Source organism: Temnothorax curvispinosus, unplaced genomic scaffold (assembly GCF_003070985.1).
Source record: "Temnothorax curvispinosus isolate PA1 unplaced genomic scaffold, ASM307098v1 QBEX01015898.1, whole genome shotgun sequence".
NCBI classification, from domain to species: Eukaryota; Metazoa; Arthropoda; class Insecta; order Hymenoptera; family Formicidae; genus Temnothorax; species Temnothorax curvispinosus.
In genome coordinates, this window is record NW_020225678.1 from 437,760 (window position 1) to 509,101 (window position 71,342).

Genomic DNA, 71,342 nt, shown 5'->3' on the forward strand with positions numbered 1-71,342 from the left:
TTCAGAGACAATGGGTCCGTTCTGGCGCTATTATTCGCGAACGGATACGTACGTATTCGCGCTATTTACGGTGCATACGGATGTAAATGCTCGTCCCATGTAAAACCTCCTAACAGGATTCATACTTAACGCATTTTCGAGGAGGCGTTAGATATGGCGCGCCGACGCATCTCACGTGGAAGCGAGACGGAAGGCCGCCGTTAAGGCAACGTAATGTCACACGAACGCGTAATCGCGTGGACGAATACGGTACTGCTTCGCAAAGAACCAGCATCTCGCGAGGACTCTTCGAGAAACGCTTTTAACTGTAAACTTCTTGTGCCGTCGTCACGGCCAAAAAAGAAAATTGAGGTACGGATATAACGCTATTTTAAAGACGGAAATATCTCACAAATGTTACAAGAATTAATTATATATTATAGTTAATTATAATATAATTATATAAATCAACATACAAATAATATATACATATACAATATAATCACATAATTAAATTATATATTTCTTGCGTTCGTGGAACATCCAATCATTTCGACAAAATCATTTCAAAAAATTAAAAATACTAGATGTTAATTAAAATTCTTCCTATATAATATAATTAATCTCAAGATTAATTTTTTAATCATGTACATAATATCTTTCGGGAATTTTATAGAGATATTGTCACAAATAGCCAAATCTGTCAGAAACAGATTCTCGTAAAGTCTATAAATTTTCGGCAGAATGCCAGCAGAAGTACGAGAAAATCCGTTAATATTAGGATATGCTGGCAGATTGCAGAAGCCGAGCAGAATCAGTCATTTTCTAATCATTTAATTAAGTGATATGTTCCATCTTTCATATATTCAAATTACAGATAAAATTCGAGCCTTAATGCGGATACGCCAATAAACGCCAGTCTGCCGCAATATTCTGCTCGAGCACATACCGCTAGCATTTTGCTCACTGGGTTAATCGAGCTACGGTTCGAATTAATCGAATTATAGCCTCTAACGAGCGTTGCTTGTCTCGCGGAAAGATTGGCGTTGCCGGCAATTAGACGTGCGGAGGCCTGCGGAGAACGTGAGCGTCACAATTCGCATCTGCAATCGCGCGGCTCGCCACCGCCAACGAGAGCCACGCCTGCGAATCGATAAGCTGCGGCGGGCGCTCGTATCTCGCGCCGAGATGCACGCCCGGAAATCGGCTGACGGAGCAACGGAAATATATATACGTGTACCGAGCATTTCTCTCGCGCGCCGGAACGAAATCATCTCGTGTCGACGCGACGATACGCCGCTCGCAATTGACGCAACCAATCGAATATACCGATATACCCTTCGTGTTTATGTCGAGAGGGCTCTCCGCCACAGTATCCATTAGGTCCCAATCAGGGCCGGTGCTCTTTCGCAGCATCTCGGGCGATCACCGGGGGGCGATGAGATTTTGAAATTAACGGTCCAGTAACGGATGATTAAGTTAATGTTACAGAGTTATGCGTATATAAATCACGTCGTCGTTGTAGTTTTGGGAATTTAAGCCGAAGTATCGTAGATTCCGTAATCACATTTGATATAGGTATCTAAAAATAAATCGAATTGTTGCAAATTTTATATTTTGATGTTACAAATTGTTTAAATTAGGAATGAAATAGCGATTCTTTCGTATAATTTTTCTTATGTTAATTCTCGCGTCTATCTGTCGCTGTTAAATCGTTTTTCTATCAAAATCGATTTTTTAATTTATTATTAATTCAAAATTTTTTGCATTTAACTAACAGAATAAAACCAATCGTTTAGATATATTATGCGAAAAGTCATTTTGATGGTATTTTTGTGGAAAATTGTATACAAGTAACTTGAGATTTCGCAGAGTAATCGAATATTTAAAAATTCGCTGAAGTGTATGAATTATAAAAGCCAACGCGATAAACGAAGGGCTCTATTGTATAGCCGCAAAGAATTTTGCTGAGCGATTCTTCATTATTCCATTGTTAGGAAAATGGAAAAACTTTCTATTATTCGTATGGAACGACTTGTTCCATGCGTTAAACAAGCAAACGTCTATTACCGAACAAAAGGAAAAAGAAATAGAAGTACGATCTCGAATATCAATCACGTTCTCTCGATCACGTTCAACCATTCCGACGGACATGTCGCGAGATATGTTCGCCAATCGATCTATTTCGCGTCTCGTCGATCGAGAAATCGCGTAGGATTTCGGACTCTCAAAGCTCCAGTCTGGTAGCATAATGTTGCGCTATAGCGGTTCCTCTTGAAATTCGGAGAATCGAAGCAGCGCGTTTCTCTGGCGCGGCGCAGCGCGCGGAGCAGCGAGTCAACGCGGCGACGAGCGAGCGAGCGAGCGGCGCGAAGTTGGCAACGCTGCCGTCGCGCGTCGACCGCGCGGCGTCCGCGAATCGCGACGGCGCGGCGGAGGCGGGCTCCGCCAATCGCGCGCGCCCAACATCCTCCCCTCCCCGCCGTCGCTCCCGTAGAGGGCAGAGGCTTGAAAATCTGTAACGGCCACCGCAACCGTCGCATACTCGTCTCTGGGCTCTCGCGACGCGTTAGTCTGTACTCGAGTCAGTTCGATAGTAAAATCGCCGTTAGTCGCCGCCGCATTCAAGGTACCCCAAGGGTCACTCTTTTCGTGAGGTCACAACAAAACTCCGCGCGAGCAACATGAGGGAGATCGTCCACATCCAGGCCGGCCAGTGCGGTAACCAAATTGGAGCGAAGGTAGGCGACGTCAGGCAATCCCGAGAGCGATCTAGAAATCGACCGTACGCGCGCGAAACTGAGACCGAGTCGGCGTCCCGCGTGTCCTTTGTTCGCGGTCAACTTCTCGTCGGTCCGAGAGGAGACTGTCTACCGCGAGACCGTCGACGTTCCTTCGTTCTTCGCGCCCGCTCGCCCTAAATTCGGGCTCGAGATCGAGATCGTTCCGTCGGCGACGAGCGACGCGATAATCGCCGAGGGCGTTCTCGGTCTCGCTCGCCGGGGTCTGCGCCGCCGGGTCGCCGCGCCATTTTTCTCGCCGCTCGATATCCGCGTCCGAGAGGAGGGCCGTCGGCCGTCGGCCGTCGTCCGGTGGGAACGAGGACGTCGCGTCGGAATTTTCACCGTCGCTCGACGGGCACGCTGGTATGCGAGGAAAGCCTCGGGCAGCCTCGCCCGCGCGGCGGGCGGTCGAAGACCTGTCATGGCGACGAGCTCGCCGGCCGGCCGGTATAGCTTAACGGTTTTTTCCTTCCTCCCCCCCCCCCTCTGTCGGTCCTTTTCTCTCCCTCGCCGTAAGACCGCGTTCCTGTGCGAACGCGTCGTCGTTGCCGCGCGTCGGCCATCTTCTCTCGCCGTCTCCCGTGTATATTTCGCAATTTCCGCGTACGCCGTTGGGCGACCGCGACGGAGCACAGGACACGCGAACGCCCCGAATCGTTCGCTGAAATTTATCTGTTACTTGACTTTGACCGGGAACGGAGCTGGGTGTGGCTCTCTCTCGGCGACGAGAAAAAGCGCGCGCGAAAGAGAGAGAGAGAGAGAGAGAGAGAGATCGCGCGACGGCATCGACCGGCTGCGCGCGCATCTCTTTTTCGCTCCTTTTCGTTCCACTGACATTCTCCGCTTTTCCGTCTCGCAACAATCCTGGCCGTCGGCCCGCAAATGTTGCCTCGCCTCCGCGACGTTTACTCGTAAAACATACGGGCGATCTATTTTCAATAAGAAATGAGATGCATTTCATGCTCCAGACGCTCCATTCGATCGCCGCGCCGGTTCGATTTTATCGCGAATATAACCGGCTGGTCGTATTTTGTTTCTTGTACATACGTCCATCTTTCCTCGTTCCCCCGCTCTGCGTCTCCTCCCCCCCCCCCGTTCAAGCTGGCGTGTGTTAAGGGTGAGCACACACCGAACGACCGAACGAACGAATGCCGATCCCGACGACAACGAGAGATGTTTTGGTCCATTCATGTTGCTACGACCGCTCGCTGAGCGGCTAAGGCTGCAGTCCACTTGACGCTAAAAATGCTTTAGAGCGTTCTCTTTTTCCTTTATTGAAAGAAAAGAAAAGAGGAATGCTTCGAAGCATTCGTAGCGTCAAATGGACCGCAGCCTAAGTAGCAATTAACTGTTTTGCAACTGTTGTAAAATTTCCTCTTCGCGAGATCTTCCAGATCTTTCGATCCAATCGTTCCGAGCATTCGTGAGAATCGCGCGACTTAGGCAACCCTTAGCACGTTTTCGCCTCCAGTCCGGTCGCGGTGTGCACGCCCCTTAAGGGCAGATGGAATTCCTGCGCCGCGTCCGTCGGCCGCCCGGCGCGGCGTCGCGATCGCGTTTAACGGCCACGCCAGCGTCCGTCGGTCGCATGGCGTGGTGTATTTTAAAATTTTTATGCGACGCGCCGTGTTAACGGACAACCGGACGGACGCGCGTGGCCAATGCTGGCCACTGCGTTATCACGAGTCGGACACGCTCGGACGCTCGGAGTCCCCGCCGCTAATCGTGCGAATCGGCGTCTCCGTTTTCTAAGTGCACGCGCTTCATTCCCTTTTTACCGTCGCACACTTCTCGCCGACTTATCGATCTCTCCGTCTCCGATTTTTTTTTTATAAATAAATTAAGTTATTCGAATAACGTCGCGTTTACAGAAACGTGAGATTCGGCTTCTGGTAGCGCGGGTTTAATTTTTGCCTGAATAAAGGTTAAAAACGACAAATATCTTTAACGCTACGGACGGAAATAAGTTTAGCCTGGAGAGTAATGATTCAAATGTTTATATATAAATTTGTTTACGTAAAGATCACGTAAGCCCACGCAATCATGTTCGTGATGCAGGTCGGTCTTTTGCAACGATTGTTAATCTTATCTGAATAAGCGACGATAAAGATTGCAGGATCGAGGAGAAGGTGATCGACGTTTGTCGTCACGCTTCCGTAATTTTTAAGGCTGCTGCACCAAGTCAATGCCCGTTTCTCAAGCTGTCTATCTCGATCGATCCGAGGTCACGCTAGCGTAAACATCAAAGGCTATTTTTTTTACCATCCCCCTTTTTTATAACAAACTAGTAGTAATGAGAACGCATATCGATTAGATGGAAAATTGTTTTCTAACTGAAGAACCCGAGCAATTGCTTTCGCGATAAACTCTCCGATGCACTTTGTTTTCAATTTTCAACTCGTCCAAAATCTGCGATAACATTTACCGATAACCGACAGTTATCACGAGGATGCGTGAACCGATAAGAAATATGTACAGTTTAAAAGCCTCATTTTTTACCTTTCAATTCTGGAAATTCAGGAATTAAGAGTAATTTGTTATATCATGTGTTCACGCTATATACAATACCGCTGATAAAATATTCAACATCTTTTATTCGTCCAAATTCCAGTAATAAAGAAAGAATTTGGTTCAATATACCGCAAAATATACCGTTTAATATTCCCCGGTAAAGTATACTAAAGGAGATAAGATAATTGTTTATTAAAAGACGTATAAGGGGTGTTTCAAGAAGAAGCTCGTGCCTGCCGAAAAAACATTAGAGAAAATTGAGGCGAAATTACGATAAAAATTTAGCGTAGTCGCAGGGCCTGGGTTTCTATCTACGCGAGCCTGTTGTGTAACCACTATATACGAATGTGCCCATTTAACGAACGCCTTCGAGTCCAAGGACACCGAGTCTCGGCGTTAGCACGGCAACGCGCTCCCAAATAAAGGAAGCCGGCGATATCCTCTCTCGCCATTTTCCTTCGCATCACCTCGGCCCGTTTCGAACCGTTTCGCTCGTTGCCGACAAGCCGGCCCTCTCTTTCTCGCTGGATATAGCCAGGTGTATCGATCGCGTCGAGTCGCAAAGGCCTGGGGTTTCGCCTACTGTCGCGACTCGATGACGATTACTATTTCACGATTTCAGTTTTCTTTTTTTCCATCGCGTTTCAGTCCCGAAATAGATGTTGCAGCGGGATAAATATAATTGAAGTCGTTAACAATATCCTATCGCTGACTGACATTATCTGTAAACGACACTCGACCTATTAATACATGGTATCTTACATTAATAAAGATGAAAAGCGTAACTAAATGTTACTGTCTTGTAATATGTAACAGTAATATCTTTTATTGCAAGTATTCTTTAAGAGATAGATCTGGTTTATTATCAAGTTGCATTTATGAGCGAGTACTTTGTAATCAATGCGTCCAGTTTACGCCCTCATTTACGGGATTCTATAATCTTTATATTACCTTAATTACAAAAATATATGTTCTAAATCTACCATTCGAACGAGATGCGTAATTAATTATGGTTATTATTTCTACACGCGAGCATAAGCATTCGTATAAACTACATGAAATAGAATCCTCGATAGAATTCGTTGTTTCCGTTTACTTCAATGTTTTTATTATTCCGTGTAGCTGTAACATATTGGAGTACAGCTCCAATATTCACTTTGTGCCGTTACAACCAGCTGCTCTCATAGAATTGTGCATTTTGCAACGGGAAATAGTCCTAACATTTTCCATTTATTATCAGCTGCATTATCTTATTATGGCATAATATTCTTAAACGATGCTTAGGCTCTTTAAGGATCTTTCTTTTAAAGAAGAAATATAACATTCCTCCGACCTAAACTTTCTGGAGAACAGTAGAACAGTATAATTAGTATTTTTTAAAGAACTCCTAGTTTATATTTAGCATTTTTTAATTTTGATTGTCTAGTTGGTGCATATATATATATACATCATATATAAATATATTTATATACACTCATGTGTAGCTCCAATATTCACTTCGTGCCGTTACAACCAGCTGCTCTCATAGAATTGTGCATTTTGTAACGGGAAATGGTTTTAACATATCCCATTTATTATTAGCTACATTATCTAATCACGTTTTGTGGCATAATATTCTTAAACGATGCTTAGGCTCATTAAGAACCTTTCCTTTAAATATACATTCATGTATTTATATATGATGTATATACACTAAATAAATATATTTTAATACGAAATTTAAAAAATGTTAAACATAAAATAGGAGTTTTTTAGAAAATACTAATTATATTGTTCTACTGTTCTTCATACATACATACATACATACATATACGTCACACATATACATATATACATCGCATTCCTGTATAGTCTAGCTGGATAGACAACCCTTGGCGAATTAGCTCTCCTCTTTAGCGTCTCTCTTTCATCTGCCATAAGCGGCAATCCATTAAAGTCAGTGGGACCCTCGGGATCACTCGCATCGGACCAATTGCATCGCGTATCCGCTCGGTGGTTACGCAACGCGTAAGTGCAGCGTCGCGCGTGGCGACGTGTATGCATTTAGAATAACGGTACGACCTTTCGCGCTGCTTCCGGTCTCGCGACGACGACGGTCCGCGTCTGTCGCCAGCTGTTGGCGACGTCGAAGTCGTAGGTGCGAGACTCGACTCGAGAAAAATGGGGAAAAATTAAAAATAAATGGACAAACAGATCGTTGCAGTGCATAACCGAACGATCATCGTTCATGTTAATCGCACTGTCGTTTTACAATCATCTCTATATATAGCGGTGACATTGGTGACTCATATCTGACTGTAACATATACATTGCGCGGCCAGGCTGGAAGAGGAGAAGGAGAGGAAGAGGGGGAGTTGGGTGGGGACAGATAGGGTTAGGTGATCTTAGCTTTCGAACGACGATGATCATATATGGTCACTGCTTAATACACCCATCGTCTCCATGTGGGACGTACGTACCGAACGGTAGGCGGACCTGGCGCGTTTTTACGGTAACTTTCACGCAGATTGTATATGGACTTTGAGATTATTCAATGACAGTTTCTTGGAAAAAAAAAAAAACTGACTCGATGGAAGTCGCGACGCAGCGATAAGGCTGTCTGCAACGTTCTTATTTACTTTGTCTCTTTGATTGAGAACTTATTAAATAAATATAAAATAAAAACTAAAATCAGCTTTATTGAATGCGATAATGTAGTAAAATATTCTTTTAACCATTTCTAATTTTGTAATGAATAGATAGTTACGAAATGCACAGTTAGCTACAGCTGCAAATGGCGAAATCATTTTTCGTTTTGCGAATTTCTAATTGAGGACAGACAAATTGGAAACAGCCGACTTCCGTAATGGAGCGTCTTGATTGTGAAATGTCGAGAGTGACTAGAGACGAGTAATTTGCCAAGTGACGTGTAATTTTGTTATTTTGCCACGCTCCGACATAAAGTTGCATGATATCCCCTATGATAAGACAATTGAACTATCAAGACGTTATAATTGCGTTAGTCTAGCCATTCTATTTGCGTGCCCTTGTACATACTTAGGAGAATATACACGTATCTCTCGCACGTCGATTTCCAGAAATATACCGCGGGGTCCTTGAACCGCGTTTCCCGAGATGAAGTGGAGATGCATCGTGGACCGCACGCGATGCGCCGACAATTTCGCAATTAATTTCCCCTTTTGTTTGCAAATAAGGAGTTGCATCAGACACGCCCAGTCATTCTGAATTGCTAATTAATTGGAAGGGGGAAAAGTCCCAAACCATCTTCTTTGCACGTAGAAATCAATCAGAAATTAATTTGCTTCATTAATATTAATTAATGTATGCGAACACTGAAATATTGTCTCTTTCAGCAAATCTTTTGCGATTCGCCATTCACGGATTACTCGAGATTGTCCGGGTGCATAAGTATTCAATTTAAAAAATTACACTCTTCATCGCGACGTTAAATTGAAAGACATTTACAAGCGATTGACATTTCAGTCTGAAGTGCCGATTATGATTATCACGGTGAAACGAGCGCTTCCGGGAGATTACGTGGCGACGTGGTCCATTGCTGAAGCGTCGTACCCATTGCATCGCGATGCGCTTCGACGAGGCGATCGACCGGCCGCTGCGAGACAGGAGCGTAACACCGCGCTTACGGGACTAATTAGTCTCGATTATCGCTCGGGCGATTCGGTTACACCATCGAGAGGCGGGCTCGCTTTAAAAAATGCGAAAGGGAAAAAAAAGAGAAACGTAATTCGATGCGCGGGCCTTGGGATATTACTAGAGGGCCTCTAGATATTATGATTAATTACACGCGAGTTATTCGCCGTGCGCGCGAGGTCGTTGAACGGCGAACTCCGTTCGCGCTTGGTACAATGGAAGGCTGGAAAACGGATGCGAGGATAATTGCGGGGAGAAAGCCAGTGCGCGAAGCTTCCTTCCTACGCGCGGATGATGCGTGATTCAGAACGCGTATCTAATTTTTATGGCAGCGCTGACTCGGTACGGCACTTGCTAGACGAAGAAATACGCGTCGTACCCCTTATTTCCTTTATCGAATATAAGAAGCAGTTATCTCGCGCCTATAAACTGCTTCTTATTAGCCCGCAATGATACATTAAGATGTAAAGTTTCTTTTTCTAATAGAAGTATTCTTACGAGGTGACTTTTTTGTATTGCAGTTTTGGGAAATCATAAGCGACGAGCATGGCATTGACCCGACCGGCACCTACCACGGTGACTCCGATCTCCAGCTGGAGAGAATCAACGTCTACTACAATGAGGCGTCCGGCGGCAAATATGTGCCGCGTGCCATCCTCGTCGATCTGGAACCCGGTACCATGGACTCCGTGCGCTCGGGACCGTTCGGCCAGATCTTCAGACCGGACAACTTCGTGTTCGGTCAGAGCGGCGCTGGCAATAACTGGGCCAAGGGCCATTACACCGAGGGCGCCGAGCTGGTGGATTCTGTCCTCGATGTCGTAAGAAAAGAGGCCGAGAGCTGTGACTGCCTGCAAGGATTCCAGCTCACGCACTCCCTGGGCGGTGGTACCGGCTCCGGTATGGGTACCCTGCTCATCTCGAAAATTCGCGAGGAATACCCGGACAGAATCATGAACACGTATTCCGTCGTGCCGTCGCCCAAGGTGTCCGATACAGTCGTCGAACCGTATAACGCCACTCTCTCCGTACACCAGCTCGTCGAGAACACCGATGAGACCTACTGTATCGACAACGAGGCCCTTTATGATATCTGCTTCCGCACCCTGAAACTGTCGACGCCGACGTACGGCGATCTAAACCATCTCGTCTCCCTCACGATGTCCGGTGTAACGACCTGTCTGAGGTTCCCCGGACAATTGAATGCCGATCTTAGGAAACTTGCCGTAAACATGGTGCCCTTCCCCCGTCTCCACTTCTTTATGCCTGGCTTCGCGCCTCTCACATCTCGCGGCAGCCAACAATACAGAGCGCTCTCCGTACCGGAGCTCACCCAACAGATGTTCGACGCCAAGAACATGATGGCAGCGTGCGATCCTAGGCACGGCAGGTACCTCACAGTCGCCGCCATCTTCCGCGGTAGGATGTCGATGAAGGAGGTCGACGAGCAAATGCTCAACATTCAGAACAAGAACAGCTCGTACTTCGTCGAGTGGATACCGAACAACGTCAAGACCGCCGTGTGCGATATCCCGCCGCGCGGTCTCAAGATGTCCGCCACGTTCATTGGCAACTCCACCGCCATCCAGGAACTGTTCAAGCGCATCTCTGAACAGTTCACTGCCATGTTCAGGAGAAAGGCTTTCCTTCACTGGTACACCGGCGAGGGCATGGACGAGATGGAATTCACTGAGGCCGAATCGAACATGAACGACTTGGTGTCCGAGTACCAGCAGTATCAGGAGGCTACCGCGGACGAGGACGCAGAATTCGACGAGGAGCAGGAAGCTGAGGTCGACGAGAACTAAGAAAAAAAAAATATATATCCCGCGACGGAAGCGACACTCTCCCTATTCTCTCTCTCTCTTTCTCTCGACCGAGCGATAACGCAAAACACCCTTCACCCATGCTTCTTAACTCGTGTTATCTCTCTCTTTTGTATCTTTTTTTACGGACTTCTGTTTCGAACTTTCGCGGAGCGCGCGCGCGTTTTTCGTTGCTGCCTGTCAATATTGCACCTAGTGCGATAATTCGAAGAATGATTTATTATTTTTGATTGTGTCTTTCTACAAGATTACTTTCGATTACTAATTCTCGCGCGCCCCTATCATCATCCACTGTACAACCGCCGAGAGCGGCCGCTACATATTTGAATAAATTATTATCATATGAATCTGTCGTCACTCGCACTACCCTGATTATTACACAGACCTCTAGACTAGTGCTATTGAGTTTTGTATTTTCGGAGATTTCGTATATATTTATATTCGTCTGTTGTCATACGCAATTTTATACCATGATAAAATAGGTGTGAATAAAGATCCATGAAATATACGAAGAGAGTATTGATTAGACATTCAGTTATATACATATATCTAGTATGTTAAAGCTAGAATTTGAAAATATTTACGGGATAAATGGCACGATTGCAAAAAAATGAGTTTTGAATAAATGTACGAGCACTGCAATTATTACAATAATTTACTTGAAATTTAGATCGACACAGAAATAAGATACATTAGTTGGACTCGACATTTATTAAGTTATTTTTTCAAGTGTGTATTTTCCATAACTAAAAACGGCCCGGTGTGACATTCCGTTCGTTTTCGATATCGAAATCACTGATGAATTGGCGATTAACTTGTCAAGTGATATCTCCATTATCTTATTGACATTGAATAGGATTATTGAATTTTTATTGTTTGACATTCGGAAAGAAAGATTAGAGATTAAGAACGATGAATTATATACATAATTAATTTTATATGATCTAGTTATACAGTTAGAAGTGTTACGAATAATTTTGCTCGTTGAATTAATTGACGAGTATTTTAATAAATTTGATCGAAAAATCGCTTTTTTTTTTTTAACTGAAAGAAATATAAATAAACGATCTTTGGCTTTCGCTATCTTGCTGCATTTATATCAGCTATCAGAGTCTCGTTTCTATTTTTAAATTAAGTTATACATATACATATGTTCCACTTTTTCTCAAATGTTTATTGCACTAAATTAAATTTTTTTTATGGTTTACAAAATTATATGCATCTAAGTGTATGCAATATGTAAATGTATGAATCTAAAAAAAGTATGCCTAAATGTGTCAAATGATTGCAAATCAGTCATCTCTACAGGAAAGTCGCCCTTATTTTTTTTATTATAAAAATACAAAACACGGGCAGGCCTATTTGGAGAGTCATCCTTATTGATTTATCTGTATTTCAGAGACATCTGTATTTTTATCGAGCAACACGATTTCAAATTTTTTAATAGACTAATTGCTACATAATTACCAGTGCTAGTAAAAATGGGAAGCACCGACCGCGTCTTACCGACGGAAGTTACAAATTAACTCTACCAAACTTTTACTACACGCAATTTTTCGGTACTTATTTATCATACGTTAATCTTGAAAGCCGATAATTTCATTTACCGTCTCTCATATTTTCGCTTTCTCCGCACAATAATTACCGTTGAGGAACAATAATGATATTTAATTATGACTACTCGTAAAATTAATCCACATTAAATGTACGCGTCTTACATCTCGCAGAGTTCAGCGAATTCTCGCATGAGATGGTAATTGCGCCACTTTAGCGGCCGCGAGGTATTGCTTCGCCATCATGGCGAAAGCAAAACGCTTTGCATCCGCGCTGCGGTAACGAAGGAATGTCGAGCGCATCGCTCCGGTTGGCGAGCTAACGGATTAACGGAGAATACGAAGATACAGTTAAGCCGACGGAATCAGCGCGTTTCGCGCTAAGATCGACATAAGCGTTTCATGGACCAAACGCGTACAGAGTCGAAAAATGCGACGATGTGTTGCATTTTCGTCCGGGACAGTAGTCGGCATGCAAGAAACTCGAGCTGGCGCTCAAAGTTGGAAATAACCGCGACCGCGTTGCGACCCTGCGCTTCCGGTCGCGCCTCCTTCCCCCCTAGCCCGAGATTATTACCTTATCTCAGTCCTCTAATTTCGCACAATTGACCACCGCCTCCGTGGCCCGCGTGACATTCTCCCACGATCTTCGGTTCCCCTAAATTGATTCTGCTGTTTTAACGATCAGCTCATTTTATGATTGCTTCGTGATTTTCGCGCAGCATCAGAGCGTGCAAAGAAACTTAAAATTTCGTAATTATATATAACTATAGATAAAGAAAATATAAATAAAATAATAAAATACAAACATAAATAATTACTTGATAGGACGAATTATAAATATATTTGTTATTATAAATGACGTAAATCGTGCGACGTGTACGGAAAATTATCGGATTCGATTTTGACCGTTCGCCTTTGATAAGACGCAGACATCGACCTTAATAGAGGCGACATGACTCATCGCGTGTCTCGCTGTATGTCGACCGTCTCGTCTTACGAATTCGATCCATCGCCAGGCGCCGCACGCAATAACAAAGTACGCGTCGTACGTGCCTAGCTCATTAAGAAATAAGAGATAAGCATCGTTTCCTGCCTATCGTGCCAAATACCGACTCGCGCGTAGTCCCTTCCCAAAATATAATTCAATTTCATCGAAATTTTCTTTCTCTAAAGTGTCATTTTATCTAAAATATTTCTAAACAGAGAAGCGCGTCCCGGGAAAATGCAGGTTTAATCTTCGACGCCCAGACTTCGAAGTACCCCCATAAAAATATCAGAAATTAACGCACGCGATTGCGAAAATGATCTCGCAGTTTTATTTAATCACCCGTACCCTCTGGCAGAGGGTCGATATGTACAGAAAAGAAGAAATGTCAAATTAAAACTTATATGCATATATACTTTGATATACGCAACATATAATCTTATAAGAGTTTCAGCTTTTCCGATTAAGAATTTCAACTTTTTATTTCAACTCTTTTTCGTTGATTGAACTATTGTTTAACGCGATATAATCTCATTTCCAAGATTATAGATTGTTGAGTACATATACTAGAAGATCAATGTTTAATTTACATGGAAACTTTTAGTTCTACTTAGCGTCTCTAAAATAGCAGAAAACGTACAAAATGCTACTTATAGGTTTCTAAAGAGGACTTCAGTAAAGCTTCGTAAAAGCCTCCAGGTCCTTTAGAACCTACAAGTAGCATTTCATACGTTTTTTGCTATTTTAGAGACACTAAGTAGGACTAAAGTTTCCATGTAAATTAAACCTACATTGATCCTCTAGCATCTACAGATGTTAGAAAATTTAGGTCAAAAATAGGTCTAAAATTTCGACTCGGGAATTGACACCTCTTTTTTCTGTGTAGCAATTGTTTCGTTGCTCCGTTTGACAAAAAGCGCGGTTTGTCTCACCGATTTCTTCCCGAATATCGAGCGAGTGACCGCGCACGTCGCGTCGCGCCGACGACGACGCGGATGTTAACGGGAGCTGAGGACAGACGTTACAATAATAGACGGAGGTGAGTCTTTTACGACGTCGAGGGAAGACCGCGAAGGAGCCCGGCGCACAGCTGGAGACGGAACGCGACGACTATCTCGATTATCATCATCTTCGACGAGGAAAGCGCTGCTTGAATAGTGACTCACGAGATAAAGACCCCCATAGCGTCTGACTCCGGCCGTGTACTTTTGGAATCTTTTTAAGCCCGACATCCTGCTCCAAGAATTCGCGGTACGCGACCGCGTAGATGCGTTCCCGCGCGTTACAGCCAATTGTGCGTTGTAACTTGAGACGACGATTAAACTGGCCATTACTACTTAAGCACGAAACGTCTGATGTTAGTAGAAAAATATGTCAAATATTTCCATTTAAATAGTTTCCATCAATCATATTATACTTGTAGAAAATGGTACGAAATTCTGCTACACAGGCGTAAAAATAAGTTTTTAATTACTAAATAACTGAAGAATATTAATATATATATTAACTGTGGTATTAATTTAATTAGCTGTACATAATGCACGTGATAATTATCTGAAAGTTCGGCAAAGCGATTAAACTGTAAAATTGTTATAATTAAACGTGCTATTCTATATTTAATCTTATATTTCATTTCTATTACATCCTGACATTTGCATGCGTCGGTGGTAATTATAGACATTAGCGGACACGCATGTGTGTTGCCCCAGAATTCATGTGACCGAAACGCTTCCGTTAAACATGATACCACTGATACCTTCGCCTGCATTCAACCAGGAGGAAATACTTTCCAAAAAAAAGGAAAAAAAGAGAGAGAGAGAGAGAGAGAGAGAGAGAGAAGTTCTATCTCCTGTTACAGTTCCGGTGAATGAGCTTCAAGGTAATTCGATATAAAGAATAATCGTACGGTCTCGCGACGCATCGAACAATATTTCGCACGCGAGCCGTAATTGGCCCGCAGCTTCCGGGAATTAATTTGCAGCGGTGATTAATACGCGTTATTAATTACTTATTTTTCAAAGGCCCAATTTCGGAAATGCTGGAAAAAACACGCTGCCGATAAAAAAAATGACCATTCGCTTTGCTGACCAGATTAAGCCTCGCGCATTTAGCGAGAAGAGACAAACCGACTGGAAGCGGTACTCGAGGGATATGCGCAGATTTGTGCATACGTACGGGGTTCGGCATGCGTCCCCCTTTTCGGGGGATGTAACCCCGGAGCAAGAACAAACCCCCTACGTTTTTCCTTCCCGTTTACTCTCGCGCCGCTTATCAGCCGACGCTCGTCCGTTCCTTCACCCTCTTTCTCGCTCTCTCTCTCTCTCTTTCCTCCTTCTTCCGTCGCGACGACGGACTCCTCCCCGCTCCTCTCCCGAGGCTTGATCCCGACGTCGCGTCGTCGAGTGGTAGATTCACCTCGGGAGAGTGGAGCTCAGGACGCCGGCACGACTCACGAGTGCGTTTCCCTCACGTCACGAATACCGCTTCGTCGTTCATTCTCAGGCTCGACTCGCGACTCGGCTGGCTGCACTCCTCGGCTCGGTTGCATTCAGCCGCACGCACGCACTCCGGTCCGACACGCCGAGCGCGCACGCACGGATCCTTAGCACCCACGGCACAAGACAGAGAAGGTTCCCGGCAGGTCCAGCAGGAGAGATCAGCTGTTTTCCCTCTCGCCCCGTACCGCTTTTCCGCGCTGAAAGGAAGACAGGATGAGGGAGATCGTGCATCTGCAGGCTGGACAATGCGGCAACCAGATCGGCGCGAAGGTAGGTCGACACGACAGCTCTGAAAAGACATCTTTTTCTACGCTTCATACATTTTCACACGCATACGAAAAGAATTTCATAAAACATACCGGGATACCTTGGTATTTTAATGGGACCATTTTCCTTGGCGAAAATTTAAGAGATAATTTATCGAGACAGCGATACTTTTATTTTATTTATTTCATAGCCTTCGTATCTTTTAAATATCGACAATATTCTTGCACACGTCATACTGGTGCGATGTATTTTAATGACAAATTCTGCAACAGATTTCAAATCGTACCTTTATATGTTTTTATCCAATTTTGATAAAAGGAAGCGTTTTAGATAAAAATAGATTGTCAAAAGAAAGTATCGAGGAATTTTTATATTGAATATTCTAATATCAGAATTTTATAATGAATATTTAATAATTGATGAAATAGTTTTAAATCCGCGGGCGAGTTTTTAATTCAGTGATTAAAAGATGCAAACAGTCAATAGCTTCAGTATCAAAACTCAGAAGCATGAATGGAAGTGATTTATTCGGGTACACATTTACACATTCAATAAGGTGTGGAGTACAGAAGCGTCGATGGGACAAGAATAAATTATCTATTTAAAAGATACGCGGTGTCCGGAAATTAACTGTAAATCCGTTTTACTTCGTACCGAGACGACAGACGACTGTCAATTAAAGCGCGAACAAGTCAGAACAAGTCAAGTATTATGACTCATCGTCTTCGAGGCATCGATCAACGAGTTCGCTCGAGACACTCTCGTGGTTTTCGGCACTCTTCAGACCCTCTTGCCATTTTTTTTTATATTCAAATAAGCGACACACCGGAAACTATCCGTCAAATGGTCACTTCGATCTTTATGGGATACAATCCTTTTTAAATTAAATATTTTTGTACATTATCTTATTGAACGCGTTATATTATTCTAATAATAAAAAAAAAGTTATTTCCATAAATTCGTCCTATTCTTCATCTTTCTGGACAAAATCGATAAACTCGGTGGAGCAATAACCGGCAAGAACGCATGTACGTTACGTCGCTCCATAAAAAAAAGCAATCTTACTTGATGGTACATAACGTTCGACCGTGGCTGTAATCGAATTGAAGATAAGGCGGCGCGCAACGAATGAAATTTAAAGAACCGCACTCGACATTGAAGACCCCCTTCGACCGAAGTGCGCGAAGTGATCCAAGTTATAATCGCGCCGGCACACGATGGCAGGAAACGACGATCGCGTATACTTGAAAAACACTTAAGATTCTGCAGTAATCGCGTTCACCGTTCATCGGCGTGAAAATGAGTGGGCGTGGAAGTGCACGTCTCGAAATTCATTTTTGGAATAAATAAGTCAATTGTATGAAAAATTAAATTAATTCTGCGTCTTGGACAAATATAAAAAGCTGTTTATAATACGACCATAAAAAAATAGTTTCTGAGGCTTAAATCGGATAATTATATCGCGAAGCCGTAGACCGATGCGTAGCTGAAATTGAGTGTTACTGTTAATTAATTTTAGTGCCGGTTGAGTCTGAATAAGGTGCGTTATTCGACACATTATACGAAGCTAGTATTATCGCGAAGCACTACAGATGCGCTAATCTCATTGATCGTGTTCGTAGGCGTGACAATCTGGACGCGATACATCCATCGCAATTACATTTGTTATTTCACAGACAATATCAAGGAATTTCATCTTCCGTAAATCAGGCAGTTTATAATCTTAATAACTTACTGTGTCTTTATCATCTTATTTCTGTGCTCTTGACTCTATTTTGAGATGTTCCATATATACCCATACATTTTTGCGTTATTGTTATAATTTTGCGAGCAGTTTAAATTATTAATTGAAATACAAAGTTCATAAAATCAAAATTACTCTGGCACGTACTTTTAATTTCATTCAATAAAGTAAACTTTCTGCTTTATCGAGGTTTATCTTCGGCAAATAATGTCTTATCAAATTTCTGTGTAACTTTGTTACGAATTAAAAGATGCTTCTTGATATTTCGTGCGGCATTGCTCATCGGGCAATGACGCATACCAGATTGTGAACCAGAATACGGAGTACCAACCCAATGAGTCAGAAAAATTTTTTTACCAATAGTATAGTAAAAGCCAAGTAAAGTTAGTTCGAGAATATGAATGAGAAATAATATAATCGGATAGCAATATTACACTAAATTGATACGAAAGGCATATTTATCCATTAATTAATTAAAGAAGCTTATTAATAATTGCTTTTACATATATAGCCCTCAATTTCTATCTATATTTACTAGATTTAGATTAGAAAGATATTTTATCATTAGAAATCTAAAAACAAATGATTGATAAAAAAGATGTGAGACGCGCGAGGAAAGTACGTCACTCGTTCGAACGAATCGATCTGTCAATCCTACTGATTCGATTTTCGCCAATCACTGGACGCATTATTTCTGTCGATCCAGAAAGTGAAGCGCTCGTAAGATCATCTTCTTTGAAAAGGATCGTCCCTTCTCTTCGTGGATCTATCGTCGGTTTCACGGCATCGTTTTCCGCTCGAAAGATTTTAACGATCGCAGCAAGCAAAAGCGAAGTTCCTGTAGGATTACGGACACAGTCGTGATCTACACGATGATTGTACGACGATGTTCCTCGAGTAATCGAAACACCGGTTGAAAAGCCAAGATAGTCTCGCTAGGAAACGATCAGTGAATCGGTCAAGCGATAATAATTATACCACAGTTTCACGTTTTACGCGAGTCCGAGCATCAACGTAAAATCTTCTTAAGAATCTATTAAACCTAATTTTTCTTCATATCTGATATGCGCGACAATATATTCCCAGTAAAATACCAGTTTGTAAAACAAATTCTCTATCTCGACGAATTCGTGCGACGAATGACTAATCTCTATTCATGTTCGTGCGATAATGAGCGTCGCGTACGTGATGCACGTAAATGCAGCGAGGATGCATTTAGAATAATCAGAGAGGCCCATTTCGCCGAGAGGCGGCGGCCGAGGCGACCGGCACACCGGCTCGCTATTAATAGGCGGAGAAAATAGTAAAGACAAGACAAATGGAGAGGAGAAATGTTTAACGGGAGGGTGGACATGAGCCAGGGGGCACAGGCCGCGTTTAATTCCGTACGTCTCTATTTTTGGATGTCGCGCGTGTTATCCTTGTCCCCGGAGTTCGGGGTGCACGCGCGCTCGGCTTCGGAGGGAAATTGCCCCTTCGACACGTCGAGTGGCTCGCAGGAAAAGTGTAGTAAAATAAACCTACGATAAGCTATATATTTACAAAACATTAAGAGACACTTGCTATATTCTTGTATTGAACTACTTTTCCGGTTAGATTATACTGGATATGTTCGGATATGTTCGGAAATAAGTATAGACTCTGTTTAAACAGTTGGCTTCCAAAATGTTAATGTTGACAAATCACGTTGCAGTTCTGGGAAGTTATTTCTGAAGAGCACGGCATCGACCAGTCGGGCATTTATCACGGTGACAGCGATCTGCAGCTCGAACGAATTTCCGTGTACTATAATGAAGCGTCTGGTAAGGGCATATGTAAATATTACAGCTTGCGTGTTCTTCTTCTTTCTTCGTTCTTTATATAGAGCAGATTATAATTTATTTTAAATTCAGTCTGTTACACTGTCAAATATTGAAGGATGAAATTTGAACCTTGCATTAAATAAAATTTTGTTATTTTTAACTACCATGTGTGTCAAAATTTATTATTTTAACATAAAACAGTATTATTTTAACTCCATTGGTTCAGTTATTAAATTAACATTGTTTTAATTAAATTAAACGACATATTGAATTAGAAGCAGTGGTGACCTATAGATCTAGTTAAAAATGATTCAACTTGAGTATAATTTGACACTACGAATTTAACAGCATATTTGGAGTTGGAATTTATTTATTTATTTATACGGACCGAGTTCGAAAAATATTTTCTCATATTTGCAAGAAACATTTTTAAATAATTAATTTCAAATAAATTAACAAACATAATAATATATAACAGATTACTTGATATATCTGACTTCTTAGTTGAAAGATACGCACAAGGATGAACATACAGTTTAAAATAGGAATATTAAAAACGACAAGAAAGTAGACATAATAACACCTTAACTAGATAATTTAATTAAGACTAATTAAAGAGATAAATTGCACAGAATCTTTTTAATTACTTCGGCGGATTCTACTGCCTTCGCGTCGAAAATAGCAGTAACGAGAAAGATAGAAAATCGCGTGTCCTGCACCGACGGAATGTGGGAGAAGAGGAGCGTTGAGACACGTATTTTACGCTGAAAATAGCCGTCTCTCCGTGGTCGAATTTAAGGTTGTAAGTTGCGGCTGCAACACGATTTCTCAGGACTTCTTGTTCGCGTCGCGAAAACGAGATTATTTCCGAGAATGAAACGTGCGGCACGTGCTCCACGGTAGAAACAGTTTAATTAACAAACGAGTGAAATGTACGCACCACCCGTCGTCGTGAGTGACTTGTTGTTGGAAATAGATTCAAATATATGCGGAAAAAACTCATGTCTTTAAGTTTTTACATTTGTATCTTTCTTTTCTATTTAATTTATATTTTCAGAGCCATATTATATTCAATCATGTTATTCAATCAAACATTCTACTAAGCACTGATAATTAATACGAAATATTTTATCAGAAACTGATTAAAAGTAAAAGTACATATATTTTATCGTTATTAATTATGATTATTCATATCTACCATAAAATTAAAATAATTTTACATTGTAATGCTAATTAGTCGCCTAATATATAAATCTTCATATTATCCTACGATAGCTTTTCATTTGCAAACGATAAAGGTTCCATCCATGTACGCATTTCCGTCGATTATATTATGATCGGCACGACTTTTCAGTAGCATAACAATATCGGTCAATCTAATATGGACGTCTTGACGTCTTGAATCACCGCGACTATTGAGTACAATTCATCATATTACATTCTATTCATCGTTATTTCAATACATATATTTAGCAATAGAAAAAGAGATTTTACTGCTTTTTTTACTTAGCAAAATATTTTAGAAGTTGTTCTTTTTTCGAATATCTTTACGCATCTCTTGTACTTCTAAAATATCTGAATGAGCAAATGTATATTATTTGACTTTTCATTTCGTTTTTCTTTTTCCCCATTACAGTCGCGACGTCCACGAATGGGGGGAAGTATGTACCGCGCGCGATCCTGCTGGACTTGGAGCCGGGAACGATGGACGCCGTTCGTTCCGGCGCTTACGGAAAGCTCTTTAGACCGGACAACTTCGTGTTCGGGCAATCCGGGGCGGGTAACAACTGGGCGAAGGGCCACTACACCGAGGGTGCCGAGCTGGTCGACTCTGTCCTCGACGTGGTGCGAAAGGAGTGCGAGAACTGCGACTGCCTGCAAGGTTTCCAACTCACCCACTCGCTGGGCGGTGGGACCGGGTCCGGAATGGGCACCCTGCTGATCTCGAAGATCCGCGAGGAGTATCCCGACCGGATTATGAACACTTACTCGGTGATGCCGTCGCCCAAAGTGTCCGATACCGTCGTGGAGCCCTATAACGCGACCCTGTCGGTGCATCAATTGGTGGAGAACACCGACGAGACGTATTGTATCGATAACGAGGCCCTGTACGACATCTGCTTCCGCACTTTGAAGGTTTCCAACCCGAGTTACGGCGACCTCAATCACCTGGTCTCGCTCACTATGTCCGGAGTAACCACTTGTCTTAGGTGTGCATAAAAAATCCATGACAGTAATAAGCGAATTTGTAAAAGAAAAAATACAATTCTTCTAATTATCAATACATGACGTAGATGAAGAAATAGCAATACGTAAAATAGAAAATATTTTTTCTTGTTTTAAATAACAGTATATCAACTAATAATCTTTGTCGAGAGAATAATATGGATTCGCCAATAATAAAACTTTTATCTCACAAGCATGGTTCACGAATAAAGCGTATTTTGACTTCTTCAGGTTTCCCGGCCAGCTGAACGCCGATCTGCGGAAGCTCGCGGTGAACATGGTGCCCTTCCCACGTTTGCACTTCTTCATGCCGGGCTTCGCGCCTCTGACATCCCGGTCCATGCAGCAATATTCCGCGCTCTCCGTGCCAGAGCTCACGCAGCAGATGTTCGACGCGAAGAACATGATGGCGGCCTGCGATCCGCGCCACGGCCGATACCTCACCGTGGCGGCCGTCTTCCGCGGCAGGATGTCGATGAAGGAGGTGGACGAGCAGATGCTCAGCGTGCAGAACAAGAACAGCTCGTACTTCGTCGAGTGGATACCGAACAACGTGAAGACGGCGGTATGCGACATCCCGCCGAAGGGCCTGAAGATGTCGTCGACCTTCATCGGCAACACCACCGCCATACAGGAGCTGTTCAAGAGGATCTCCGAGCAGTTCACGGCGATGTTCAGGAGAAAGGCCTTCCTCCACTGGTACACCGGCGAGGGTATGGACGAGATGGAGTTCACCGAGGCCGAGTCCAATATGAACGATCTGGTGTCCGAGTACCAGCAGTACCAGGAAGCTACGGCGGAGGAGGACTTCGAGGTGGAGGAGTGCGCTGACGACTTCGAGACCTGCGAGCAGGAAAACTGAAACCAGCGACCAGTTTTCTTTTTTACTAGAGGTTTATCTTCAGCCTCTCTGTCTCTGTCTCGTCATCGTAGGAGCTTTCGCATGAGACCGATCGTGCGCAGCTCGCGAAAAGCCGTCTTTTGATACTTTTATATACGATATGCGATGCGCTTTGTAATCGCTGAGACGGACGTAATATAGGCGTTCGAGATTACTTTTTTACGAATCGTGTGATACCGAAATATATTTATAAAAATCAATATTCGAAGGCAAATGATGTCGCGACGAATATTAAATTAATGCGAAGAATAATATTATTTAGAATGTAAAATAGCTTCTTCTATTGATCTTGTATTATGTATCTATGATACGCCTATGTTATATTCAGCTTTACTAGTGATAATCATAAGGATTTTGATATGTCATTTGGAGGAATATATGGCATAGACTGGAGTGTAATAAAAATCGTTGAAAAATCAAATTTTTGTATTTATAGCCACGAAAGAATGAAATGTCAAACTGTAATGGAAAAAAGTCATTTTGAATTCCCTTTTCCATAATTTTTCTCAATATTGTAGTACCTACTAAATTTTTGATAACCCTTGTACTACATATTTAGATTTTTTATATTGCAATACACAATTTTACGTACAGCAATTTTATTCAATCTCGATAGTATCTATATTTTTTACAAATCACAATGCGTTTTGAAAACGTCGATATTAATCGATTTGCTTATATATCAATGGAGATAACTTTTTTCAAAAAAGTTTAAATTTATGCGTCGTTATTTTGCATATAGTAATTAATTTAAAATCCAATTTTGGCGAAGTACTTTTTATTATTCTGCATTTTCAATATTTCCTTATCTAAAAGAAATTATATCTTGTCAAAATTAAAAAAGACTCTCCTCACGCGCTGTATATTTCTTTATCGTTTATGATTTATATATTATTTAAAGAATACGGGATAAAATGTAATCTTATACTTTTAATGTATTACATATCATATAGATTGGGCGACATTTTACCTCTGAAGATAGTAGCTACGGTGAGAAATAACACGCGCAATAACACGCGTTCTCCTTTATTGTACGCAATAATAAAGTGTTTGCCCTCGGGGCACCGATGAGATAATGCGTGATCGCCAATTTTTGCCGAGGCCTTGGCTTCATCAATGTCAGTTGACCAGAAGGACGATAACGAGTTCGATAACGAGACTCGCGCCTAAACGCCAGCGTTTACTTGTCTTATTTAAGAGGCGTATTTATATCGAGCTTCGTACAATGTCATTAACTGATAGAGATGATATTATCTGTGTAACAAAGAGCCTTAATTGAGTCGTGTAAATTCCTTAAGCATTAAAATACAGCGTACTTAGAAGAATCCACTGCAATATTAAATCGAAAGACCAATTTGGAGTTTTTTCAATAAGTATTGTCTTTTATAAACTTCACCAAAGTAAGCATACAAATCATTAAAAAATCTAAAAATTCGTGTATACGGACAACATATATACAAAACGGTGTAAAACATTCATTAAAAAACGTAAAAATAACAGATACAAAAATATTGTACAAAAGAATCGTCAAAGAATTGCGCAAGTGCGCGCGATCTTCCGTGTTAGATTCCTCTCTCTTCTAATTTTCTATTTCCTCTTCATCCACTTCTTCGTAGTCTTCCGCCATCGCGTCTTGATACTGCTGATATTCCGACACCAGATCGTTCATGTTCGATTCCGCCTCGTTGAACTCCATCTCGTCCATACCCTCGCCGGTGTACCAGTGGAGGAAGGCCTTCCTCCTGAACATCGCCGTGAACTGCTCGGAGATCCTCTTGAACAGCTCCTGAATAGCCGTGGAGTTGCCGATAAAAGTGGCGGACATCTTGAGGCCGCGCGGCGGAATGTCGCACACCGCCGTCTTCACGTTGTTCGGTATCCACTCGACGAAGTACGAGCTGTTCTTGTTTTGTATGTTGAGCATCTGCTCGTCCACCTCCTTCATCGACATCCTGCCGCGGAAGATGGCCGCCACGGTGAGATAACGACCGTGGCGCGGATCGCAGGCCGCCATCATGTTTTTCGCGTCGAACATTTGCTGCGTGAGCTCCGGCACGGTGAGGGAACGGTACTGTTGGCTCCCGCGGGACGTGAGAGGCGCGAAACCTGGCATGAAGAAGTGGAGACGGGGAAACGGCACCATGTTCACCGCGAGTTTCCTCAAATCGGCGTTTAATTGACCTGGAAATCTGTACCCATTTAAGATAAATTACGTATTGATTTACAATATTTTTATCCGTATTTTTATTATTATATTAATAATTTGTTTAAATTTAATAATCATCATTTATGTATTATAGACCTTAGACAGGTTGTTACGCCGGACATGGTAGCCGACACGAGGTGATTCAAATCGCCGTACGTGGGAGTAGTCAGTTTCAAAGTACGGAAGCAAATGTCGTAGAGTGCTTCATTGTCGATGCAATAAGCTTGATCACTGTTCTCCACCAGTTGGTGAACCGACAGGGTAGCGTTATAGGGTTCCACGACCGTGTCGGAAACCTTGGGAGACGGTACCACGGAGAAGGTGCTCATGATCCTGTCCGGGTACTCTTCTCGTATCTTCGTGATGAGCAGAGTGCCCATTCCGGATCCAGTACCGCCGCCCAAGGAGTGCGTGAGCTGGAATCCCTGCAAGCAGTCGCAGCTCTCGGCCTCCTTCCTCACCACGTCGAGCACCGAGTCGACGAGCTCCGCGCCCTCGGTGTAGTGACCCTTGGCCCAGTTGTTGCCGGCCCCCGACTGGCCGAACACGAAGTTGTCCGGTCGGAATATCTGTCCGAAGGGTCCCGAGCGCACGGAGTCCATGGTACCGGGTTCCAGATCGACGAGGATGGCACGCGGCACGTATTTGCCGCCGGACGCCTCATTGTAGTAGACGTTGATCCGTTCCAGCTGAAGTTTCGAGTCGAACTCCGAGTCTCCTTTGTAGATGCCCGTAGGATCAATGCCGTGTTCATCTGAAATCACCTCCCAGAACTGCGAATGGTTAGGAATAATTAAGAATTAAATTGTGAGAAGAGAGATATATTGGTATACAATAATAGAAAAGACAGAAATGTGAATTGTTAATCGAGAAAAGAATGATCGTAATAAGAGTGTTGTATATTTAATTATATAAGTGTTATTTTTAACTAAATGTTTTAAAAAATTTATGTAAATTTATGTAAATTAATAATTAAATTTTATATATATAAGGTTTTTAAAGATATTTATTCGAAACATAATGTTATGCTTAAATGTGATATAGATATCAGCTACTACAAATTAACTAATCAAGATTGACATTATCGTATTATATATTTTGAGGGATACTAACCTTGGCGCCAATTTGATTGCCGCATTGACCGGCTTGGATGTGAACAATTTCACGCATTTTGTATTAGTTATTCTGAAATTTTTGAACAAAATAATTGCACGGAGTTCAATAATGATTATTCTACTAGCCGTGGAAGAAGTCGGTCCTCAAAATTCAAGGATGATAAAACGAGGAGATCGCGGACTTGCCTAAGATGTCATTAAAACAGAAAACAGGCGACTGCCAAGTTCTCCTTGGTGACTGTCTGGCCACCTGTATAATTTTCTACTTATTATTCATGGTATTATAGAACGTGAAATATTGATCATGCAAGGTTTCTCAGACGATTATCCGTCTCAATAGATATTAAGATATTTTATTTAAACTAATTAAAATCACAACAAGATCTTCTTAATAAGGACAAAATGTAAAATCGACGTTTAACCGAACAAATAAAAAAGTATAGCGTTACACTCTGGAGTTCTCGTAGATCCCGGGACGTTAATCCTCGCACGGAGCGTTATCAATCACACGCAATGTACACGCACACACACCGCGACGAAGTTGGAAGCACTCTTCAGCAGCGTAGAAAAAAAAAACACACGGGGATTGAATCGTGCTCTAGTCGACAAACTCAGGCAGGTTTTACAAAGGAAGTACATTATAATAAATGGAAAAATAAATACAATGCGTGTCCTATACTGGTAATTATGATACAACGTTGTAAAGAGTTAATTATAAGACTGTCTGTTTATCCCGTCCTCGTCTCTCATTGCGACTTCCGGCACACGGACACTTCCACCACCACGCTAGCCGTCTTCGGCCCGACGACCTCGACATTCGTCAGCTCCTCCGCCTTTGGTGGAGCGCTTAAGTTCTTCGCCTCTTCTTCCTTCGAGGGCAGCACGGCAGCTGGCTTCTCGCCCTCTGACGTAGTCGCGCCTTCCTGCGACGCGACCTTCGAGGTAGACGAGCGACTACCCGGTCCGCCGTTCACTAAGTACTTCAACGGCATGGACTCGGACTTGCTTGAACCTTTCCTGAAACCGATAGCAAGTATCGGTACCAAGTTTGTTAATGTAAACATGAAGAAGACGATCATTAATATTACTATAAAATAATAATAAAAGAATGAAATTCGTCGAAAACAATTTAAAAATAAAATCGAAGAATCTACTATAAAACAAATTTAATTACATAAGAAAATTGTTTTTTGAGAGTTCTCTTTCTTGAAAATAAAATTCCTTTTTACATTCTACAACGTGCCAAACCTTTCAGTGACATTACTAACTTTGGTATCGTCGGGCAGGACCACAGCTTGAAATCAGCCCCGAAGAGCTCGCCCTCCTCGACCGTCTGCGGCAGATGGATATTGAGCGTCTCCGGCAGGAATACGGAAGTGAGAGCACCGGCGAGGCTCAGCGATCCCATCACGATCAGGGGTAAGACTCTCGAGTAGACCGCCAAATGAACGATGTAGGGGAAGGTGAGGAGGCCGATACCGGCGATGAAGGAGGCAATGCCCATCGCCTGGGACCTCAGTACGGTCGGCAGCAGCTCGCCGACGAAGACGTAGAAGACGGCGAAGGACGCAGCGATGCCGAATTTGCCGATCATCGCCAGGCTCACAGTCACCCAGACCGCGTCTGCTGCGACAAAGGCCGATCATGTATACAGGATGTGTGATTCCATGGATGGAATCTTTAAGTCCTGATTTTGTTCGCTCATGTCATTTTACCATTCCTTAAATTTCTCCTATCTTCTTTTTAACGAAAATTTGAGATTTCTGTGAATATCGTGGGTTTCCGAGGAGAGAAGAGCTAAGTATGCGTGCGGCATGACGGTAACTAATTTATAAGCAGGTCGAACGTTTATTCATAAACGTCGTGACGTCGGCAACAGTAATTGCCTCTCACACCGTTGGACGTGTGACAATATCATGACGAATTCAATAAGGTAATGACGTTGAGGCCGCCATGACGCAAAGGCGTGCGATTCGGCTTAATACTTTTATTCAATTTTATCCCGCGGAGATAATCGAATAACGTGGAGATGAGCAACGTGGTAAACGGTCGTCATCATACATTTTCTCCCGGTCGGTGTTAGGGATATCATATCCGGCGTTCCATATCCACGTACGTGCGATACGACAAAATAAATAATTACATTTAAATATTTGAAATAATTCTGAAGTTGTTCAGAGAGATGTAAAATTATTTCTGTTCGCTAAAGACTGTTTGAATGAAGACGTAAATCGACAAAATAGTACCTTCGGGCACGAACATGCAGGACACGCAAGCGAGCCCACCAAGCATCATAGTCACGCATAGTACCCATCGCCTGCCCAATCTGTCCATTGCGTACCACGTAATAAAGTACGACGGAATCTCCACGATTCCTCCTGCAATAAAGATAAGAAGAATATGTTAATGCAGGATTATGATTAATAATTTTTTCATCTCAGATCGCGATGCACTTATGTTAACGAGCAAATTGGCGAGGAGGGAGAGAGAGAAGAATCCTTTACCAATGAAGAAAGCTAGGTAATCGGAGACACCCAGATTAGTCGTGTTGTAGGATAGCCCGTTGTACACCACCGCGTTCGCCACCCAATCGAAAGCGAGGATGAAGAACTTCTTTCTGATATTTGGATTTGTGATCAGGTCCATAGGCGTCGCGGACGTCGGCGGCGATCTGTTTTCGCCTTCCACGTCGATGTTACTGTCGTTGGAATTCCTACCGTTACACGATATCCCTTGCTTCTTTAATATTTCTATCTGCAAATAACGTCGCTAATGACTTCATATATAGCCCTTGTATTGCAAAATAGTAACGAAGATGTAATACCTTATCCGAATTTAATAAATTATTAGCTTAAACTAGCCGGCGTTGATGGGGATCGTAAGGGATTATCATACAAGGTGTCAAAGGGATAAAATCAGAGGGAGGGAATGGGGTGTCCAGGTCTCGCAGTAGCCTACATTTTCCGCAGAGGTCTAGAGAGTAACTGTGCAAAATTTGGTCCAGATCGATCAAAAAGAGTTTAGGAGTTAATGTAGGAAACACACTGACAGACATAAGCAAAAGGAATCGGCGATTAAATAGTGAAGTTACCTCCATCTTTCTGAGAAAGTTCGTAGGCACTGTTTTGCCGTTGACTTTTGCCATCTGTTGGACGATCGCTTCCGCCTCGTCTATTCTATTCTTACTGAGAAGCCACCGCGGTGACTCGGGGATGATCCAGTAGTAACTGAAGAGAAGAATGAAAGGCACCGATGTGGCTAACGACAGGGTATACCAGTGTCTTAACAAGTAACCCTAATCAGACAAAAGGAAAAGAACGAAAGCATATAATGACAATTTAGTTAAAAATAGTTACTGTTTTTAATTTCCGGACGTTTTCTTTTTTGCAAAACTTGAAATTTCCACGAAATTCACGACTACCGTGCGTATCCGGGCGCGCGCGTAGCTTCGGGAACGTCCGAATGCCAGAATGTTTCTATTGCATTAGCATGCAGCGCGGCCGACCACTCGTATTTGCATACGCTCGCACCGTATGATGCACGCTGATGGATCGCTTGCAAAATGATCTGCGTTGCACCCTCGCGTTGAATCCATTGCGAGATCCGCGAGTTGTCTCTCGCGGGATAATACGAGCTTTGAGGTATTCGCGATGGCGAGATTTTGAAACGACTAGCGTATTCGCCACTTTGCCCCTTCGTATTTTGTAAAGAAAGAGTGCTTACCAACAGCGCCAGAAGAGACATCGCCGTGGCGAAAAACATGCAGATCACCATCCCAGCGAATGTACGGTATCTCGGTCCCATTAATTCGAGAGCTGCAACGAAATTTATCATACAGAAGTATTTTGCATTTTACACGAACGTCGATTTCGACGTTTCTATTTGTGATCATGTTTCCAGGTGGCAGAAAGACGTTTTATTGACGTTAAAGACGTCATTAAGACGTTATTAATACGTCATTTGACGTCACTCTGCTACCTGGGTTTGTGCAGTAACGGTGACTGAAAAACACGGTTCTGATCTTTCGGACTTTTCTCCTGCATTTAAATTTTCCTTGAAACTTTTGTATTAGGTATATATTTTTTTAATAAGGATGCTTATCAGCATCAAAAAGTTAAATCGATTATCGATTTAAACATGTGAATTTACTGTTCCAACAAAGAGCTGTGTGTTTAAAGACCGATAAAAAAGTCGGCGCGCAATTTGGAAAAAGTATACAAAATTCACACAATATATTATTAGACTACCAAGATCTACCTCGGACCTTAAATTGCAATTTCTCTAATTGATATTAGATTTTCATTTAAAATTAAATAGCCTGCGATTTACGTGTGCCCAACGTACCGAGTATAAAAGGTATCTGATAAATGGCAGGAAAAAAGAGACCGTTCACGGTCCTCAGCGCCGTGTAGATCACGTAGTTCGGACTGAAGCTCGTGGCGATGGAGAATATCACTTCGAGAAACAGGATGGCGAAAAAGGCCGTCCTCCTGCCCCATTTGTCCGCGATCCAACCGAACACGACGTTGCCGAAGAGGCTGCCCACGTAGAAAAACGTCGTCGACGTGGAAGGCCACCAGCTGTTGTCACATACCAGGTCTAGCTATGTGGATGTAGAACGCCATTAAACTACTTCGCCAGCGTGTAATTGTATACCGCGCCGGAAAAGTAATCCGATGATTAAAAATAATAAACTAGACAGAAACTGAAATAAAAAAATAATAAAATATTCATATCAACGCGTAATTTATTCATTTCTGTGTTATTTCTACGGAAAATGTCAAAGTTTTTTCGATATAATAAACATTGAAATTTTATTAACTAAAGAAATTAGTAGAACAATAAAATGGAAACTTTTTGTGGAGAATATATACGTATATCTTGTTGATAGTATCAAGAAGAATTGTAAGCTTGTATGCTTTAATAAAGTTTAATTAATGAGACTGTTTTAAAGTTTCTGTTTGTGCTTGCTTACTAATCGAGAGATGCAACTAGACGTACCAAATTGTCGATGGATGTCAAAAGCGAAAAGACTGAAGTAAAATTACTATATATAGACACGATGGGAAATTTTTCACGTAAAGGAGGAAATATCAACTGCGTGATGACTTCAAAGAGCGAACGGTACCGAAGAAATAATTAGCCCGAAAAAGTGATTAATCCGATCAAATCGCTATTGTTTTTTCCTACGTGAGCATAAGTATGTGTACGTCTGTAACGCGCATGAGAGAGACATATATGCAATTGCGGGCGTCGCGATTCTGATGAATGTGACTCCGAGTACGAGAGAGAACTTGACACGTTTGCATCATGGTATAAGAATATAAGATGCTGTAATCCCAGAATGCGTGAACCCTCGTTCAAATTAATGAAAATTCTTAAACTCACACAGATCCAAGTATGAGAATACAACGTGAACTGCTTGTTTTAATGATAAACAAAAGCTTCAGATTTGCAAACGTGATACGTTGGAAAATATTTAGCAAACTTTTTGGAATATAGCTTCACCAAGATATTTAACGTCAAAACTTTAAAGGGCTCCGATTAAATTTCCACTGGAAAAAATCAATTAGGAACTCATGGCAGAGAACTGGTCTTTCTTTACATACACTTACTTACATTTAAAATAAAATTTCGAAGAATTAACATGCAAACACAGACATCTGGCGTGGCAGGATAATTTTAAGCAATGCTGTTTAACTCTTTAAGTACGCAGCTTTGTATGAAGGATCTTTTCTAATTCTTTTTTTCTTTTTGGATGGGATAGTCCTTCTGTGCCCCTTCTCCGGAAGGTTCAAATTAGTAAAAAAGAATTTTTTATGGTAAATATTATTTTATTATAGAATTTCTTAAGCAGTCTTTATTTATTTAAAAAATATTCAGAATGCTACGAAAAAATTGAAGTCAAATATTTTACATGAACTAATCAATATTTGCCGAGAGGAGCTCGACCACAAGTTTATCGCAGAAGAGTGTGCTGAGATTTAAACGTCATAAAGCATCCTGTGCATCCGTAGAATGTAGAATGCATACGGAGCTGTGGGCCGACATTAGTGACGAACCGGAGTGCGTGCTCGCACACGTGTGAACACACGCGTCACTCGGCCGATCGTCATTTGTTCGTCGGTCCAGCATCGGCGACACACGCACGCGGGGAACGCGCGCGAGGAGGAATGAGGAATGGAATCGGTGTGGAGGGAAGCTGAGTGAGAGAGGGAGGGAGAAGGAGGGATGCCGCTGGACCAGCAGCGCGGCGCGGTGGAAGGGGACGTTTCATCTCGTTGCGTTTACGCAGGAGGCCTACCGACGTAAGTACGCGCTCGTGTTTATCGCGAGTGGGGCAGTGGGGGCGCACGTGCGTGTACGTGTGCGAGCTTTTCAGCATGGCATGGAAATCGCACAGGCTCGTAGGCGTACGGGTCGCGCGTAAGTATGCGTGATGCGCGTATCCGTACGCGCGCGTCCGAAGGACGCCAAGGTGTATTGGTGAGGCTTCCCACAGTGAGAGGTGTCCATCACCCTCGTTTGACAGGAGGAACACGATCCCCCCCTCGCGCCCTTTAAAGCCCCCGTCTCTCCCTCTGTCTCTCTTTCGTTCTTCTCTGGCGCGATCTCGCGCGGCGAACCCGACACGAACGCCTCGATGATCGTATGTTTGTTGATGTAAATGATGACGATAAATGCAATACATTTTAATTGGATTTTAATAATACTCTAATTAAACAATTATTTTTCCTAAAAAGTAACGAAATATCTATAATTTTTATTAAATTCGTGCGATATCGCAAAGTCGCGAAATTTGGATAAATGAAAGAAAAATCTTGAATCTTTTTTTTTAGACGTTTTTCTCTTATTAGTAACGAAGATTGCGTCTCGGGACTTTCGAGAAGTGCATTGTTAAACACGTTGACTTCTCCTACTTGTAATTGTGTGAGTTTAAGAGTTTCCATTAATTTGAAGATGCAATTGAGTTAATTAAGCGTATCCCAAACAAACGAAATCGCAATCGAGTGGCTATTAGCCTCGACAAATAAAGTTCACCGGTGGGTGTTAATAGTTTTGACATGAAGTCTGATTTAAGCAAATTGCCACTCACGGACTTTCGAGGTCTGCGCGAAACGCGCAAAAGATAAATTGCGCGGAAAGACAGGAGAGTGTGCCCGCTAACGATGATGTTATCGAGTTATTGTCAAGGGCAGTGCACGCGCCCATAAGGACACTAATAACACGCATGCATTTCATCACCCTGACACACTTCGAAATCAATATTGATATGACCGTAGTGCCGTTCATTACCGCGATTGTTTTTGTCCTGCTCGTTGCGCGCAGGTTTAACATCGAAATTAAATTCTACGTTGAATTACGGTGAGCACGGTGACAATAGGTGTTTTCCATTTACATCAAAACTCAGATAATTCTCACTTGTGACGTCGTTCTATCCTTTTTGACAATTAATGAATAATAAAGACAGAGTGACATCACAAGTGAGAATTATCTAAGTTTTGATGTAAATGGAAAGCAACTAATATTTGTGGAACGATGCGTCGAAGTAGGTTGCAAAGTGTTGGACCACGCGAGAAAGAAATGCGAAGAAACGACACTAAAAACTTTTACATTAGTCGTACAACTCGGGAATTGATGGTTTATCGGTGATAACTGAACAATCCGTGGCTCGTGATCCATTTTAAAAAAACTGAACATCGAAATTTGACACGAGACTCAAAAGCCTCTCTACTCGCCACGCGATATTTATCCTAGAACTGCACCACAGTTTCATCTCTATGCGTTTGTATGGGTACGCGTGTATATTTACACGCTCCGGATTTACGCAGACACATGACGCAAAGAGCCATCGAGGCAAATCCTGTCCTTCCGTTTTCCGTTCTTAATCGCTATCACTTTCTACCGTATGTAGCCGTACGCCAACGCTTCAGTCACCCCTTTTATCGTTTATACATCGCTCGTTTCGTTACGAAAAAGTCGTTACACGCCTGGCCCCTGTCGATACATATACATATATTTTGTCAATCTATTACGAAGTGGTTAATTAAGTAGATTCGCGCGCGTATCTCTAATTGCAATCGCTATCGTTCAAGTTATTCTACTATTAATTTAAGATAGATGCTTTACATGTTCCTAGCAATTAATGTGGAAGGAAAACTCGGAGTTTTGTTAGTTTGAATATCAATCTAAAGTCAGCGATTTTCAAGTACTCTCGCGTGTCCATACATATTCATGTATTCATTAAGCTGCTCATTGATCCGCGTGATACAGAATGACACGGCGTCCTAAGGAACCTGCGGTGGAACAAGCAAGAAATAATCCTTTCCCTAATGAAATATATTTGTTCAAATTGCCGCCTGTTGTAACGACAAGTCAACTAACGCTGCATAAGAGAATTTAGAATTTAGTTATGAAATAATTTAGTTATCGATTTTATACATTAATATAATAAAGATTATTATTATTATTATTATTAATTTTTTTGCCTGAATCTCTTCTGAGATGGTTGCGTCAAGAAATGCTAATAATTGTAATTACACAATTTATACAGATGTATAAATTGTGCATGTAAAGCACGAAATATATGGATATAAATTATCTTTGCCCTGCGAGAGACAAATTAGATCCGGGCAGGAAGCAGCGGATATGCGGTGTATTCGTCTTCGGCGAGGCTGCTTGTCATATGTCGACACGGAAAAGACAATGACCCGTTCCACGGTCTCGCGCGGCGTGATGTCATTAGAACGAAGCTCCTAAATCGAGCACAATAAATCATCCGATCGGAAGTAAAGTATACAAGCGCGACTGCCCACGCGCGCTTTGCCACTGGCCAACGTCTCTCCCTCGTCGATGCATACGTTCGCAAAAAGAAAAAAAGAAGAAGAACACTTTTCTAGATCGACCATAAGCGTTCCAAAAGAATAACTTCATCGTTTCAACAAAACAATGTGTCGCGTATTAATTAAGCAAGCGCCACGTTAATCAGAAAATTTCAATACAAATAATACTTTAGAAATAAAATGTACGAGTCGTTGCTTTATCGATACGTCGTGTTATCTCAACCATCATTGAAAATGAAAATTGTTATACAGAAAACGTCTCGGAGATACGAAATCGTTAGACGATCGACAAAGAAAATTTGCCGAAGAACGCGAAAGGTGCGGAAATGATCGACTTGCGAAGACGCGAGGACGGGGAAGCGGCGAGAAAAGAGGAACAGAGAAGAAAAAGAGAAAACGGAAGCTGGTCACGTTGAATGCCGGCGGCAACCAAGTACGTAGGAACATATACCCTCTGCATGAAGAGAGCTTGGCAGTTTGTGCGAGGCGTTTGATGTGACATATCACATGACCGGATGCGGGGGTAGGTAAATTGGTCGGCAATTGCTGACGCCACCAGAGCTGCAACCTATCGGCCAGTCACTCGGTCGCTCATCAACCTTGTTCACCTGTTGACGATTATCTCGTTGCTGGAATTCTCGCGCGCGTATCGGCCCCGCAGACGAAATCTTGGAAATCGCTCGCGTCAACGCGAAACGCGCCACGTCACCTCTCGCAATTTTCGGGGAACGCTTGATGAATCGTTCACCGCGCGGCAGCGATGTTGATGGATCGATCTATTATCGCTCTGTTCAAGATTGTATAGATTTTTATATAGATTTTTAATGCTGCTTGCAGCACCATTAATTTATATAGCGATTCGTTATACAATAATTTCGACAGAAAAAAAACCCAGAGGCGACGAGAGGTACATTAATTCCAGTAATAATTTAATTCGCTAACTCGATAATGGTGTAGCGAAACGTGACGCGCATACAAATCAACGAGATTTATTTCCCACGTTTATCGCATTAAATTAAATCCCGGCGCAAAAGGGAGCTAAATTCGACTGTATAAATTGTTGTATTTCGCGTCAGTTAAATAAATTTTGCGGATGATTAATTTAAAGGACGGAAATGCAATGGTAACTCATGTAACCGTCGCACTGAATAAAAACCGGGCGTGCAAACATCGGCGAGAGAGCGGATAAACAAATATACTGAACAAATATAGGTACAATAAACGTAAAACGTGATACCGCGTGAAACGGTGATAGGCTTAACGCCACGCTTATCAGATATTTTGAGAAACGCGCGAGGAGTATGTGTATAATTCTGATTTATCAAATGCAATGTCATAAAGAAGACTAACACTCGTGATATGCAAAATAAATATTTCGTTCAATCCATAATTTCGGCAAGTAAACGTACTTTTTCCTTTTTTTAAACATCAGTCGCCTTTCAACACGCGAGAATTGATGTTTTTCTGTTTGCATCGTGAGAGTCTTCAACTCGCAGACTGTTGCAATCTACGACATTATTTTATGGTTTTGTGGTTTATCGCATATATCAAATAATTGTCTCATTACGATGCCCGCTACGAGATTACACACAGTTCTTCTAGCGCAGCAAAGTCGGTAGAATCGAATAGAAGAATAAATGAAGATGAAAAAAAACACGCCTAAGATCCTCGACCCCGCGTGCATCGCGATTCCCATTTACGCCAGCAGTCCACCGCGTTGTCTAATTGTGGCAATTTAATAATGTCTTAATGAACACTTACGGCTGCTGCCACGTGATCGCGAGGTTTAGCCGCCGGCCCAGTTGTTTTCTTCGGTATTCAAATATGGCGGAAAATAGCCACTTCTTTCGGAAACGCGATACGCGGTGTTGACTTGACTGCGGACTTAACATGGACACGTGTTGCCTTCTCGAGAAGTTTTGCAGCAAAACAAATGTATAAAATTGTAAGCACAGAGTACCGACGGCAATAAAATATAAATCCATTCCATTTATATTTATGATAGTACTGTTATATATAAAACAATTTTTGGATTCGGCAAAAGATTGAAACACACGTTTCATATTTTATCACGGGAAGCAATTTAATATTATATCAAGAGTTTAATTTCTATAATGTACATGTTTACGAAAATGCGGTGACGAATATTTCATGCAAGCAAAATAATGGGTCCTCGTCATAGACAGAGGATATGACGAATCATCTAGGATAGATAGAATTATAAATATTAATTTCACGCCTTAATTCTTGACCTCGTACTATTAAGAAAATTGTTTTGTGCATACTTAATCTTTTTCAATAACTTCAGTGAGAAGATCAATTGCTTTCTTCTAATTTCTTTCATTTTTCTTTAGTCAAAGAATTAATTTTTAATGTATTCTCTCTCTCTCTCTCTCTCTCTTTTATTTTTATCTCGCTGCGAGGAAATATCATTTCTTTGCTTCGATATGTTTTCACTGCAAATATATTCAAATTGCCCTCGGCATGTTTACTTCACGACGACGATCGAGAAATCATATCGCGAGGTACGACAGACGCGGGAACTTTGTGTCTCAACATTTGGCCATTTCGTTCCACGATCGTCGCGCTTAATCGGAACTAATCGCGCGTAATCCGCGCCGCACGATTTAATCCGTTCGCGCCAATCATACTCGTCATCGCCGGCAAATACTTCACGGAAAGCGAGACCGTGCGAGAACATTGCGAAGTACACGTAACTTCGCGATTCCGCGAACGGGACGCAGCAGAAAACTCGTCGCCGCGATGCACTCGTTGGTGCACAAACGCCGGGATGCACACTACGAAGCCAAAGGCCAAGGCGACGTGGGTGAAATCCGATGCTCTGCGAGGAAAGAAATTTGTCGGCGACTATTAAGCCTCGTGGGAGTATTAAGCAAATCGTCAAAGTACACTTCGCGCTACGACTATATAGAGGATAGAGAAGCTAAATGTGCATTTATATTCAGACAATTTTTTTGTCTTCGACATTTTTATGAGAGTTGATGAGAGACCCATAACTGGTACCCATTCCGCGGATCACGTTATTTTATTTAATAAAAAAAATATGAAACAGTAATTGAACCGAACAAATCGATCGTAAAGTATTCTTCATGATTGATTGTATCTGTTAAATATTTAATCATATTTTCGAAATCTTTCTGAATAGAAATATGAATCCTTCTCCTAATGATTTAGCACTGTTGCTTACTTTAAAATTACCCACTCGCGTATGAAAATGTTTTTTTTCTTTGTTCGCGAATTAAAAAAAAACTGCTTCTGCTCTGCTCTTAATGAATTTAATCTGTCGATACAGAATTATTTATTATAAATTTAATTTTGTTAATTTATTATTTGCTATATAGATATAAGTAAATTGCGGGTGGAATAATTTCATTTTTACGAACGATCTAAAGTCGATATTCTGTAACATCCTGATGACAATATAGCCACGTTTTATTCTAGAGATTTTTTACAACAGTAGAAGAACACAAGTCGACTCATAAAGTCGAAATTACACCAACTGCAATAATTTAAAATTTTTTACGACGCGTTATATTATATAACGACGGGTAACAATAGAGACATCGTTAAGCAGTTAAATACGCAGAACACCGGAAAACGCTGAATATATTCCATTCGTCTTTAGATGAGATATTTCATTTAAAAAAAGTCGTTATTTAATTGGAGTTAGATTTACATCTCCAAATTAAAAACTGTTATGATTATTGTTTGCCGTAAAAATAATTGCTCGTCTTTCAATGGAGACAAAGAAATTGAACTTGGATTCTTCTACATCAAAGCTATCCAAACAATCCATAAGATCTGCTATTGCCCACTCACAATCAGTGCGAAACGTGAATGCCTCAAGTGCCTCATTACGACGGAAACAGTCGTCTCGGCACGTCGGCACGCCGACGAATGGCACGCGGTTTTTTTTTCGGTGAAAGAGAAAAAGTCGAGTTTACCTCGGTCACGAGGGTGCTGTCGTAATCCCTGGTGTCGTAGTTCCATCCGTACTGGCATCCGACGATCGGCCAGTCGGGGCTACTGACCGGCGGCAATGGCAATCGGGTCGACGGTGAATCGAACGACGGAGACGTGGTCAACGACGGGCTGTCGGTGGTGTTAGACATATTCGTGGCGCCTCCGAGCCACGAATCAATTATCTCCGTGTAATTCACGTCGTACATATGACACTTGGAGTAAATCCTCCTGCCGTCGGGCTTGACCGAGTACGGCAACGAGAGCGCCTTCCTCTCCTCCAGCGACATCAGATCCGTCAGGTTGTCCAGTTCCGGTATCCTGCACCAGTGCTCTGGCGAGGCGCTCACGAACACCTGTCTCGAAATTGCGAGTCTTAATTAAGATTAATTATTCGGACCCGCACATTGTTTTCGCATCTGCCTTTTACCGCTTGTATGAACATTGCTAATTTAAACAATCTGACTTACTGTAGGTTTTACTACTTTTGTAATAAATTATGCAAGACTCAATATGTTTTAATATTTACTTTCAATATTTTATAAATTTAAATGTCGAATATGAGCATTTTTAAATTTATTCATTTGCTTTCGCATATTCAAGCTAGAATTTAAATCATCGTAAAAAATTTCCATAATAATAGCAAACTCGCCACTAATTTTTATCTATATGCGAAAAGATTGTATACATAATTTAATGTTGCATTAATATTAATCGTACGACCAATGTAATCCGATTTATGAATAAAAATATCTTTTATTTATTATAAACTTGCGGTTTACGATAACCTTTTAAAAAATAAAAATATTTGCTTGAAATTTTGTTACATAAATTAAGAACAAAATTAACTCCGCGTCGTGACTTAAAAAAAAATCATATTCCTGCCCTTAGTGCCACAATGCATTAATCTCCATCTCGATAATGATCTCCAAACAGGGCACACCTCTCCGAGGTGACATCAGACAACGTGCTTACTTGTGAGAACGCCAGGAAGGCGGCCGGCAGGGTGGCGGGTATGCACAGCAAGTAGTACATGATGTTCTGGTATCGGCCCTTCTCTCCCACGTGTACCAGCACCTCGTCGAAGTCGATCGAGCTCATCTTTCCGGCGATGCCGCGACTCTGCCGTGTCTCAACAGTTTGACCACGACGGTGTGGACGACCAGCACGGCGGCGGCGGAGACGACGGCGACGACGACGATGACGACGACGACGATCGTGCACGATGCGACGGTGGCGTGGTACACCTTCGAATTACACGGCATGACCGCCGTCGCTCATCCTCGAAGGCAGCCACGCCGAATTACAAACGCACGTTTCTCGCCCCCTTCGTCCGAGACCGCGCACCAAGGAAGTTTTCCTCCTCCTTGGCGGCTTGCCTCTACCCTCCCTCGTCTCTTCCACCCCCGCCTCCTCCTCCTCCACCTTCTCCTCCTTTTTCTTCTCGTCCTCCCCCTCGTTCGCCCCCTCGTCCTCCTGCCGTCCGGCTGCCTCACTCCGACGTACCCCCCGAGCGTGCCGAATCGGGCTGTTTCAAGAGCGGCGGGCTTTCCGCGATTCGGAGCGCGTGCTACAACGCGCGTCTCACCACCGGGTATACGGGGCACAAGGTCGCGCACGGTACCACCGAGATCACTGCTGTTAAACCTAACGAGTCGTGGTTGATCGGGTCCGAGATACCGATCTGCATCCGGCTGCGACGAGCGCGTTGCACTTCATGTCTCATGTCGCACGAATCTTGTGTTGAGTCTGATCAACACCGACGAGGAGCTCCCTTTCGACGAAGAGCTCAACACCGAGAGCGCCAAGTCGATCGCGACGCGAACATCGATCAGTTTGGTCCTCGATCGCGAGGACTCGAGGACGAGAGGAAGGAAGCTGACGGGAAAGGAAAGTGATAACTGCCGCTTCGCTCGATCGCCGGGTCGGTCTGACCTCAGTCGATCCTCCACCACTTGGCGCTGTCTCGAGGGGATCGAGTTAGTCTCCGCTTTTCGACAACCCTCCCGCGAAAATCGCTTCGCGACTGTTGACCGCGTCTTCTCGCGGTAATAAGGGGATTACTACTCGACGAGATCGCCTCGAGTAGTCTTAAGTGTCATCGAAAGCGCACTCCGCGGGGTTTAAGTCCTACAATCGATCGCGCAAACTTCTCTCATTGATGATCACCGATTCACCTGATCGCGCGCGCACGCTCATCGCGGTGCCCATTCATACCTCAGTCTGTTTACGGAAGTGTCTGATTGACTCTCGCCGTCTCCCTCTCTCTTCCTCTCTCTCGGTCTCTTTGTTAATGTGCACGCGCGTTTATTAACGAACGCGCGTTTCTCCCGCACTCGGCCGCCGCGGCAGGCCGCAATTGTTAACACTCCTCGACACCGCTCTCGCGACTCACTCGCGACAATAACGCAGCCGGCTCCTCGTTTCGCGGGGCCTCGAGGGACCGTCCCTTCATCCTCGTTCACGCACCGCGTCCGCCCACCACGTCACGTTTTCGCGAGATCACGAGCGCGTAGATCCCCGCGTGGATCCCCGGTCGCTGCGGGCAGAGCGTTAACGTCGTCGTCCTCGCGATAAGAGCGGCTCATACGCCGCGGGCATCGCGGCCACGACGATCAGCCATTGCCGGAGAAGACCTCCTCTCTTCTGATCCTACCGAACATCATCTTCGTCGGAGTGTCTCTCCACCTCCTCTCTCGGCCGATCGAGAGCCGCCGCCGTCGTCGTCGCAGTCTCCGTACGCTCGTCCGCCTCGCCACTTCTCCGTCCTTCTCTATCTCTCTCTTTGTCTGTCTCTCTCGCTCCCTCTTTCTGCAAACGAAATTCCCTTCGTAGCGAACGCTATTTGTCTGTCGTAAGTACTCCGCTGCTCGTTAGCTTCCGCGTGCGACGCGCGCGATCATGGCACGAGCAATCTCGAACGTAGCGCCGACGGATTTGACATTAAGGATCGCATCCGCGTCTTCCCAAGAAAACGCGTTATATTCTAGAGAAGTGATATGTCGCCAATAAATATCACAAATATCAAACGATTACCTCTTGGAATTACCTCTTGGAGAACATGGAATTCCCTATTTATTTTTCCCTCTAGAGAAAATGATGAAATCTTTTATCGACGAAGTCTGTACAGGTTTCGAAGATACATATTCATGTGATTCAACTTTTCCCTGTCGACCTAATACGTAACAATACGATTCTTATTGCAATGCCGGAATTTTGTATTATAGAATTCATTATCCATGATATTCAGGTTTGTTAATATACAGTCATACTTCTTATTCTTCATAATCGTTCTCTTTCTACTTATCAACTATTCTTACTTTTGTAAGCCCTGCTTATTCGAACGTTTTAAATCCGCATAGCACTTTACCCTTGTAATCATTGAAGCGTTCTAAATCCGTGTAATGACTTCCTCGAAGTTTTAATCTTCCGTTTATTATATATGCATGTACGCGTACATTTTTTTTTCGCGATCTAATAGCCAAATAGCTAGCAGAATACCGACAATATGCCAGCAGATCTAAACATGAATATGCGGCAGATTCCTGTCCACTGCGTCCTCATAAAGGCTCATTTTCTGCTGCCACAATATATAATCGCAGAAACGCGCACAACGTGCCATCAAGATCTGCTATATCATGATATCAGATTCTGCTAGATTTTTAGTTTATTTCTACATCTGGCACAGCAGATCATGCTTTGCTACTGCCAAAATCATGCCAGTCTAGCATGAAACACACAGTTTGTAAAGCCTGCAGACGTGACTTGTATATGTACATATATACAAGATAAATTAATTTTAATTAATTATTCAATGAACGAAAATATCCAAAAACGCGAATACTCAGCAGACATAAATATACAATTATCTCGAACTTTTATCTATGTTACTTTTTTGTCTAAAATAATTTCGTGCAATGGAATTTCTTTGACTGTGAAGATAAATAATAATATTTAAATAATCACAAATATGTGTGAAATTAATCGCGTTGTCTAAATCTCAGTCTTTCAGCTTATATATTCGATCATGTATCAAAATGGATACCATTTAAAAAATTCGAGCTTCACGCGCTTTTATTATTCGAATTAATCGACTGAATCGTGTAAGTCCATATAATTAGATCATCATTGTCACGGTCACGCGCGTTATTTCCTATTATGTTTGTAACTTGTTAATGCTATTTTCTGCGTTGGGGCATGCGAATGTAAAGTATGCAAAATCTACAAAGGCGAGCACGTGCTGAAAAAAACTGCGGATAATGGTCGCGGACAGCAATGGTGCAGTTAGATGCGGATTCACGCTTTCCAACAACAGTGCGTGTTTCCTATTATGTTTGTAACTTATTATGCTATTTTCTGCGTTGAAACGTGCGAATGTAAAATCTCGCTTGCTTGGAGCGAAAAAAAACCGCGCACTTTAACCCCTTTTAACCCCTTTTATCCTCTTTTCCCAAATCCTCCTTCAAGAAAAGGACATTTCATCTTTTCTACAAAGTGTACTTAAAAAAAAAAACCAGATTGAATCAAATCGATTATTGAAATAAGTTTCAAAGCTGCGTGAAATGACGGAAGAAGCATCTATAAAGATACATATATCCATTAACTGTTTCCATTACCATTAATTAAAATTAATTGAGATTTGATTGAATCCGTTTAGTTAACTCGAATTAAAATGGTTACGGGAATGGTTTAGCATGAATTACTCTAATATGCATGCAGATGCAATATCCCTCCGAAAGGTGAAATGTCAAACGTACTGAGCGACGATAACCAGAATAAGGAAACGCTTATTGCAACCAGTTCCGTTTCTCCGTCTGCAAAAATCCGTTCCTATCGAGCAGCGACGGGAATAATAACGTGCGATGCTTCAAATTTACGTCATCCGATGTAGGCTACGATAAGTACAGGTGTATAAACACATTTCGCTGGTCGTTTCCAGTACGTTTGTAAATTACGATCATCCGGCGTGATGATTGCGGGCGCGAATTACGTCGCCATATAAGTAATTTCCTATTTTCTGTAGAGACAAAAGTCTCTGACATGCGCGCGACGTTGTTCATAAATTGTTTACGTATTTAACTAATATGCCTAGCCAGCCCAGCTATAAACCGCTAATAAAGTAAAGAAGCTGTCTATGCGTCACGATTTACTGTGCGTTGCATCTCGTAAACCATCGCAGCATCTATTACTTTTCAATACTAAGATGCGTCTGCTACATACATATTTCTATCGTGCAAGATATAAAACGTCTTCGCCATATCTTTAAGTGCTTAATGATTTTCGATATGTTTATAAAATATTTATAAAATAACATATTAAAAAAATAATATAATTCTATAATATATTACATAATTTTCTGTATGAACGTCCGCGCGCAGGTCTTTTCTCTTTCTTTCGTAGAAGGATTCTTTGGCTTAGAGACGGTAGATATTTAAGGCAGCGAAACGTAGCAAACTGAATGAAATGATCGCACATGCAAGTTGTGGCTAGATAAGACCGTGGCATGCCCACGTGCTTGCCGATAAATTAATATCGTCACGAAATCGTCGATAATCGAGCTTGTGGCGCATGCCCATCTTCCTCTCAAAGAAGTCTTTTCTCGTCGAATGACGATAAGGACTCGCACGGACTTAGAATGTTGCCAAGATTTTATTACCGTCTGGAAACGACCTATCGGGATTTCGTTAAGATGTGGCATGATCATGTGTAAGCAATTTGAGGAAGTTTCGGGCGATACGAAATGTTGACATTTATTATTTCGTTTGACAGAATCAACAGTTTTGTCATCAAACTGTGTGACAATGCATTTTTTTCGCGCAAAACAATGGTTCTGTACTTGGAAAATTTTGTGTGGCTTATTACAATGTTTTGATAATGATATGCACTAAAAACAGTCGATCAACTCATATGCATTGTCGTATCGCGAATGAATGTTATAACCTAACGTGAGCGTTAATGCGATCTTAATCTTCGGAATTACAATGGCAAGTGGATTCTGCTTCGCTCACCTTCATCAATAAATCAAATTTTTATATTTTGTTTCCAACCAAAACGAAATCTAGAATTTGAATAAAGCTCGAGACAAGTGAAATTAATTTATAATATATAATAATAAACATTACCAAGTTTGCATATTTAAAATAGAAGAGGAAAGGGAGGAAATTAGTTTATATAATTTCCTCTATTAGCGATTTTAATTTTAATTTTGATTCTTATTATAAAATAATTTTAATTAACAAAATAATTTACGGTCCAAAGAATAATCAATGATAATAATTTTATAATTTAATCGATTAAATATTTCTTACAAAATAAAATGTTTGTTTTTAAAACGAAAGGGAAAATAAATGATAAAATGAATCGCTTAATAATGCATAAGAATGCTTATTTATTACGCTGTCACGGCTTATCCAAATTCTAATTTGCGACCAGCTTCCTTCAACCTGCAGTTGCAAGACCAGAGCCACGACGCTTTTTTTTTTCTATTTAGCCTGTCAGCCTGCCACTGACGTCAGGTAACCCTAGACCCCGGGGCACATGCGGCTCGCGAGCGCACAGAGTCGTGCCTCTCTCATTGTTCGTTACAATTACGAGTGACGTCACGGGTGCAAACAATGTCATTCCGCTTCGCACGCCTTCGCATTCTGCCCATCCCTCTCTTTCTTCACTAGGCGCAATCCCCCGCTCCGTCCTCCCCGCTATTTCTATCATCTGCGCGTTCGCGATGCACGCGAATCTGCGCGCCTACGCGACTCTTCTTAGATTCGCGCTCCCGTTCCCGATATAGGACATTTGCAATTTTACAGTTTTTTTTTCACAACTTTATGCTTTATGCAAGCTGCGGATGTCTACGGTAAAAAATTATATCCTTTTTACAAAGCATAATTTTTTAAACTGTGCAAATCCTAATCCTAAATTACGATTTTTCCAAATTTATTCTCAAGAAATATCTTGAGAAAATAATTGACGCGTGTTCCAATCTTCCAATTAGGTTTAAAAGTAGCTTGTTTTCACAAAGACGTTATTATTAAATTTTTAATATTGTTACTCGTTGCAACACATCCAATAAAATCAATAATCAATAACGAGTTAATAAAAGTTATCAAAGATTAAACTTTTATCTAAAGATAAATAAAAAGACATTGTTTACTTCGTGGAACTTTCACTAAATGCTTTTCTCGATAGAGCTGCTGAACTTTTGCACCGATCTAATGCATATATAATGCAACTTGCGTTATGTTTTAGTCATAAGTTGTATAATGAAATATGATTAGCCATGCTACCCTATTCGTAAAACTTTGTTACGACAACGAATATGAAAAAGCGAACTACATAATACTATAAATTTAGACGTCACCAATGCTTTACAATGTTGTAAGATAGAACTGGCAAATCCTACTCTCACATTTTTCCGAATATTATAGAAGTAATTATAGTAAGCTGGTGAATTTTCAGTTTTATCACTGCGCCGCAAGAAATCAAAATAAATAAATTTTCTACAATGTCTCTCAATGTCAATGACATACAATTAAGCATCAAGTTTTAAAATCAATTTTAATAGACGCCTATATATACTTTTGCACCTGGCAAAATTAAGGATGTAGTCATCTCTATTCCAACGATAGTATAATAGCTGCGCCTGATAAGAGAAATGATGGCGGATGACGTACCTCACTATGACGTGGATTCTCTGACGCGGTCAACTAATCGGACATGTAAAATGCAGGTACCAACTGATCGGACGTGTCACAAAATGCGGATAAAACTCAATTAATTAGACACGTCGCAAATGCAGATGTTCGTATCACTGGAAAAACTCTAAGAAATTTTCTCTAACATTCCTTGACGAAGATAGTATATACTGTTATTTATAAAACGCATAACAATTTCGTACAATTTATTTGACGAAAACATGACTGGATATCGCTGTCAATCTTTATGTCAATAAATGCAATTTAGGCACGAGATATCCCTATAACACAATATCTCATTTTATACCATTCATTTCGATTTTCAAAATATAATAATTTAATAAATCAACTATGTAACTATGCATTTTTAGCATTACTGATCAGCGATTCATATTAGATTATTTTATTATAGACTCCAAATTCTAAAAGTAATCAATTTCAACAGGACAATTTATCTTCATCATAATTAGAGTTAAATATTTAATTAAGTCCACATTAAAATAAGGGTTTTAATTTCCAATTTTTGTCAAGTCAGATTCTGCGAAGAGACACCCGCAAACTCTCTTGTGCTTCTTCAATCTTATCAACGATCCTCCTGTTCGATCTTACCGATGCCGATCTCACGTCCAGCGGACTCCTATACTGCGAGGAATCGAAGAAAGCCCGATGAGGCGCGCGCGTCCGGCCGCCGCTTCCTCTGCACCGCGCTGATTGAAATGCGGCAGCGCGTAGATGGGGGCTGATGACGAGGACGATGACGACGCTCTCTCACTTGGGTGGACCACCTCGGGTGGACCATCAGCCTCGGACTCCACCGCCTTCGGCCTTCCTTCGCGAACCCGGCACGTACACAAGAGCGCCCAAGGCGTCACTGTATAAGCCCCCGATCAGCGCCTCGTTCGCAAGCACGCAAGCACGCACATATGTACGTACGCGGTTCACGCCAGCGTATAGAGACACAAACGTACGCACGCACGCACGCACGCACCCACGCACGCACACGTAGGCTCACTTAACGCGGCACTCGGAAGTTCGGTGGAAGCCACGAACACTCTTCAGCGAATCAATCGAATCACTGCACCGCCCGGCATCCGGTCACCTCCGTTCCGCCACGACGACGTGTACGCGCGTATATTACGCGCGGTTCGCGCTGCGAAATAACGAAATGACGGAAGACGACGTTCGTCTTGGACCGCCACCGCGAGTCGTCATCCCTCGCGCGCCGTCACCGCCGATCGGGAAGCCGAGGGACAAGGCTTCGAGGAGACGTACCCCGAAATACGGAGAGCAGATCGAGAAAGACTCCCCGAGAGAGAAAGACTCCCTTCTTCGTTGGGCTCGCACCCCTTCGATTCTTTTACCCCTCTATCACTGATTTTTATTTCTTCTTCTTTTGTTACCCGTTTTGTTCTTCGTCTTCTTCCTAACGGTCTCTTCGTCGACTCCAGTTCCCTTCGAACCAGTTCCCTCTTCCTGCTTTCTTTTTTGCTTTCTCTATATCTCGTTCACCCTTCTCCCTCGACTTGTCCCTCTTTTGTTTTTTATCACGCTCTCGTCGGTCTCCCTGTGGTAAGGAGTGCACAACTACCTAGTGGCAGAAGGAGCAAGTAGCCTCCATCGCGAACTGGAACTGAGGCTACCATGTAGATGCAAGGGGTCCGCGCGCGGTTATACCGTCCTCGTATCTATCATTTCGAGGCTCCCCTCGAGGCTTCCCCCTCTGCCCGTCCCGCGAATCCGATCGTTCGATCTCCCTCGATCGATCGTACGAGCCTCTCGAGCCCTCTCGCTCTTTCTCTCTCTCTCTCTCTCTTGCGCGCGCGAGAGCCGATCTCCTCCCTCTTCCCGATCTCTCTTCCACTTCCCAACAACGATCCTCCGAGACCGCGCGTACGTCCCCCTGGCTCCCGCCCGTCCTAACCCGAGGTGGCCCTCTCGGTAACGTGACACACACAGGCGGCTATCTCGACTATTAATATATAAAATGGGGTTCCTCGACACTCGCCGCCCGGTAATTGTGCCCGCGCGGTCAGCACACAGCGCGGTGCTCTCTCGCCGATTTAGATTTCCACACCGGCCTAAACCCTTTCTCGCGGTCGACGCGGTCTCTCTCCCTCTCTGTATCTTTATTTCTCTATCTATCTTACTGATTTCCTGATCGTCCAGTCCCGCGAAAACGACGGAGCCCGCTTGAAGCTATGTAGTTTCACGAAGAAATCTGGCAGTAATGCACTGTTCACAATTTTTATAAAACGAGAGAAAAGTTTAGGAAAGACTACTAAAGCATCAATGGAACAATTTATTACTTGAATTTATTTACTTGTCGTTTATTTACTTCAAGTTAATAATATTGTAAGATAATTTGCAAATAAATTTTATATCTTCTCGGAATAAGCAAAGTGTACTTCTTTTCTCTTTCCGTTTACTTATGTGATAGAAAGATTTCATTGATTCCCGGATACGTTTTGCCCGAAAAACGTTTATCAATGATAATGCTGCGAGAGCGCCGAGGGTTCAATCACGAACGGGATCGGAAGGAACACCCTGTCGTTCCATTTGAATAAGAGCACTCGGTATCGGGGTAAGATAGTCGTCCAAGTATCACATCCGCATGCTCAAATCAGGGCTATAGCGGATGCTATTGAGGCAGGTCCGCGGAGCACAGGATATTATCACACTAAATCTCGCATTTGTACGTTTAACCACGCCATCGAAGTGGGAAGGCATAGAGAACGGAATATAAAATATATTATACGTATATTATACGAGAGATAGGACGTTTTAACGTTCTAACATTAATAAATTTGATATACACATACTTTGATTACAACTTGTATTATCTGATTTAAAGACCAAATTAATTTCCTTTTTAATTCGCAAATTCTTCAAAAGATTACAAAATTTGTAGTATTGTATTGAGTGATAACTAAAATATATTGGACACACTTTGAGATTTTATTTCATTAATTAGATCCCAGTGAGCAATATGTTATCGAATTGACATCTTACAACGCCATCTGGAAGATAACATAATGATGTCATATTGTTGGCTAATGCGTCGATTTTAGAGAAGATAAGGACATCATATAAATGATATCTTCAAAAGAACTCTTGAATTTGATAAAAAAAAAGTTCTCTCAGCTGATCGATCACTCATCCAAGGTATAGTACCGTGCCCACGTTACTTGACATTGATAATCGAATGGACTATAGTCGTACGTGGCGAGCCTCTGACTCTGACGCTTCCTTCTTACCTGTAAGTACTTGTCTATAACACATCTTTAAAGTATTTAAAAATCTTGTAATGATATATTAACTGGCAAATATTAAAAACAACGCAGCAACAAATTTATTATACAATAAATATTAATAATATTAATTAATATTAACTAACTATAATTAATATTAATTAATATTAATTAATGTAATAATATGTTAATAATGAGAACGCCTAAAGGCGCTGCCCGGACACGAGGTAAAGATTTTATTTAATGAATGTAATCAAAGTTGATTTCGTGTGCATACTTGCAAGCCTCTGCGAGAAAATATTAAATAAACGATATTTATCAAAATGACTATAAAATCGTCAACTACAATGTAGACAGATGTTCTGTGAATTTTTTCAAATTTTTTAAAATACTTTAATAAGAAAAAATAGCGTCAAACGTGATAGACCCACAGTTGCGCTAAGAAGGTAACGAAAAAACGTATGCAGGGTACGAAGGGTTAAACAGGATTAGAAATCAAATTTAAAGAGACACAAACTTAAAGTCAATGTCTCTGCAAGCTTTTGTGCTGTATCACACAATAATACTGGCTCTTACAAAATATAGCACAGATTACAGAATAACTACGGAGGTTGTAATCTTGTAAAAGATCCTGCTGCTAAAATTAAACTGCGACTGCGTGTTATATTAACATTATTACTTTGAGAAAACATTATGATCTCTTTTTCGTGATATCTTTTACATTTCTTTTACAGGATATTATAGCGACTTCATTTACTAGATATATCTACAAGCAGATAACAGATAACATAAAGAGCTTTCTTGAGAGAATCTTTTAGAAAGAGAGTCTCTCTCTCTCTCTCTCTCTCTCTCTCTCTCTTTTAGAAATACAACAAAACACTGTGATTGATATCTTCTTTATCTTTCATTCGTATTGAGTCTCGTTTTTGATATATTAAATTTTGTGTTATTAGAATAAGATAACTATTATAGTATACGCAAAAATAATTAAGCTGTAAGAAAGTATATATTTAAATAAAACATAATTAATAGATTAACCAATATAAAAATTAAGTTAATTACATTTATCTAATATCAAGCTATAATATCGATCTCAAATAACTTTCATAATTACTTTCATTGATAAAATTGTTTAAAATTCTTTTAAAAATCTGTTTTAAAAATTGCGAATCTATTTTTCTTATACGATTTCTTCGTGCAACAAAACACCATTGAAAAGTGCGCATAATTTTACGACTTTAGGCGTGAGGTACAAACATTTAAGCAAAAAAAGAATTTTTTTAAATTTAATTTTCAAAAATTAAAAAATTTAAATCAACGATAAGAGAATCAAACTGATCACAGTCAAACAGTTTTCGAGAATTTCGAGAGATTTTGCTCGACTATAGCTTGTCGCTCCCTTTTCCGTATTTTATTCGAACAGGGCGCAACAGTTTCGAGATGCAGACCTGGTCGCTCCGGCAACGAGCCAAACGAGGTGGAGGTGACATGGCGGCGCCCAGCGCGCACATGACACATAACTCGGAGTCGGACGCTGTGATGTAAGCAACACGAACGCGCGACTGTGCAATTCCGTGCCGGCAGCAGGGTATACAAATGAGTCGAATTTACTCGCGATGTCCGATTGCGACAGACCGAGCTGCAGTCTAATTCCTCGCGGGGATGTATTACCGCGCGTCGTCAAACCGCGACACGTAAGAAGATCCTTGAATTTCGGCCAGTCGATCCTCGAGCTCGGCGCCGTCGAGCGGCGGCGCCCGGCGCGGAACGGCGTCCTCGTGATCGACGAGAATGTCGCTCGCATACCGTGCACCGAGAAGGGGGATTACGTGCGCAAGTGGCTCGAGACTCACGAGAACGGCGAGCGCAATGATCCGTCCCAGTTGTCCCCCGTTCTGGGGACTACTGCGTCGGCGACCACCACGGCCTCCCGGAGATCGCCGATACTCAGCAAAGGTAGGAAGCGACCTAGGGGAAAGATCGGTGTAAATAGAAACGCCACGGCGAGAAGGCAGCCGGGCAATGCGGACCGTCAGGAAGTCGCGGAGCACTCTGCGAACTGTAAGAAGCCACGTTGCGGATGTAAGAAGAGCGCGAAGTATGGGGAATGTAACAGCGAGGGACAGCACACCCCACCTGGTGCAGAGAAGACCGCTGACGAGTCGTCTCCTGTCCTCGGTACCACGTCGCATCGCGTTTTCAAGAAGAGGAAAAAAAAATTGCAGTATGAACCAGAGAACGGTGTTTCTCCCAGATGTTCAAAGTCACATGACAACTGTAAAATCACAGGTATAAATGTAAAATCAACGACGGAACCTGACGGTAAGCGGAACAATCTGTCTGCGGTTCAAGATAAGTTGGGGAAAAATTTGGACGCCAAAGCATTGGTCTTCTCGACCGAGGTAAGGGAAAGTCCAGAGAAATATCAGGGATGTATAGAGACATTTTCATCACCGATACAGGAGAGATTGAGTTTCGCTGACAGTTCAAGTAGTAATAAAACTGATAAAGGTAATACAAAGATAGAAACAGGTACGAGCAACGGCAGCGAGGATGAGGAATGTGATGAACTTACGAGCGCGTCCAGCAATAGCGACAAATTGAGTAACTTCATAGAGGAAACCGATACGCAGGCGGATAAAAATTTGATCCCTTCAGGACAGCCGTTTACATCCTTGCAGTTGATTACCGACGACTCGAATGAAACTTATTGTTCGGAGGCAGAAATGATGCGGGATCGAAGTACACATCTGTCCGCGATGATCTCCGAGGTGACGTCTGTGAATAAAACCACGCAGAAGACGGCCAGCAAGTCGGCGACCCAACAAACCGATGCCATTATCAGCACGATAACAACCCCGTCGAAAAAGTCACCGGATAAGAGTATGCACGCGCGTCTCTTGGACTCCGGGAAGAAACGCCGCAAGCCCAAAAAGTAGGTATCCAGGTATCGATAATGTATAGTTTCACGAACGTGATTTCTAACTATTGCATTTTTGTTCCAGAGGAAGCATGGTCGCGAGACTACAGTCACTGATCAACGCGCAGGTATCCGGCATTCGTATATGGCGTCATCGAATGAACAAGGAACTCGACGCCACGTCAGCGCGGTACATCAGCGTACTCGTGCGCGATTCTACAAAGCAGTTCGGCAACCAGTTTCTGGAAGGCGTCTTGATCGAGGATCGCTACAATCTCCTGCAGACCGACACAGAGGTCGAACAGCCGGAAGAAGAGGATAATGCGACTCAAGTCCGACCGAAGAAAGTCTTGTACGGGAATATAACGATAATGCTAGTCTGTGATATAATTGGTAGATTGAAAATGATATCGCGAGTTGTGATAAACGTTTATCCACCATGGAACATCTTGGACAAGGACGATCTTACCTTAGAAGTGATGTACATAAGTATAAGTGACAATCGCGAAATACCCGATGTTGAGAACGCTGGGAAATCGCGTGAGCGCAAAAAACGAATTCTCAAAGAGTTCAACTGTCCCTGTATAGAAGAACAGAGAGAATTGCCGTTCTGCGCGATGAAGTCTGGCAGTGATAAGCCCGACGTGATGCGACAAATATTTAATTTCTAATTTATTTGCTTTTTATATATTTAAAATAATATATGTTGCAGAGTTTTCTAGTTTTTTCACACATTGCACCTTACAACAAGAGCATTTTCTGTGTTACGTTTCCTCAGGTGCTGTTAGCTACTATTTTAAGTAGAGACATCAGACATATAATTGTGATAATTTTGTTGTAGGGAATCACTGCCAGTGATACGACATAAAAGTACAATTGTGCAATTTGAATCTACAGCCTTAACTATTTTTGAATCAAATGTGTACGTCACACGTCGTGCGATATTTTTTTATAATAAAATTAGACTGATAAGAAATCGTTTAATATTTGTAATATATCGCTGTTATATTTAATAAATTAAATATATTTTTTAAGCGGTTATTTGTTTTAAGATATCCGTATTATATTAGTCATGAAATATAGCAGTATATTCGCAAAATAGAATTACGTATTTAAAAATAAATTGTAAAATGTATAGAATATATGGATTTTTTTGAAACTGTAAATTAATTTGCAATAGATAAAGTCGATCACTGCTATTTCACATCACTATCTTACATGCTGTTACACACTCGCGGCAGGTCAAGTAGGTGGCTCTGTATTCCGTGATTCGTCAGTGTTGTGCAGCAATAAGCTGTCAATCGCTTTGATCTTATTGTTTTTGCCGTCTTTATACAATCCATAATAATCATTATTGTACGTAGACGTGAAATTAACGAAACCCGCGGCACAAAGGTACGTAATAAAGTCTACATTCTTCGAAACTGTTTCACGTTGTCGCGTCGAACTGCTCGACGTTAGATATTTCATCGAGTTACCGCAATCTGGATTAAAGAAGTTCGAAATCGAACCATGAATCTCGTAAATTAACGCGACATTTGCTTTTGCAAAGTGGCTGAAACCTCTGTGAACAATAGGCGTCGTCGCTTTCTCTTATTGCGTGTACCTAACCTCAAAATAACCTTTAGTATCATTGAAATATCGGTTTTTCTTTACAGTTTTAGAACGATGTCGATTACTCAGGACCGTCCCGAATTATACGAAGAAGTTAAGCTCTATAAAAATGCCCGGGAGAGAGAGAAGCACGACAATCAGGCGGATCTGTACGCCGTGGTAAACACATTGCAGCATTTGGAAAAGGCTTACATCAGAGACTGCGTCACGCCAAAGGAATATACAGCGGCGTGCAGCAAACTGTTAGTGCAATATAGAGCTGCGTTTAAACAGGTGAGTAACCAATGTGTAAAACAAGAATTAATGTGTCTCTTTTGCACATGATATGCTATTATTATGGCTACGGTCAACGTGACGCTACAAATGCTTCGAAGCATTCCTCTTCTCTTTTCTTTCAATGAAGAAAGAAAGAGAAGAAGAACGCTCCAAAGCATTTGTAGCGTCACGTTGACCGTAGCCTAATCTATCGAGTACATATTTAATGAAGAATAATATATAAACTTAAGTATATCTAATGAGGATATGTAAACTCTCCATTTTCTTGCTGTAGGTACAAAGCGATCAATTTCCAACAATCGACTCCTTCACCAGAGCGTTCCGCTTAGATTGTCCCGCTGCCCTCGAGAGAATCAAGGAGGACAGGCCAATCACGATAAAAGACGACAAAGGCAACACTTCCAAGTGCATCGCCGACATTGTTTCGCTGTTTATCACACTCATGGACAAGTTACGACTGGAGATCAAAGCCATGGATCAACTGCACCCCGATCTAAGGGATCTCATGGACACCATGAATCGCCTCAGTATACTACCCAGTGATTTTGACGGTAAAGAGAAAGTTGCGGAATGGTTGCAGACCCTCGACAATATGTCCGCCTCGGACGAATTATCGGACACTCAAGTCAGACAATTGATATTCGATTTAGAGACATCCTACAATGCTTTTAATAAAGTACTTCATAACTCCTAATTCTTTTTATTTTCTGCCGGATCGAGTTAATCTGATATAATCTACGATATGAGCCTTGATGTATATATCATTATATAATGCTGCTTGAACAGAATTATTATTAATGTAAAAATATAAAATTAATAGTATGATTATTTGTACATATTGTTACTGCTAATTAATTTTACCGCAAGATGTCGATTGAAGAATTCTTTGAAGCTTCTTCTATTATAGATAGAATTGAATTAGTTTATTCAATTGCGACGTTTGTAGTAATTGCAATTATACTTTTATTTTGGTAAGCAACAATTTGCCACATCACGTCACTTTGCATTGTTCCTTGAATCACGTGTGAGACTCGCAGTATTTAAGATGAATACATTTTATTGGTAAATGAAACTATTATAGCGAATTCGGTTGGACGCACTAGTGCGCACTCATTGCGCATTGGTGCACATTAAAGCCGTCGTACACAAAGCAACGTGTAAAGCGTGTTTAATATAAACGTGTTAAATCACGAAATCCCCTCAATATTCTTTATTGTGCTATTTGGTAAAATATGTATTGGGCATTTTATCAGTCAAGATATTTGCATTTTGCTTTAAAGATTAAATCAGTGTACAACGGCTTTTTAATATGCACCAGCGCGCACTAGTGCGTCCAACCGAATTCGCTATTACTGCTGTTAGATATACGTATATGTATACATAGGAATATATATATATATACACAGATATGTATAGGTGCGCAAAACAAACTATTTTATATGCGATTCTTTGTAAACGCCGACAACTGAATTACTGCTGCTTGTATATTATCGATTAAGCCAATAAAAACGCGTGCAGTTTTAATAGCTGGAAGTGTCTGATACTTGCAAGCATACACGTAGTCTGTCAAGCGACTGTCTATTAAATTCGCTCTATTTAATCGGGGAATGTTAATTGTCCTTTGTGCGCCGAGAGATTCGCGAAACTTTCCAACAGGCCCGCGACAACGGGCGCCGCTTTATCAGCGCGCGCCAAGGCGCGCCTCGGCTCTCTCTAAAGCGGGCGCGTTTAACGCCGCAACAATGACGCGCCGCGCCGCCCGCCGCCGTTCAAAGCCGATATTTCGCCGGTTCTGTTTGCGGGCGGGATGGTAATGCGCGGGTTAATTCGCGCCGCGTCCCTTTGATGTGCCAAGAGCAGACTTTTCCCCGAGTCGGAGTATTTACGCGGACACACCCGGTATGCAAATGAAGAGAGGGTGGTCCTTCGGCGCACGCTGCCACGTCGGGGTACAATAACGGCTCAACTATTGACTAAACTAAACTAAACTAAATTAAACTGAGCTAAACTAACAGCCCAGGTTGTATCTGCCAGCCGTGCCAGTACTGCCAGTTCGTCGCATTCGATGTCCGTGTGCGCGTGGTGCGCATCCTTCCCCCGCCGCGCCGTTCGTCGCCCACGTATACTCGCGCTTGTTTGCGAGAGGGAAATTTACATGCGATAGGAATGCTATTATTCGCAAGTCAAGAGCCAGGGAGTTTCGACATCCGCGAAGATGTGCGTCTTAAAATTAGTTTCGTCGTGCGGTCGTCCGGTAATACGAGAAGACACAGCAAGGCTCTGATATATTTTATTAAAATTATTTTCGTCAATATTTAAAACTTCGAAGCTTCGACATTAAAATCTTCGAAGATCGAAGTTTCGAAGAATCAAAATTATATAATTATTAATTTGAAATAGGTACCGTATAATAGGTATACATTTATAAAATTATATATAACAAAATCCGAATAAAATTCCCAATGTTGCAATTATGTCGCTTATGTTGCAAATGTATTTTTTTTTCGAGCTTATTCGCGAAAATTACAAGGACAGAGCGTGGAATTATGTACACGCGCGTATACTTTATCTAAATTGACTCGGAACTCAGTCGAGACTCCGGCAGACCTTCGTTCGGAATAAAAATCGAGTCGTATCTCTAAATATGTCACTTTAGATCCACTCTAAATCCGTTTTCGGCCCGGGCTCGATTACGTCTTATCAGTGCCAGGAACTGTTATAGGTTCTCGGGGTCATTTTCCGGGAAGGTACGTCCTGAGGACGATGAGATTTTCATCCAACTTTCAAATAAGGATGATCCTCTCAAGGCAATCTTGGAGTTATTTTAGCGAGCTCGTACATTGCCAAGCCACTCTTACGCGGGGATATAGCCTCCGTATACATCTCGACGATGAAACATATATACGTAGATAGGTATATACACACTCATATGCCGAAAAAACACGCACGTGCACACACTCGCGCGCCGGCTTATCCGTCAATCTGTTCGTTTACCTGACGGTGTTATTTCAATATAAATCACTCCGGTCCCGCTACATCGAATATGCTTGCCTTTGACAGGGTGATTTTACCCCTCTTTCACTTTTGCCTTCGTATATAAAAATTCAGATTTCGCGGAGCGATTCGGCAGCCGTGCCATGGAAAATCAAAGACTTTGATGTATGTACGGGTCTCCTTCGGCGCGTTGCAACGCCGCGTCTAGATCCGCATGCACGGCCGCGAGAATGGATTTATCACCGTCGTGTTGTCCATTATTGCGGCCGTGCCGAAAAAAAGCCGCGCGAGTATGACGAAGCCGGCTTTCGCATATCGCCGCCGGTTTCTCCCCGGCGTGGCGAAAGAAATCGATCGTTTGCATTTATATTAAAACTGTTTTTACACAATTGCTGGTTACGCAATCAAGTAACTGTTATGCAGAGTTATCCGCAAGTTAACATTCATTCGTTATCGCTGAATGCAGCTACATCTCGTACCCCGAAACGCCGAAAGTACAAAAGCAGACCGCGAGTCACGCGATGCTAATTCTGAGTGAAACAGATTTAAAGTCATTATGCTTTAACAAATCGATGCGACCAACACGCAGTGACGGTGATGGCAGAAAACTTTTTCTCACACGTTCTTTCTGGTTTCTTTGAATTATGGAAAGTAAGACGTCTAAGCAACTCTTTGAGTTGGCTTAAAGATGTAGCTAATCTCAGAAATTATTCATAAACGACATGGTATCATTGGGACAGAAAAAGCGTAAAAATCGCAATTTTGTCCCATTTTTGTACTTGATATTGTTTAAATAAATCATTAAAAAATTGAAAAAAAATATAAACAGAAAATCTTAAAAAACCGTAATTACAATTCTCGATGTCATAGAAGTGTACCATAAAAATTTTATTATGATATTTACATGGGAAGTATATCTATATATATACAATTTTTGTAACTTTTAAAGCAAATATTTCAGAAACGGGTCGGATAATCGATCGCAAATTTAACACAGGTTTTTGGGATATATAAGTGCACAATCTCTGTAAATTTCAGTTTTATCCCTTTATTTTGACATAAGCGACATACATCTTTAAATCCTTCTGAAATTGGACTTGGTTCACCCGCATTTTTAGCGCCTCAGTTGTTGAACTTATCCCACAGCAGCATGAATACGATTCTGAAGTGCGGAATAAATATGACGCGATCTCGCGTGTAACGACACGAAAGTACTCGGGACAAGTAAATCTTCAAGGGAGCAAGAATACACTTTCACGCTTTTCGAATGACGGGATTGGGCGGAGAAAGGGCCACGGGATTATCTGCAGGCGTCAGCATTATCTGTAGAAAGCAGCACGTCAGCTTTCTGTTGAACGACAATGATCTTGACAAAAGAACGTACCGAGGAAAGCTTTTAGCTTATATGCACTATGCACTCGCTATAACTCCAAACGGACTCGTAATGCCGCTCGAGTTACACGTTTTGAGCGATACAAATAACAATGAGTAATATTTGTTCAGACATTACTTCAAAGAATTGCCCCTTCGTGGTTTCATGTGATTACGCATTCTCTTTCTTTAAATGTTATAAAGGATATCCATTTCTATTTGCTGTGAGATTTTAATGTAAAAAAATGTCCGTGTAATCTTTAAAATGGAGAATACAAGTAAAACTGAATAAAGAATATATCTCATGCTGTTCGCGCTTTAAAAAAAGCTTGGTCCTCGAAAAAAAAACCCTTTATCCTCAATCGTAACGTTTCGGGCTCTTGACGTCTTTACCAAGGAAAGGTCGGCTCCATATTTTTACTTAGAAAATCCGCAAGTAAAAAGTGACTCCCTTTGTGAATCTCTTTCTCTCTCTCTCTCTCCCTTTCTTTCTCTTTCTCATTTTCTTTGGCGGGATACCACGTGTATATGCACTAATATATGGGCACCGGCTGAACGGTAGATACGCGCACGCAGCGTACTCGCGTGTCTCCCTCGGCTTCGTGTCGCTTGAGAGGCATATCACACATTGAGAGGACGTGAGTCGCTTTGAAAAATCGTGCCCGATATGCCGGCGGAACGAAGAAAAAGGGACGGCACGTGAGGGCTGGAAGGTAGAGGAAGAGGTAATGCCCGGGGTTTTCTCGCGCGCGCACACCGCCTCGCCGCGCCGCTCCGCGCTGCCGATCGCCTCGATGGCGATGGCGATGGGTGCACCTGGGCTCTCGAATATGCGGCTGGCAACGCCTGCATGCGCGCCCGTGTATTTCCCCCGAAAATTTTACGCGGCGGCCCCCAGATAAGCGAAGATCGACGACGTAAGTGAAATTCTCGCTCTTTCCGGTACCTCGGACGGAATTTCAAAATCTTTCGACTCCGTCCAGCGACATCAAAGGGAGTCGCCTCGAAAAGGGGGGTGGGAGGAGGGAGGAGGACCTCACGATCCCACGAAACCCTTTACGGATTTTGCACGAGACGACGCTGGTATCGATCCTTTTTTTTCTTTTTTCTTCCACCGTGCACCTGCATGGAACGCGGATACACGATTGGCTCGTTCCTCGAAAATCTTACGTCGTTTGAATATGCAGCGGATCGGAACGACGTAAATGAAATTCTCTCGCCTTTAGTCTGTGACTAAATCTCGGAATTTAGGGGAAATGAAGGAAAGGGAGGTCTAAACTTTGACTTCAAAGAAAATTGTCGAAGCGCAAATAAATGTATATACATATATGTACATGTAACAAAATAAATGTATACATAATACTATATGTATATAAGTATATATACAAAAATATATACATGCATTATAATGTAAATATGTATACACACACTTATTCACAATATACATAGATATCGAATTTTCATTGCTATCTAGGCTAATTTCGCGTAATGATTCGATAATAAAGAAATAAAAAGTAGTTCGGTTGCCGAGTGCAATATCCAAGCTGCCACAGATAATGATCAAAATTACAAAGCAAAAAAAGTGCATGCGTATGCGCAAGGTGTGCTTTCGCGCCATCGCAGCATCGGGGGTAACGCGGCGCTTTAATGAGCCCTCGAGGGACGCATTCGCGTGCTGCAGATGCACTCTTGGAACGCCACACCCATGAAGGGCCAAGTTAACCAATACCGAGGAAAAATTGCGTACAAAGTACACGATCGTTTTGTCCGCGCGTGTCGGTCCCTTGTATACGCCGTGTCTAATGAACCGTGGCAATTACCAAAATTACACCGCCTCTCGCACGCAGACACGCTAGAGGCGAAGCGAAAGACGATATTTACCTTTCCTGGAAGATATATTCGAGACATTATTAGCCTCGCACGGAAAACCTGGACATGATATACGCATCTACGTGTACAGTGATACAAAGGAGATATTTATTATTAAGGGTATTGTTTAAAAATATGTATAGTGCAAAACCCCATGTGCTCGATGAACAAAAATATTGTAATTTTTGGTCGCGCTAAGAAATATACACCGAGGTCACACCTAGGTGGTCACCACCCCTATAATAATTTTCAAATGTTTACCAAACGTAACTGACATAAAACTGTCTTAAAGCCTATCTACTGCACGGATCTTCGAGAGAGGGACTCCAACTAGAGATCTTGAGTGGAGAGACACTGATTATAAAACCTATCTTAAAAATATCAGACCTTGAAATTTTGTCGGGGTGGCCGCCATCCAATATGGCCTCGAAAGGTCTTAAGGAAAAGATCTCGATTTACTCGAAATTAAAGCGGAATATTTTAATAATATCTAGAATTAATGCAATATTATTTATATTTGTTTTATTAGAAGTAAAGTAATGACCATGTTCGAATAGTGAGGTCAATAAATCGAATAGTGAAAAGGAAAGGTAAAAATTATATTCTTGCAAGCTAGATGTAAAAGAGAGATTGGATATAACATTATTTTCCAGAAACTGTTATAACCGGCACAGAACTAGATTAATTTTTTAATTTTTATTCGTACTACACGATAAGCTGTACGTATGTTATTTATACTATTTACGATCTATGGTTATATATAGTTTGTATATGTGAATACATTCTTACAAAATTCTTCGACGACACGTTTATGTAATTACAATTTAATAATAGTTTTGTTATGTGTGTAAAATAAAATAAAATTTAAGACAATATTATGCTGATAGATATTTTATTTTATTTAACAATTAGCCCACCACCAAGTAAAGTTATACCCAAACATGATATATTTATAAGTGCACAGAAAATATCATATTTTATAGTTAAAGATTAGTGCAGTTGTTTATCGAACTGAAGCGAGAGAAGAAGAGACGCAAGAAGTAACGTTGTCTTAGTTCCGAGTCAGAGTCCAAGTTAGAATAGCGAGCCTGTTCAGTCATTATTTCTCGGTGCTAGTTCAGTCCTCATTTTTGCCCCTACATAGAAGGTTGTCCTAATTCTTGCTGGCCTGGTTCTATATCATTTTGCGCATAATAAAATAAATTTGTATTAATAATGGGCGCATTTCTTATTGTAAAAATATGATATTTTTATTAAATATTCTAACATGGGAATGCGCGCGTACATACCAGAACAGCAAAGAGAATTGAAAAAGAATTCTTTTTGAATTCCCGAATTATAAAATTAATTTTTTTTTCTATACCATTTTGGCTTTAAAAGAACTCTTAAGAGTTTGAAAGGAATTCATTTTTATGTTATCAATTCTGAGTCTTTCTTCAAATATAAAAATAATTATTTCTCTACTCCATAAGAATTTGCAATAAATTCGGAATTACACTTAGACAGCATTTCAATGGTTCTTTATCTAAGCGCTATTTCGAATTCATATTCATTGTGATTTCTTATGAACCAAAAAAAGAAATTTCTTTTGTATCTGAAGAAGAATATAAGAAAGAATCTTTTATGATTTTCCAAAAACAATTTCTGCATCAGAAAGAACATAAAATATACTGATGCGTTTTGCCATTTCTATTATATACACTGTACCGATATCGGAGGTATAATTAAGCAGATTCGAAGAATATTAGAGTTGCAAAAAACGAAGCTAGGATGGATAGTGGCGGGAAATGCGCCCATTCCGGATGACCGGACGAATCGGTCGAATGTGGCGTTGTGTGCGATCGTCAAGGAACCAGATTTGTATCAGCAGATGGAGCGCTTTTGGATCGTGGAAGAAGGCTCTCTGCAGTCGAGTTTATCGAGAGAGGAGAATCTATGCGAGGAACAGTTTCGAAATACACATAAACGAGCGGCGGATGGGCGATTCATCGTCGACCTTCCTTTGCGGGAGGAACCCAGCGTCTTGGGAGAGTCGCGTGCAACCGCGTTATGAAGCGACTGCAGTCGGTGTGTCGGAGATTGGATCGAGATCCGATTTTAAAAGCATGGCACAATATACGGAGTGCATGAAGGATTACCTGAGGTCAGGACATATGACCAAGGTCGATGAGGTGACGGAATCGATGGATGAGCCCGTGCATTATCTGCCGCACCATGCGGTCATGAAGGATGAGAGCACGACAACGAAACTGAGAGTAGTTTTTGACGCATCTTGTGAGACAACCTCTGGCAAGTCGCTCAACGATATAATGAGAGTCGGTCCGACTATTCAGCAGGAATCGTTTGAAATTATCGTGCGCTTCCGCCAGCATCAGTTCGTATTGACGGGAGACATCCCAAAAATGTATCGTCAGGTCTGCATTAACCCGAAGCAACGAAATTTACAGCGGATTTTGTGGATGCCTGGTCCGACCTCGACGGTCAAGGAGTTTATAATGCACGTATATAAGAAAGACTTTAAATAAGCCAAGAAGTACCGCGCTAAAAATATCTTCGTAGACATCTCCATCTCCATTCATTAAAATAAACTTGCATTTTTCTGTCATATTTTTTTTTAGAAAGTGTGGAATAACAAATTCCAAGCGTGATATTGCTTGTTTGACTTAATTCTTCCTGTATCCCTAGAAACGCTAACTTGACGACGCGCTTCCCGTTTATCACGCCGAATTGAACGTAACCGCGCGGAGGAAAAAGTGCCATTTCGTAAAGTCTACCCCCAAATGACGAAATTACACGCGGGGTCGAAATGCCCGCTCGCCCGTTGGGGTTTCCGCGCAATCTCACTTCCTAGGGAATGAATACAGTTCTAACGGGGCCACCAGGGAGCTATTCGTGTGCCGCGGGGTCCATCGCCGATCGTCGCAACACACTGCCGCGTTGGCTTTTAATGTCCTGCAACTGAGAGATTATTCGTCCCTGGAGGCTGGGCAAAAATCGAGATCGAAACTGCGTTTCCGTTCGGCGCGATCGCGACGGTCATCGAGCATCGGCGGGCGTGACGTCGAATATTACACAGACCAAAAGCTCCAAATCAATTGTTATAATAATGAGGGAAGGGGGCGGCGTAACACGCCGCGCCGCTCATCAACAACCTTACCACGATTCGAAACGCGTGGCAATTAGTGTTTCGCAATGCCGGCGGCGACCTGCGATGCAACTTGCTGCAGCTAATGTAATTTTGCATTGGACTTTGTACCAAACCAATAATATACTCAACGTAGATAAAGCTTTATTTAATACTGCTCTAAATACGAGGATGATCAAGTTTGGCGAAATTTTCCTTATTTTCAAATATTTGATACATCTTTTAATAAAGTAATTAAAGCACAGTTAATTTTTTAAATCAACGATATAAATATTATATAATAATCGATATTTTGCCGTCTTATTCTTTTTATTCTGTCTGTGTCCGAGACGAATTGTTACGAATTTGGTGAAAGGCGCGAGGCAACTTTCGTAAATCGTAGAAAAATTTTATCGACGTTACGCATAAACTATCGAGCGCGTGTGACACACAGTTGCGCAGAGTACCTATTGCCGAACAATGCGCCGCGGCAAAAGCCGCAATACCGTCCTCCGCCTGCGCTGCTCCTTCATGCGGCAATCGAATTTCTGGATGCGCCCGTGAACTTCGCCCTCGGGAATGCGGCGCTGCTCGGCCAGAGAAATCCAATTGTTCGCCGTTGATTCCTTTGTAATCGGCTGAGTACAGGTATCTGCCGCCGCCGCCGCCGCCGCTGCCGCCGGGCAGGTAACGTTTTAAAGCGAAAAATTTCATTCTGGTCGCGCCGCGCGCGATGCGATTCCGCGAATACGGTCGGAGAAATGTAAGCGCGGCGGCGGCGGCGAAACAAAGGGTCGGGATTTAATAATGCGTTCTTTGCGCAGAGATACGATGCCGTGCCGAACGATGATGCACGCGCGAGACGTACGCGAGGGAGATCGATAGCGAATACGCTGGCCCGTACGTTCCGCACGCGGTTCAATAAAAGTTTCCGCTCTGCCCCGGGCTATGTTGTCGTACTTCTGATATCGGGAGGTGGGATGTGGGATACAAAGCTGGGCGCGCGAATTAATCCAATAGCACGCGAGGAGAAACAGGTGAGCGCGAGGATGAGGAATAGAGGAGGATGCAAGAAAGTGCAGCGTGCTCGCGTTTGTCCCGCGGCGAATGTCTCTACGGGCTAATTAACTTGTACATGTACGGCGCGTTCACCGAAAGACAAAGGTCGAGGAGTAATTTGTTAAAGTCGAAATAGAGATACGCGGGTATATTACGTATTCAAAATAAATTAAAATGAACATTATTATTTTATGTAGTAAACTTTTACCGCTGGACTATCATTAATTCTTTAAGAATCTCGCGATAGGATTTTATTAATTTCTATCGTAACCGAAGAAACAGAATACAGCATGGTATACAAAGAAAGGAAAATAGAGAAGACAAAATTACCGTTACATTTCTTGTAATAAATTCGTTCGGATTTTGCGGTTATCAATCTTTGTTGAATAAAAAATGAAATTTCCAGAATTTCCTATTAACAGAATATACGAATGCACAAGCCGGTAACGGCATCGGCTGCAATTTATTTCGCGCGTGATATCGGCGGGGAAAGTTATATGGGCATCATCTCGTAAAAAGTTACGAAATACGATTTGCGTGAAATTATTCAAAATAGCCAGCGTGACGACAGAACTTTCCGCTTGAAAAATGTTTCCGTATATTTCGTATCGCTGCTTTAAAAAAAAAACAATCTCGAAGTTTTTGCGCCCCCAGACTGCAATTCCGTTGTAGTCCTTCGTGTTGTAATAACGAGATACGTTAAAGATGCATCGAGTATTATCGTATCGGCGCACTCGAAAGTAACTCCGCCGACACGTTGCCGAGAATACAAAAATATACGATATCGAAATTGCTCGTTCTCTGATGTAACGAAACGATAACGCTCGCAATCAGAATGGCTCCATACGTCTGCGAAAGCCGCGAGACATCTATCTCGTGTTCGCTATCGATAAGACATAAATTTGTTCGCGCTTATACCGAAATATTCTCGAAGAAATTCCATGCTTCGCATAAAATTCAGAAAAACGATATGTCAGCTGGAAAGTAATCATTTTTCAAATCGCGGATTTTACACATTTTACACATTATTAGGAATATTCTACGTTAATTTCGAGTAAGTCGAGATCTTTTCCTTAACCCTTCGAGGCCGCACACTGGATGGCGGCCACCCTGACAAAAATTCAGGGCCCGATATTTTAAAAATAGGTTCTATAATCAGTGTCCCTCCACTCAGGATCCCTAGTTGGATCCCTTTCTCGAAGATCCGTGTAGTAGAAAGGCTTTCAGCCACATCAGTTACGTCTGGTAAACATTTAAAAATTTTATTATAGGGGTGGTTACCGCATCCAAGTGTGACCTCGGTGTATGTTTTTTATCGCGACCAAAAATTACAATATTTTTGTTCATTGAGCACATCGGGTTTTGCACTATACATATTTTTAAACAACACCCTTAAGATGAATTTTTACGTGCATTAATTAGAACTATGAGACTTCGAATCCGTCTGGGTGGCGACCACCCCAGTGTGGCCGGGGTGTATTAAAAAAAGAGGTGTGGCCTCGGAGGATTAAATATCTTATCGCAGGTCAGATGCAAGAGTTGCAATACCCCAGAAACAGTTGTAAAATTTATCGGCGATTTCATAATGGAAACTACGTCTTCAATATTGTTTCCCCTTTATCATTGAACTGGCTTATTGTTAGATTATTACCGACTGCAGAGAGCCTTCTTCCACGATCCAAAAGGGCTCCATCTGCTGATACAAATCTGGTTCCTTGACGATCGCACATAACGCCACATTCGACCGATTCGTCCGGTCATCCGGAATGGGCGCATTTCCCGCCACTATCCATCCTAGCTTCGTTTTTTGCAGTTCTAATATTTTTCGAATCTGCTTAATTATACCTCCGATATCGCACAGTGTATAATAGAGATGGCAAAACGCATCAGTATATTTTATGTTCTTTCTGATGCAGAAATTGTTTTTGGAAAATCATAAAAGATTCTTTCTTATTCTTCCTCAGATACAAAAGAAATTTCTTTTTTTGGTTTATAAAAAATCACAATGAATATGAATTTGAAATAGCGCTTAGATAAAGATCCATTGAAATGCTATCTAAGTGTAATTTCGAATTTATTGCCAATTCTTATGGAATAGAGAAATAAGGTAAAATGCCCAATACTTGGACAGATTTTTTGAAAAAAAATTTCACCTCGTTATTTCAAAGCCAAAATATCGTTAATTTAATATTTTTTCGATTCCCACATATAATTTGCATATTTAAGAGACAATTTAAAAAAAAAATAGTTTAAATAGAGCTTTTAAACATTAATTAAACTTGATTTTAAAACGTGGTTATATACTGTAGTAGTTGGACAACCATTTATAGTTGACGTAGTACTTGGACACTTTAGAACCCATAAGTTGGACAATGTGTCCAATACTTGGACACATTCGAACCTAATAGTTGTACAATACTTTAATACGGGATATCAATTAGGTAAATGAAGTTGATAATAATGATAAAATAATAGAAATAGAAGTGATAAATGCACATACATTCTAGTATTCATTTCTTTTTTAAATTTTATTATTTTAGTACAAAAATAATGCACTTAAGAACAATAAAGAAGTTACGTTACATTAATAAAAATAACATTTCATACAGTGGAATCACATTTTTCTTTTTTCATTTTAATTTTTGTTTGTAAAAACTCCATTTCCTCTAGAATTAATGAATTTTCCAATTCAGCTAATTCGGCATTCACTTTCTGGAGCCGCTCTGTTAAGGGACCAACATTTTCTTTGCTGTTTTCCGATTTGATTGTCTTCTTCAAATTCTGTATTTGTAATTTAAGTTCTTTCTTCTTTTGTATTTTTTTCTTCTTATTTTCATTATATTGCTTCACAATAGTTGTTTCTTTGTCTCTTATTGTTTTTGCCTTTTCCCTTTCTTGTTTGTTCAATAAAATTTGTTGCCCTTTTTCTTTTTTTTCTGCTTCTTTCTGTTGCATCGCTATCAACAGGTCGTCAACAACAGCCACAGTTGGGGTATTTTTAGAAGTACTTTTTTTTCTCTTCTTCGTAAACGTAGGTACAGGGAAAAATTCTTGTAGCTTAGGTGATATTTGTATATCATTTTTACTTCCACCTGAAATGAGAAAAAAAAATGTAATTAAATGCAATTTTCGATTAAAAAATTGAAAATGCTTTAAAAATACTCACAAGTACTTGAGTTAGATTCTTCGTCGATGCTTAGGTGACTGTTATTGTCATTTATGACATTTATAGAATTGTGTTTGCTTAATACAGAAGTTCCAAACACAGGACTAGTTTTTTCTAAGGTATCAGTCTGTACAGGAGCTTTAACAGAATCATGAGAGTCTTCTTGCTCTGTATTTACAGTATTCTCAGACTCATTGGTACCTTCGGAAGTTATCGTGAAATCCAGAACGTCATCTATAAATAAGAAAGTTTTTATTAGAAAATAATTATGTATACAATATATCTTTTTACAAAAATAAATTTTTACAAACCTTTGTTTGATATATTCAAACAATGAGAACTACTTGATTCTCTATTCAAGTCACTATTAAACTCTTCACTGTCAGTCTTATCCAAGTCATCTTTATTTTTTTCTTCCGGTACAAGTTGACTGTCAACTAGAAAGAGATATTTACTTAGTATACTTATAATTTATTATATAATTATTATTATTATTATTATTATATAATTTATTATAAACAAAATTGAACAGACCTCTGGTATCTGCGTTACTTGGGGAGCTGTCGTTGCTCATAGTCACATCATCATTTATTGCTATAACTGTGGCTGTTACACGATTGCCCAGTTCATCGTACAACTCAATTAACTCTGCTACTGGCAATTCTGCTAGAGTATTTTGTTCGATGCTTGGAGTTATAGCATAACTCATGTCCAATGAGTTTTCATCCGCTACGTTGATAACAGACAAGTCCAGCTGGTTGTCGGAATGACTTGAAGCATCAAGCATGATTTCATCAGTTGCTCCGGATGCGTTATTAGTTGCCATACCAATCAAATCAGCATTTGGTATTGGTTGATCAGCTGGTAATGAATTTTCAACTGTTAGAGCTTCATTTGAAGGTACATCATGCATTTCTATACAAATAGAAAATCAAATTAGATGCTGTATATATACATATAGATAATTAAAAAAGCTTACTCACCACTACATAGTTTTTTCAGCTTAAGCCAAGATTCATATAATGCCAGATATTTTACATCACCATTCCATTTGTTTTCTGATTCAGCTTGTTTGAAAGACTCTACGATATCCGGAGAAATAACATTTTTTTCAAACATAGCTAAAAGTTCTGTATTCTTTATGATACTGTCTTGATCTGAATTGTTGGTTGAATGTAGATTAATGCTTGCGTCTTTCTTCTTACTCTTCTTGCTTAAAACATTATAGTTAACTGCATCAGCGTTGAATGGATATAAGCCACAGGCTCTAAAACCATTTTTAACAGCGTCAGTGAGATCATACGATTCCAAGGCCATTTTTAAAACTGGAGCAAACATATGTTTCTTAACCTCAACAACATTATTGTCAATTCTCCATTGACGTAACACTTTTCTATAAGAATCCTTCAGTGGATGGAAGACAGCAACATCTAATGGTTGTATGATGTGTGTGGCATTTGGATAGAGCACTACTAGTTCTATAAGATGCTCTTTGCAGAACTTAAGTAGTGGTAGCGTCATATGTGAGCTATGTCCGTCTACATATAAGATGATAGGAAACACGTAATTGTTCTCTTGTAGCCATTTGTAAAATACATTACTTATATAACTGTAAAAGCTTTCACCTGTCATCCAGCCACGTTCCGTGTTTCCTACTCCCCAGCCTTTTGGTATTTGGTCCAAAACATTCTTCTTTGGCGACGTTTTCAGATCAAATAAAATCATGGGAGGTGGCATTACTCCAGAAGCAGCAACAGTAAATAATATTGTTAAACTGGCTTTCTCGTTACCGGACACTATTTGATATGGAGCCTTAACACCTTTCTCTGTTATCACTTTGTTGTCCTTAGGAACAAGCATAAACGCAGACTCGTCCAAGTTGAATACTCGGTGTGGTTCTATATGCAGCAAGTTTTTTGTGTCAAGGTATTGTTTGACTTTTGCAAACCAGTTTCGAAGGTCTACTTCAGTGACGGCTGCTCTGGTAGAAGTCAGATTTTGTGCTATTCTGGTACTCAGATTTGGATGTCTGTTCATAAAAGCTCGATACCAGTGTTGCCCAGGACGATTGTTCTTGAAAGGAGTCTTAGCTTTGTTATTATTGAAATATTTTTGTACGCAGTCAAGGAGTTTTGTTTTATTCACAGGAAAACCACTATCTGCACAGAACACTATCCAACTTGCAATTTCATTTTCTTCTTTCGCACTCAAGACAGTTTTTGGTCCCTTCCTACACTCAAGTGGTGAGTTATACTTTAATTTAAAAAAAAGAGTACTCTTTGGTACTCCAAAACTGTGAGCAGCTTGGCGGAGAGTCAGCCCTTCGCTCGTTGCATTGAGAGCAGCTTGAAGAGTTTCAACACTGTAATTTTTTTCACTTCTCTTCTTTTTAGCTACAGCTCTATGATACTGACCACTTGCACTCTTCTTCTTCTTCTTAGCAGTCTCTTTTACAGTTTTCTCATTAATTTTCTTCCTAGCCATCCTGACTACCAAATGCTTGCCAAGTCAAGTTCTGGATTTTGAGGTTATTTGGTACGAAGGTGCGAAATTTTTTTTCTTGATGTTTTTTTTTCAGTCCGTAAGTAAATATTAAATATTCCACAACACTAATAGTTATTAGAGAACACTTTTTGTAAACATTTTTTACTAAAAATTGTACAAACAAAATCCCGGAGAAACGTGTCCAAGTACTGCATTGATATATCAGTGCCTATGATCTGAAGTTGGACTAACACGAGCGTTGCGTGTGTCCAACTACTACGATTATCAAACGTATACTTGGACAGCTAATTTCCAAAGAAATAATTATTTTTGTAATATTATTATATTGGAAACATTGTTTAATAATATAAAAACTATCAGATAATATCACAACTTATATATATAAATGCATCGGACTTATTGTAACAGTATAAACACAATTAACAAAAATGTAAAAATACAAGAAAAATTATGTCGCTCTTATGGGGCTTAAGGTGAAATTTCAAATTGATCATTTTTAAAATAAAAGTCGTTTTTCTCGACCGAACTGGCCAAAAACAATTTTATTCTTCACAACGTTTCGACCACATTCTGGTCCTTATCAAGTGAATTAGTATCTGAATTCTCATTTTTGAATGGACATTTTTAACGA

The 71,342-nt window shown here is 41.4% G+C and overlaps 6 protein-coding genes across 10 annotated transcripts; 3 read left to right on the forward strand and 3 right to left on the reverse strand.

Annotated features, from left to right (window-relative positions):
• The first annotated feature begins 2,498 nt into the window (after positions 1-2,498).
• LOC112466129 (tubulin beta-1 chain) lies at positions 2,499-11,258 on the forward strand. The gene is made up of 2 exons (XM_025034031.1): positions 2,499-2,720; positions 9,446-11,258. Exons 1-2 carry the CDS (start codon positions 2,664-2,666, stop codon positions 10,730-10,732), a joined length of 1,344 nt encoding a protein of 447 aa, XP_024889799.1. The 5' UTR covers positions 2,499-2,663; the 3' UTR covers positions 10,733-11,258.
• Positions 11,259-15,728: 4,470 nt separating this feature from the next.
• LOC112466140 (tubulin beta chain-like) lies at positions 15,729-23,194 on the forward strand. Its single transcript, XM_025034056.1, has 4 exons — positions 15,729-16,059; positions 19,494-19,602; positions 21,239-21,812; positions 22,060-23,194. Exons 1-4 carry the CDS (start codon positions 16,003-16,005, stop codon positions 22,688-22,690), a joined length of 1,371 nt encoding a protein of 456 aa, XP_024889824.1. The 5' UTR covers positions 15,729-16,002; the 3' UTR covers positions 22,691-23,194.
• A 457-nt stretch (positions 23,195-23,651) lies between these two features.
• LOC112466141 (tubulin beta chain-like) lies at positions 23,652-26,284 on the reverse strand. The gene is made up of 3 exons (XM_025034057.1): positions 26,049-26,284; positions 25,032-25,708; positions 23,652-24,918 (listed from the first exon to the last, which is right to left on the reverse strand). The coding sequence occupies exons 1-3, from the start codon at positions 26,103-26,105 to the stop codon at positions 24,309-24,311; spliced, it is 1,344 nt and encodes a 447-aa protein (XP_024889825.1). The 5' UTR covers positions 26,106-26,284; the 3' UTR covers positions 23,652-24,308.
• Positions 26,285-26,387: 103 nt separating this feature from the next.
• Positions 26,388-39,975, reverse strand: LOC112466137 (organic cation transporter 1-like). 4 transcript variants are annotated; one of them, XM_025034051.1, is made up of 9 exons: positions 39,850-39,975; positions 38,859-39,230; positions 30,395-30,653; positions 29,774-29,865; positions 29,142-29,345; positions 28,555-28,804; positions 28,297-28,428; positions 27,319-27,673; positions 26,388-27,067 (listed from the first exon to the last, which is right to left on the reverse strand). In XM_025034051.1, the coding sequence occupies exons 1-9, from the start codon at positions 39,973-39,975 to the stop codon at positions 26,797-26,799; spliced, it is 2,061 nt and encodes a 686-aa protein (XP_024889819.1). In that variant the 3' UTR covers positions 26,388-26,796. The 4 variants fall into 4 exon arrangements, with proteins under 4 accessions (XP_024889819.1, XP_024889820.1, XP_024889821.1 ...); XM_025034052.1 differs by having other exon boundaries at positions 27,319-27,676; positions 38,859-39,234; positions 39,850-39,929; XM_025034053.1 differs by having other exon boundaries at positions 27,319-27,676; positions 38,859-39,249; positions 39,850-39,927.
• An 11,294-nt stretch (positions 39,976-51,269) lies between these two features.
• LOC112466135 lies at positions 51,270-56,149 on the forward strand. Its single transcript, XM_025034046.1, has 4 exons — positions 51,270-52,748; positions 52,819-53,400; positions 54,392-54,620; positions 54,898-56,149. Exons 1-4 carry the CDS (start codon positions 51,430-51,432, stop codon positions 55,315-55,317), a joined length of 2,550 nt encoding a protein of 849 aa, XP_024889814.1. The 5' UTR covers positions 51,270-51,429; the 3' UTR covers positions 55,318-56,149.
• Positions 56,150-67,439: 11,290 nt separating this feature from the next.
• On the reverse strand, positions 67,440-69,862 carry LOC112466138. 2 transcript variants are annotated; one of them, XM_025034055.1, is made up of 5 exons: positions 69,190-69,862; positions 68,741-69,067; positions 68,518-68,643; positions 68,207-68,440; positions 67,440-68,132 (listed from the first exon to the last, which is right to left on the reverse strand). In XM_025034055.1, the coding sequence occupies exons 1-5, from the start codon at positions 69,836-69,838 to the stop codon at positions 67,642-67,644; spliced, it is 1,827 nt and encodes a 608-aa protein (XP_024889823.1). In that variant the 5' UTR covers positions 69,839-69,862; the 3' UTR covers positions 67,440-67,641. The 2 variants fall into 2 exon arrangements, with proteins under 2 accessions (XP_024889823.1, XP_024889822.1); XM_025034054.1 differs by having other exon boundaries at positions 68,741-69,121.
• Between the last annotated feature and the right edge of the window lie 1,480 nt (positions 69,863-71,342).

Coding starts and splice junctions, on each gene's coding strand:
- LOC112466138 (XM_025034054.1), bottom strand. CDS start 69,838: ATGACAGGTGAAAGCTTTTACAGTTATATAAGTAATGTATTTTACAAA. Junction 69,122..69,189: donor GCTGAAAAAACTATGTAGTG/GTGAGTAAGCTT, acceptor CTATTTGTATAG/AAATGCATGATGTACCTTCA. Junction 68,441..68,517: donor TTTGAATATATCAAACAAAG/GTTTGTAAAAAT, acceptor TCTTATTTATAG/ATGACGTTCTGGATTTCACG.
- LOC112466129 (XM_025034031.1), top strand. CDS start 2,664: ATGAGGGAGATCGTCCACATCCAGGCCGGCCAGTGCGGTAACCAAATT. Junction 2,721..9,445: donor GTAACCAAATTGGAGCGAAG/GTAGGCGACGTC, acceptor TTTGTATTGCAG/TTTTGGGAAATCATAAGCGA.
- LOC112466141 (XM_025034057.1), bottom strand. CDS start 26,105: ATGCGTGAAATTGTTCACATCCAAGCCGGTCAATGCGGCAATCAAATT. Junction 25,709..26,048: donor GCAATCAAATTGGCGCCAAG/GTTAGTATCCCT, acceptor AACCATTCGCAG/TTCTGGGAGGTGATTTCAGA. Junction 24,919..25,031: donor GGCGTAACAACCTGTCTAAG/GTCTATAATACA, acceptor AAATGGGTACAG/ATTTCCAGGTCAATTAAACG.
- LOC112466137 (XM_025034050.1), bottom strand. CDS start 39,975: ATGAGCTCGATCGACTTCGACGAGGTGCTGGTACACGTGGGAGAGAAG. Junction 29,346..29,773: donor TGTCTCTTCTGGCGCTGTTG/GTAAGCACTCTT, acceptor TTGTCTGATTAG/GGTTACTTGTTAAGACACTG. Junction 28,805..29,141: donor ACTTTCTCAGAAAGATGGAG/GTAACTTCACTA, acceptor CGTTATTTGCAG/ATAGAAATATTAAAGAAGCA.
- LOC112466140 (XM_025034056.1), top strand. CDS start 16,003: ATGAGGGAGATCGTGCATCTGCAGGCTGGACAATGCGGCAACCAGATC. Junction 19,603..21,238: donor GTACTATAATGAAGCGTCTG/GTAAGGGCATAT, acceptor TCCCCATTACAG/TCGCGACGTCCACGAATGGG. Junction 21,813..22,059: donor GGAGTAACCACTTGTCTTAG/GTGTGCATAAAA, acceptor TGACTTCTTCAG/GTTTCCCGGCCAGCTGAACG.
- LOC112466135 (XM_025034046.1), top strand. CDS start 51,430: ATGTCCGATTGCGACAGACCGAGCTGCAGTCTAATTCCTCGCGGGGAT. Junction 52,749..52,818: donor AAACGCCGCAAGCCCAAAAA/GTAGGTATCCAG, acceptor TTTTTGTTCCAG/AGGAAGCATGGTCGCGAGAC. Junction 54,621..54,897: donor ATAGAGCTGCGTTTAAACAG/GTGAGTAACCAA, acceptor TTCTTGCTGTAG/GTACAAAGCGATCAATTTCC.